This window comes from Pipistrellus hanaki, assembly GCF_964339955.1.
Source record: "Pipistrellus hanaki genome assembly, chromosome: 4".
NCBI lineage: Eukaryota > Metazoa > Chordata > Mammalia > Chiroptera > Vespertilionidae > Pipistrellus > Pipistrellus hanaki.
This window is the reverse complement of record NC_140506.1, coordinates 84,146,126-84,199,564: the sequence shown is the minus strand read 5'-3', so window position 1 is coordinate 84,199,564 and position 53,439 is coordinate 84,146,126. Positions and strand designations below refer to the sequence as shown.

Here is a 53,439-nt window from a genome sequence, read left to right as displayed (position 1 = left end):
TGACATAGCCTCCCTGATCACCTGAGCTGGGCACTCCATGTGTGCTGCTACCCCATGTGAACTATATACACTCTCCTGTTGTAGTTGAGCCTTGATTGCTGTTGGCACCTCAACTGGGAGGGATATATCACCGGGTTAATTGGCTGTGAGGAATGGCTGTGATCATCCTGGTGGATCAGCTGTGCAGCAGCCAACCTCATGTTGCAGGACTTATTTCAATGGGGTTCTGGTGCCTGCTCAGTTTTCCCCTTGAGAATGTCCCTTATGGAGAAGATGAGGTGGTGCTTAGATGTGGCCTGAAGCTTCCACTAGGAGTGTATCTCTGAGGCCTCCCAGGAAGTCAGTTGCCACTTGTGCCCTGCACTGGACCACCTGGCATGAACTACAAAGCAACCAGTAGGTGTCTGCTACTTGTGTTGGTCTTGGAGGTGCCCAGCAGAGGCCAAGCTATGAACAAAGGTCAGCTGCTGCTAGTGCTGGACCTGAGGCCACTTAGCAAGATATACATGGCATGTGGAGGCCAGATACTGTTTTATTTTTTGTATGTGTGTGTGTTTTTAGGTATTTTAGGAACATCCAAGCATGAGCCAAGATGGGCTGTTTATATGGAAAAGCCATTGGAAATGGCTTGGGTTGGAACCAGAGTTGGGAGGGGCAGGATCTCAGGGAATCGCTGGGGCAGGTGAACAGTGATAGCCAGGTTGATGGAGACTCTGATATGGCACCTGCCTGCTGGCTCTGTTGGGGGAGGGCTCAGCAAAGAAACAATGGCCTCTGCCAGCACTTCTGCTTGGGATAAAACTGCCCCTCCAGCTTTTGCTTCAATGCCAGACAACTCAGTTTCTCTTCATATGCTCTTGGTGCCCCAGTGCTGGAATTCAGAGTGAACAAGTCCAAGTAGGTCTGAGCCAGCCATTTAAGAGGTACTGCCTGAGACTCCGGAAGTCACAATCCCTGCTGGTTTTTATAGCCAGAGGTCATGGGGACTTCTCTTTCTGGTGCTGGGACCCTGGGCTGGTGGGGAGAGGCTGGTGTGGGGTTGGGACCCCTTGCTCCTCAGAAAATACCTTTTTTATCCAAGATATTCTTGCAGATTTTTGTCTGGTGTGGGACCAGCTCTCCTACCAGTCTGGATGTGGCTACTTTTTTATATCCTTAGTTGTAGGATATAACTTAGTTTATTCTGTTAAATCCCAGGTGGTTCTGAATGATGGTTTTTCTGTAGTTTAGTTGTAAAAGGTGATTTAAAGAAAAATGTTCAGTAAATAATAGTGCAGGCTGTCTACCCATAAATCAAAGAGCATATAGGTGGGGTATATATGGACTGGCTTAGCTGTGGGTAAATAGGACACTAGCTCCTGATGGGATTAAGCGGCATTTACCATCTGTTGGACTGCCCAGTATCCTTTGTTGGGGAATGCCATTCCTTCCGTGTTTGGTGGATTTCGGAACATACCACCCACCACATAAACTAAAAATGCCTGGTAATAATTTTCCAGCCTCCCTTGCAGCAAGGAATGAATGGTCACATGACTCAGCCAGGCTCTGAATCCAAAAGAAGTAGGGATAGCCTGGGTGATTTCCGTCAGAGGTATTGGTCATGTAAATCGAGTTCCTGGTGCATGTGGTACCATCTTGTCGGAACAGTCATCTCCTTAACAAACTGTCCCATGGAACAATCTGAGGCAACTGGAGGGTGGGGAGTTGGCTGTATATTTCCAAGCCTGTATGCTACCTGATTTCCTTTTTAATAAATTCCTTTTCTGTCTAAATCACCTGCAGTCACTGTTGCTTGCAACTAAGACCCTAATCCTAAATTTGGGATGAGCAACTAACACTCTAAAGTGGAATTGGCCCTGTGGAGGTGGCAGAACAGAGGGCCTTCCAGGCCCTTGCATTGCTATTGTAAAACATTTGCTTTACACCAAGGTTTGGCTAACGTTTTCTGTAAAGAGCTAGATAGTAAATGTTTTAAGCTTAGTGGTCCATATGGTTTCTTTTGCAACTACTCAACTCTGCCTTTGGAAGTGGCCAGGAACAATATGTAAATTAGTGAGTGTGGCTGTGTGCCAATAATCTTTACAAAATCAGGTATTGGGCTGATTTGGCCCACAGGTCATAGTTTAACTTTGATTTAAATTGCTACCTATTTTGCTCTGGCTGGTGTGGCTCAGTTGCTTGGGCATCATCTCATGCACCAGTCTGGTTCTGGGTCAGGGAGCAAGCCTGGGTTGTGGGCTCAGTCCCCTGTAGAGAGCACACAGGAGACAGTCAATCCATATTTTGCTCTCACATCAATGTTTCTCTCTTCCCCTTCCTCCCTCTCTAAAAGTCAATAAAGAAATTAACAAAAATAAATTTCCACTTATTTTATCCACCATGTACCTGTGGATGTTATAGTAGTAGAGAAAGTTGTAGAAACACATCGGGATGTTGCCATGCTCATCTTCTTAGAGCTCTCCATAAACTCCTATAAGAAAAAGTCAATCTTGGGGCAAACATGGTCCATCTAACGGAAAAAATGGAAGAAAAGATGGCTTTACTGACATTCTTTCTGTCTGAAGCCTACAATTTAAAATAGATGAAGAATCTCTAAGGATTTGGAGATTTGCAGAGATGGGCAAGGCAAGTTTTAAAGTAGACTTTCATATTCCAGCATAAGTCATGCTAGGCCACAAATATTTGGTGGGTGAAAAGATAATTTCCCTAATGGAATAAATATAAAACTGAGTGGTCTGGAGTGACTACTACCCCCCTACCAAATGGACAAAAACCCAGAAACAAAGAATATGGGCAGTGGCCCCTGGAAGTTTTAGTTTGCAACCCCTGTGTGGAGACAAGGAAACATGGGTTCCTTAGATAGGTAGCTTTAACTAATTTTGGCATTCCTTAGGGAAAAAATTAAAGATCTCTCCATTCTCTCTTTTTCTGGCTGATTTTTTTCCAGCGGGGTGTCTAATACAGGCAGTCTTATTTTCATCATCACCAAAACCTTTAAAGCAGAAGTCTTCATTAATACAAACTAAAGAACAGGCTGGCTTATTAATATCAGGGGGAGCATTTTGTACAGTATAGCATTGTCTAGCCACTATGTTGTACACCTGAAACTGTGGCAGGTTAGTAAAAAGCTAGGGGAAATTCCCTGACAAGTATTATAAAGGAAACTGAGGCAAAATAATTAAACAAGGCCAAATAATTTGAGTTTACAGTGAGCTAATGAATCATAAGGTTTTCTCTTCCCTAACTTAGGAACAAATAGTTTCCACATTCCAGACCGTCTGGGGGTAGAACAGCCTCTGTCCCATTTTTCTTCAATGATGTTCTTTGAAAATAAAACTAACCAGGAAATAACTTGTGATACCTATATACGCACCTTTTGATGGATCAACATATTGAAGGTCACACCTGGAAAGCTAATGAATATTCTGCTAAGACCTCTTCTGAGACCTTCTCTGGGATTCCCACTGGCCAGAGAAAGATAAAAAGCCTCAAGACAAAGGATCCATGGCATGCTCTTGCTAGAGCACCCCCTACACCTGCATCTCTGCTTTTTTCCCCCTAAACTCTATGGGTTCTCATGAGACTTGCAACCAGGGGAGCAGCGGGCAGCTACAGTTCATCCCAGGCTTACTCCCTGAACTTGTCTCCAAGGCCCCCATTTTCTCTGACTTCCCAGTGAGCTCACCTTATTTACTGTGACTTATTTCTCAGTGAGCCAAAGCAGCCCACCTAGGCTCTCTCCTGGCTTCTTCTACCCTAAGCCCTTCCTTTGTCTTGCTGTCCCCCGCTTGAATAAATGTGTTCTCCAAATCACCAAGACTGGTGTTGTGCAATCCTTCCTACACAAAGTCAAGAACCCACACATTACTGGTCAGCCCTATACAGACCCCCTTGGGGCCCAGACCCAACCCAGTCACAAAACTAATACAAAAAAATACTGAATGTAAGCCATATCTGAAAAAAAGAAAAAGGAAGAGAGTAGGATTGGGTACCTAATTTGTGGGAACCATTGCAGAATGAGAATGTGGGGCTGTTTGCTGAAATATCATTAAGGAAGTTTAAGATGGTGTTAGCAGATCATTAACCCAGGATGCGGCCTTCTGGAAGCCCAGGTCCGGGGCAGTTGCGGTTGGTTCTTCCAGGAAGCAATGGCAGTGGGAGTCTGTCCTCTGACGAACTGACAGGCACCAACTACTAGCCGTAAAAACCACACCTTCATCTTGATGAGAAATCAAATGACCCCCACCCTGCCACTCAACATGGCAGCATTCCCAACCTAGATGCTGGCACGCGTGGGCACATTCGAGGCTGTGGCTCTGGGCGATTTGGTTTTAAACTTTTATTTTTCATGTACAGTTTCAGATTATACAAAACATAGAAAATGTACTATTTTAAAGGCACATTAAGGAGAAAGTATTTAACTACCCTAAAAATCACATTTGTCCACAAACCAAGATTCAGACGTAACCTCTAGGCCTTTCCCTGTGTGTCCTCATCACCACCGCGCCCCCAATATACAAAACTGCCCAACTCGCTGTGTTATAAGTAACCTTTCAACGATTAGCAAGTTTAGTCATTCCCCACCCAGGCAGATTCTAAAAGATGCTACAGCTTCTATCAAAGCTACTATGTTTAGTGTGTTTACATACAGGCTCGGGGGTCCAGGTGTCCTCGGCATTAGTTAACACAGAGCATCCCAGGACCTCGGCCTGTCAATTAGGGATGCACACAGGCCACCGACCTGTCGCAGAGGATGGAGGATTGGGAGGGAGGTCTCCAATTCTCCTGTGTTCAGGTAGAAATATTTACATTCACTCAGAGCTACACATACATCAATTTTCCAAACTCACATAACAGAGACCCGAAGTAATTTTAATGTAACAAGACGAGTTAGTCTGTCTCCATCCGTAGCCCCTCCATGAAAGGATTACAGTACTGTATAAAAATGTCCTAAAATGCGCAAACTACAGTTCCTTCAAATACAGTTGTTACCAGTAATATATTTGGTCCTAATTTTTGCTTCCTGATGACTCAGTTAGTTTTCTTTGTTGTTGAAGTTCTTGAGTAATGGATCATAAGCACCGAGTGAGGGCTGATTCTGCCTACAGAGAAGAAATGTGGGTATTTTCTCCCTGATGCATTACCTCTTTCCCACCTCCGCAATGCAGGGCAGGCAGCTCTCATGAGTCACAAAACCTTGCCATCGCAGTGGATGTGGATGTAAGTGCTGTACAGCCAGGAAAGTCCAGGGGTCATTTCAGATTCTCGTGTACCCCTCAAGTTCTGGAGAAGGAAAGACTTGGGGATGAGGCTTACCAGAGTTCTGGTTCTGAGGGCTGCTTGCTTGTTTCCATGTGGCCACCAGGAAGCTAGAGAAAAGCCACCTGGCTGGAAAGCTGGGGGCACGTTAGACCCACCTTCCTCCAGAGGCTCCTATAGCATCCTCCAAACCCCAGGAATGTGATTGCTCTGACCCACCCCGGGCCTGAGTTTTCCAGGAGGTGCACTCTGTCCTGATCCTGGTCTGTCAGCCTGCCTTGTGTTGGTGGTCTCTCTGTGGGGAGGGGTTGTCCTGCCTCAGGGAGGATGTCTGGATTTGCTCACCAGTGTTTTCAAAGCCTCACACCCTGCCTGGAACATAGCAGGCATGGAGTACTCTGTTGAAAATGAACAATAAATGAATGAATGAGTAGATGGACAGAAAAACCCAAATCCTGCACTGAAAAGGAGTTCACGGTGGCCCCTAGACTGCTCAACACAGATCTGGGCTAATGGCAGATGGCTGCCACTCAGCAGGTCAAGTGCAGAAGCATTTAAGCAGCACCTGTGCCGAGACGTGGCCAACAGGTCGCACTGGCCTAGGCATACCTCCCCAGAAGCGTGCTCAGAGCACAGAGGAAAAGGACAGAGACGCACAAAGAGCTCATTCAACGGGGAACGCCCCACGGTCAGGCGCATTGCCACGCACCGCACCTCACGGTGCTTTTACACCTAAGGACAAACTTTTACACCCAAAGCCGAGTTTGTCAGTAGAGTCTCGGAATTGTCTGGAACACCCACCCACCTAGACCCTGACAAGGCAGATTCTCCCGAGTGGCCCTTGGGCTCACTCATGTCTGAGAACCACAGCAGACCGGGCTCCTGCCACTGCTTCATGGGCTATCAGGACCCTGGGATGCTCCACAGAACTAAACGTTCTCTTGATGGAATAGACAATGCTGCCCAACAAGTGCCAGCTGCCCGGGGCTGAGCGAGCGATGTTTAGGGTGATCTCCATGTCTCCCAGGGTATTTGAAGATAGGCAGGCACAAAGCAGGTTCCTTCCCACCCACCGGCCTCTCTTTTCAATCCTTGGGTACTGTCTTCGAAGCCTTCATCAGAGGTTTTATAGTTTTTCCTAATTGGTTTTTTAATTCATCTTCTCCTTAGACAATGAGCCCCAGGAGAAATTATCACCAAGCCTTATGCTGATGAACGAATGAATGAATGGGTAAATGAATGGATGGTGGGTGGGTCCTCTGAGGCTCCAGAAATGGAGTTAGTAGAGGCCATCCAGCTTAGAAGGCAGGTCAGGAAGAGAAAGGAGAGGCCTTCTGACTTAGGGTTATAAGGAGGCTGTGCCTCCCAGGATGGCTGGCTATTGGGGTGTGGGGCCTGGGCCTGGAGTTTGGGTGGTCCAGATGAAAGCAGCTGAGTTAGGGACAGGGAAGAATCCAGAGCTGATGGAGGCCAGGGCTTTGGTCTGCAGTGGGGTCTAGAGTAAGAAGCTGCAAAAAGCCACATAAAATACAGGAAGTACAGATGAAAAAGTTTAAGCTAACATGCCCAGGAGAGCTTTGATGTCTAACTTTCGCAAACGAGAGGACCAGGGGAGAGCGCGAACGCAATCCCCCACTACCACAAATTATGCAGTCGAGTTTCCCACATTTGGGGAAATCGCAGGGGTCAGCACATCCGAAGTGCAATGGATAAGCCTCGCCCTGGAAAAACCACCTTCGTGATCATGGTGTCTCCCCTGCCAGGTAAGTATGAGTTGCGTACCCCGCCTACTCCCTCACCCACAGCCACCACCCACACGGTCACTCCGCTCCGCATGCCCCTGCGCCCCCGCCGCCCCTGGACCCAAGCGCCCACTGCGCCCGTCGCCACAGCAACCCCGGGGGCGCTGCCATCTCCGGGTGCGGGGACGTGGAGGCGCAGGCCGCGTGGGCCCGGCAGCCCCTGCGCTGCTGCTCATCTGCATACGCCACGCCCTCGGCCTGCCCTCCCGGACGCCCTCTCTCTGCGTTCTGACATGGGCCCTGCGCGACTCCAGGGGAGAAAACTCGGGGGAGATTGGCCAAAAGCGGGACGTCTAATCACCTTACTCTAGAGCCACCTCCCAACCTGATATGATGAGAGCTTTAATGTTTGAGAGGCAGTTCTGCTCCCCGGGTTCTGGGACTGTGGCCCTCAGCTTTAAGGCACATAAGCATCACGAAGAAGCTTGTTAGTAAGGCAGGCTCCCGGGCCCCGCCCCAGAAGACTGGGATTTTATAGGTCTGGGGATGGGTACCCGATAATGTGCATTTTACAAGGTGTCCTAGGGATCACAAAAGGAAAGTCTTTGCCTCAGGGTGAGCCCACATCTGAACCTCCCTCCCAAGGCAAACAGGGGACGCCATCTGCAAATTTCGGTGGCACCTTTTGGACCTAGCCCGTTATAGGCAGTTAGGGCTGTGGTCTGGATACAGGCGGAACACCAGGGTCCACACCTGTTTCTCACATGGAACTTGGCTAAACACCTGAGGAGGTTTCATCCCTCACCTGGCCGCCACTCACCCCACCTTCCACCACTGACACCCAGAGATTGGGGAAAGGGAAGCTGAGGTGAGGAGCACATGGTGTGGCCCAGACCTAGCTTTCTTGGCCTCTTGTCTTCACATCCTGTCCCCGTGGTAAGGAAACACGCTGCTGAGCATTTTAGGATTTGAGCATTGCTGGATTTTTGGCTTTGTCTCATTGGGACTTTCCCACGGCGGGAGTTCTGAATTCCAGCCTCATAGTCTGTTCTCTGATCTCAAGAATGCAAAAACTCCCTCTCTCTCTTTCTCTCTCTTTGGCTTTTAAAGGAAACAATATGTTTGCTAGAAAAACCACAAAACAAAACAAAAAACAACAAAAATCACACAAAACGGATTATATACAAAACGGTTATCTGGATGTAGATTCTGTACTGCGTGAGAGCCACTGAGCGCCGGCGGTCTATTTGCGCTTCCTCAGGATCAGGTACATGAGGCCGCTGATGAAGGTGAAGGCGAAGGCCACCCAGGCCAGGATGAAGGAGTAGCCGTACGAGCCTTCTGTGGCCTGAAGATAGAACTCCACGTTTCCGCGGTGAACGTCCTGGCGTCGGTCTGTGTAGATGGAAGCTGCAATCATGACGCACAGGCCTGGGAGAAAAAAAGTGAAGATACCAATAAGTCACTGACCGCAGTGTGTCCCCGGCCCCCGAGGGGACTATTAAGGACCAATTTAAGCTTTTATTATTATGGGTGTTTGTTTTAGTCTATTGGAAAGATGATAACGAATATTTTAGTTGACTATCTGCCTCCCCTTGTCACCATTTTGCTGCCCATTCTTGCTAGCTAGCTGAACCCAATTTTTTTTTTTTTTTTTTTAAATATGTGTTTATTGATTTCAGAGAGGAAGGTAGAGGGAGAGAGAGATAGAAACATCAATGATGAGAGAGAAGCATTGATCAGCTGCCTCCTGCACGCCCCCCCACTGGGGATCGAGCACACAACCTGGACACATGCCTTGACTGGGAATTGAATCATGACCTCCTGATTCATGGGTCGACGCTCAACCACTGAGCCATGCTGGCCAGGCTGAACCCAATTTTATTTGTACAACCATGTGCTGAGCCCAGAAGATAAGACATAATGTATTTAAGCAGGGATCAGCTGGACAGTAGATGGTTCAGTCTTTGCAGGCTCTGCACAATGTCTGTCCCCCACTACTCAGCTCTGTACTTTCCCTTGAGGACTGCTTTAGCCTGTTCGGTCAGGATGGAATGGCCAGAGCTGTGGCAGCCTTTTGGGGGCCATGAGAGGGTTGCCACTGACACTCTGAAGATGAGGGCATAGAAGGATGAGAGGTGTGGGGGTTGGGGATACTGCTGCTGAGCTGCCGGACCAACTCTGGCACCTTCCACCTCCTATTTGTTCTATTAAAAGAGCAGAGGTCTTTGTGGCTGAAGTCATTGTTAATTGGAATTTTCTCTTACTTGCAGCCAAAGGCAACTTGATTGAAAGACATGAACGCTAGGATGAGGTTAAGCACCCTGGTTTTCCTTGCGGGACCTGTGGCCTCTCCTGGCCAGGTAGGACTGTCCATCAGCCCTTCTCTACCTGGGGGTTGAGTGGATGACAATCTCTGCCGATTCTGGAGGTTTGAATCTAGGGGAAAGTCACACTGTCTTCTGATTCACAAGGATTCTGCCAGCATCTCGCTGAAGGGACTGCCCATCAGTTCCTGCTGCCTGGAGCCTCTATCCAAAACCCGGTGTCCAGCTTTTTCTTTGAATCACGTGACCTGCCCCGGCACCCAGCTCTCGCGAACGTTAGAGCATCTGTTGCTCATACCTGAACATCACTGACTGATATGGCGTCCAAACCTTGCAGGCTTGGGGAAGAAGAGGGAGGGGCAGGTCCTCGGACCAGAAAATGGTCAAAGGAGTAGTTGTGGACGGGAAAGGGGTGTGTGTAACTTTTGTATGAAGGTAACCCAGTTTTGACTAAGTGGCCTTAAGAGACAAATAGAAAGCCCTGACCCATTTGGCTCAGTGGATAGAGCGTCAGCCTGTGTACTCAAGGGTCCCGGGTTCGACTCTGGTCAGGGGCATATGCCTTGGTTGTGGGCACGTCCCCAGTGGGGTGTGTGCAGGAGGCAGCTGTTTGGTATTTCTCTCTCATCAATGTTTCTTTCTTTCTTTTTTCTTTTTTTTTTTTTTTAAATATTTTATTGATTTTGTACAGAGAGGAAGGGAGAGAGAGAGTTAGAAACATCGATGAGAGAGAGTCATCGATCAGCTGCCTCTTGCACACCCCCTACTGGGGATATGCCCGCAACCAAGGTACATGCCCTTGACCGGAATCGAACCCGGGACCCTTCAGTCCCCAAGCCGACGCTCTATCCATTGAGCCAAACCGGTCTCGGCTCTCATCAATGTTTCTAACTATCCCCCTCCCTTCCTCTCTATAGAAACATCAATAAAATATATATATTTTAAAAATAGACAAATGGAGACAATAACAGAAAGGAAACTTGAATGGGAAACTCAACTCCGTCTCTGCATGCTAAGTGTGGAAATTCAATGGCCTTTAATGGTGTGAGTATTGGGGTGTCTGTGCCTCTTGCTGGGAGACACAGGAAAGTAAAGGAAGAGGCAGAGCAGACACCCCCTCACGGGTGCCCTTGGGAAAGTCACATTACTTCTCTCGGCCTCACTGGGTCTGGGTCTGCGTCACTGCTCCCAAGTGCTGGGCTCATGGATGAGAACACACATCCCCACGTTCTAACCAACGGGTCCCGATGGGCCTTTGGGAGCTGCACTTTAGACAGGTCCCCAGAGGGATCCTGGTGGACTGGGGGCTCGGGGACCAAGTGACCCTCTAGGGTTTTTTATGATCGAAATACTTTAATCTCTGCCTGCACCCTGGCTTGTCAGGTAAGGTGCCCTCAGAGAAGGATGCTGTGTGTGACCAGCCATCCTCTATGCCCAGGACTGAGGGGTTTCCTGGGATGCAGGACGCAGTTGTAAAATTGAGTCAGCCCGACTGGAGTGGCTCAGTTGATTGAGTATTGTCCTTGTGCACAGAAAGGTTGCCGGTTCAATTCCTGGTCAGGGTATATGCCTGGGTTGTGGGTTTGATTTCCAATCAGAGAGCATGTGGAAGGCAATCGATCAATGTTTCTCTTTCACATTGATATTCCTCTCTCTCTCTCTCTCTCTCTCTCTCTCTCTCTCTCTCTCTCTCTCTCTCTCTCTCTCTCCGTCCCTCCCTCCCTCCCTCCCTCCCTCCCTCTCCCTCTCTCCCTCTCCCTCACCCTCTTCCTCTCCCTCTCCCTTTTTCTCTTCCTCAGCATGTTCTCGGGTGAGAACAGTCGCAGGCACACAGATCCCGCTGGTGTGTGGTAACGTGCCTCGGGGCTATGCTGAGGGCATGGCAGGCCTGGACTTCACTCTGGGCTGCAGAGAACGAAGGCTGGGACACAGACGGCTGGCTGGAAGGAGGTAGAGTTAGCACCAAGCAGGAGGCTGTCTCCGAAGTACAGAGTTCTCATCCTCCTCAAGCTCCGTATTGCCTCCCGAGTGGAAAGTACCCTGGAAGGAGGGGCTTCCAGTTCTGTCATCAGAAAGCTTTAACTCTCTGAGGAACAATAACAAACCATCCCATGGTGGCACAGGCTTCTGCACCCGATTTCAGCATCGCTGAAACTCACAATAGGGCAAAGTGCTCTGAGACACCTTTTTTCTCTAAGTCCCTCCAGGATTGAGGCCGTGTCTTGTTCAGCTCTGTATCTCCAGCAGCCGCCAGGGGCCCAGAGCAGGCACACCTAACACCAACCAGCCAAAACGACAGCAGAAAAGCCTGTTGATGGCTTCCCACCAGCTTGGGGGAAAGACCCCCCAAATCCTAGCAGGCTTACACCTGTGAGTCTGGTGTAGATCACACCAGGCCTCCCACACAACGTGCCTCCCCCTTCCCGGTCTCTACACTGCAGCCCCCTGGCCAGCTAAGTCTCTCCTATCACAGGGCTTTGGTCACGCTGTTCCCTCTGCCTGACACACTGTTTCTTCCCCTCGGTACCAACAGAGCACATCCTGCAGCAACTCCTCCTCACCCTACAGATCCGGCTCAGGAAGGACGCCCTCCCTGACCCCGTAACTAAATCCAAACTCCAAAATGTGAAACGTCCCAGGGAGGCACCGGGGCTCAGCTGCCAACCCCACCTTCCCGAGTCCTCGCCTGCCAGGCTCCTGGCTGGGAGGGGAGGTATTCCAGGAAGCCTCTCGTTTTACTTACACGACATGAGCTGGATGATGGAGGTTAAGACAAACCTCTCTCCCTGCTTGAGGCGGAAGAGCTGGAGCAGGAAGATGAAGAAGGCGATGCAGCAGAGAATGGTGGACAGGATCATGCTGGCCTGGACCGCCTGCATCGTGGAGTAATCTGTGAAAGAGGACAAGAGTGTGGGACTGAGGACTGCAGGCGCCCCGGGCCCCCGGGCACAGGGACAGGGCCAGCTGCCGAGTGGGAGGACAAGACTAGAGTGCAGGGAGCACAAGGCGAGCACAGAGCGGCCAAAAAGTCTTCTCTTCCCGCTCTTGTTCACTTGTGCACTTGACCCGAGATCCAGTGTCCTTATCTGGAAAACGGAGAACCACCACCTGCTGGGCATTCTTCCGGGCCTGGGTGGCTCTCAGATGGGGGATTATTTCAAAGTACAAGCCACCAGGTTCCCAGCTGGCAGGTTCTGATTCCAGAGCTCCGAGGGGACAGGTCGGTTTGCGTGTCTGTTCTTTAGTGCAGTGGTCGGCAAACTCATTAGCCAACAGAGCCAAATAGCAACAGTACAACGATTGAAATTTCTTTGGAGAGCCCACATTTTTTAAACTTAAACTTCTTCTAATGCCACTTCTTCGAAATAGATTCGCCCAGGCTGTGGTATTTTGTGGAAGAGCCACACTCCAGGGGCCAAAGAGCCGCATGTCACTCACGAGCCACGGTTTGCGGACCTTGGATTTAACGAGACCTCTGGAGGCATTCTCAGGGACGTGGGGCCCTCGGGACTGAGTGACCTTCTGAAAGTACATTCGAGAGAGTGAACCTTGTGCTCGCTCCGTAGGGAAAGGAAAGCTATGTTTGCGTGAGGGGTGAGCAATCGGGGTTTGGCACAGGGGAGCTTGAGCAAAGACAGGAGCACGGGAAGGACACAGCTGGAGACCTGTGCCCAAGGTGTAGAGGGGCCACCTGCACGAACCTCAGTTTCCTCACCTGTGAAATGGGGACAATAACAGCTCCCACCTCAGCAGGCTGGGGGAGTGGGGTGAACTCACCCGTGGGAGGATTTTAGGGGGTGCCCTCCCCGCAAAGGGAGTGCTCTGTAAGGGCTGATGTTATCACCAGGACGCAGGCAAGATGGTCGAGGGGACAGTGCCCAGAGCTGCAGAGGAAAATCTAAAGAAAACCTTCCTTTTTTCTTTTTGCAGTCTTGCCTATAAAATGACTAGAGGGAGGCATACTGTTAAATTCTTAGTGGAATGTGAAGCAACGGCCCTTAGTGTGGTCTGGTGGCGCGTGAAGATCTGCCCAGAGAGCATGGAGCCCCTCCCCCACTGCTTCCAGTGAGGAAGAACCCTCGTCCCCTCCCCCAACCACACATGATCTCATCCCATGGAGTCCAAGAACAGGCAGAGCGAACAACAGTGGCAGAAGTGGTTGCCCTCGGGGCAGGGGATGGTGGGAACTGAGCTAAGAGGGGCCCGAGGGAGCCCTCTGGGGGGACGGAATAATTGTCAAAGCTCTTTGAACTGAGGCCTTAAGAAGCCGACATCTTCTCGCTTGTAAATGATAGCTCTGCTCCGTTATAAAAACATCCGGGAGGATACACCGAGATGACCGCCACCAGAACCTCTGGTGCTGTTGGGATCTGGCCTGGAGCGGGTGCCACCTTCAATGGGATCCTCTCTTTCTGCACTCTGCCACGTGGGGACACGAGGGCCAGGCTGTCTGCACACCAGCACGACTGTCTGTTCTCACCCGTGAGACACACATGTCTGTTGTCCATGACACCCACCCAGCCTATGGTTACACACTGCCTGGACGTATGAAGACCATGGCCTTAGGAAGAGAGGATGCGTGTTTAGAACAGGGTTTTTCAACGTTGGGGGTGGGGGGATGGGGGTGCAGGATGTAGTGCTGGAGGCCGACACTCCCCCACTGAGAGGGATGCTCACTCTGCTCTGGTTTACACGTGTCTGCGGACCTCAGGGAGCTCTCCATGTGGCCCGTTAGCAGGTGTATAACGCCACGTGATAACACCGCTGATATCTGGGTTTGGTGGTGGCTTTGATTTTTGTTTGTTTTTTTCCTCCATTTTTTAAATTAAGTTATTATAGGTGTACATATCTTACCATTGCCCCCTCCCCCCATGCATGCCCTCACCCTCCCCACTGTTTTGCGTCTGTTGGTTATGCTTATATGCATGCATGCAAGTCCTTCGTTTGATCTCTTATCTCCCCCACCTCTCCCTAACCTTCCCGCTGTAATTTGACATTCTGTTTGGTGCTTTACTGCCTCTGTATCTATCTTTTTTGTTCATCAGTTTATAATGTTCTTTATTATCCACAAATGAGTGATATCGTGTGGTATTTTTCTTTCATTGACTGGCTTATTTCACTTAGCATAATGCTCTCCAGTTCCATCCATACTGCTGCAAATGGTAATAATTCCTTCTTTTTTATAGCAGTGTAGTATTCCATTGTGTAGATGTACCATAGTTTTCTGATTCAGTCATCTGCTGATGAGCACCTCAGCTATTTCCAAATCTTAGCTATTGTAAATTGTGCTGCTGTGAACATAGAGGTGCATATATCCTTTCTGATTGGTGTTTCTAGTTTCTTAGGATATATTCCTAAGAGTGGGATTACTAGGTCAAATGGGAGTTCCATTTTTAGTTTTTTGAGGAAACTCCATACTGTTCTCCACAGTGGCTGCACCAGTCTGCATTCCCACTGTTTTTAGCAAGGAAAGAACCAGAAACAGTCTCAGAACCTTCAAGAGGCAGATGCATCTGGTGAGGATTTAATAACATTTGATTCTCAATATAGCACTTTAAACAAGTTTTCCTTGCTTTATGGCACGTGATTCCAGGTCAGCAGTGATGGAGGGATGTAAAGTCCCTTTTAAAATAAATGGATACAAGGAAACCATGAGCAGTGTTCAAGCTGGGCCAGCAGGTTTTTCTCTGAATACTCTGGGCTTGGTGGCCATATAGTCCCTTGTTACATTTTCACCTTTATTTATTTATTTATTTATTTATTTATTTTTGTCTTAACAACTCTTTAAAAGTGCAAAAACTGTTCTTAGCTCATTGGACTGAATTTGGCTGGTAGTCTGCCAACCCCTGCTATTTTAAGGAAGAGTAACAGGGAATTAAATAATTCCACGTAGAGGATACGGAATGCAAATAATAGAGACTTGGAAACATTGCCACGGAGCACACAGCCAGCTCGCCCAGCTGACCACGTACACTGACAGCCAGGGCTGCAGAGCGCGGGGTTAGCGTGGCAGATAAACGCACTGAGGGGGAGGGTGTGGCAGGGACCACATGATGCGGTTCAGAGCACAGGCTTCAGTGTCCATCGCTTCAAGACTGGAATCCTGGCTCCATCATTTAGTCCTCGATGTGTAACCTTGGGTTTCCGCTCTGTGCCTCAGTTTCCCTATCTTAAAACAGGGCCAATGGTCGCTGACAGATAGGGCTATGAAGCTGCATAGGTAAAAGACGTAGCCCTGTGCCTCGCAGGAGACCTTCAGCAAACGATGCCTTCTATTGGTACTTCTGCCGCTTGTGCTATGAATGTTGATGTTGTTCCTGACGGGATGTGAGACTTTAGGAGTCAGTGAGCAGGGTCCCTTGCTCCCTAAATAGGATTGCCAGATTTGGTAAACAAACTCACACAAAGAAACAGGATGCGCATTAAATATGAAGGTCAGATAAGCAACACTTAATTTTTTTAGTATAAATATGTCCCATGTTAATATCTGGGGACATACTTAAATTATCGATGGTTATCTGAGAAACCAAAGTTAATGGGCATCCAGTATTTTGTCAGGCACTAGGACCCAAAGTGCCTCTTGCATCAGTTCTGGAACAGATCACAGAGCCGTCCTCTCCAGAGGGCAGGAGAGTAGTAGCCGCATGGGTCTGAGTGGGATGTCCCTGCATTTGCAAAGCCCTTTGGTACTTCGGTTCGTGCCCAGAGGCAGGCAGGGAAGGCACACTGCTTCTACCTCCATTACAGCTGAGGACACTCTGAGCACTCAGATGGCCTGTCCCAAGGCAAGGTCACACAGCTCACAAAGGAGCCAGCTATTGAGATGACGGGAAGTGACACGGGAGTCAAATTCAGTCTCTGAGCCTATGGTGAGGGGAGGCTTGGATAAATGAGAAAGGAGAGTCTAGATAAGGGCTGGAGCTGAGAAAGCGTAAGGAAAGGAAGCTCTGCTTGGCCAAGACACAGAGATGGGTGGGCCCAAGGTAGGTGGGGTTGGTGTGCCCTCCAGCCTCTAGCTTCTCCACTCCCACCCCCACCCTGCCTTCAGCTGCCATCATTCCTGCTGAACCTCCAGCCAGACCCCTCCCATTATGCTGGATGGCAGAGAAGGTGAGGAGTCAGAGGGCGGGGAAGCAGCCTCTTTTTCATCAGTGCTTCCCCATTGGCTTCAACTCACGGGAAAAGCTGTCGTCGATGTCTGTACAATTGGTGATGTTCTCTGTGGTGCAGATTTTCCAGACATCTGCAAAAAATCCGTCTCCTACCCACCAGGCCTGTAACACAAAATGGAAACACAGGGAAAGGCTGGTGGTTAATGACGAAAACACGGACTCCTAATCGTGTTAATGAGGAAAACACGGACTCCTATTGGGTGGGAGGCACACGGTGAACGGGCGTTTGGGACCGGTGCTTCTCAGTCTGCAGTGTGCGTGCGGGTCACCTGGGGATCTGGTTGACCTGCAGATTCTGATTGGAGAGGCTGGCGGTGAGGCGGAGATCAGGCTCCGGTGATGCACCCAGGTGATGACTACACCGCTGGTCTGAGTGAAGGACAGAATGGTCCAGGCCCTCCCGAGGTGGAGGACAGGGGACCAGGCTCGGTTGGTGGGATAAACAGACAGTGGTACATTCCACCAGGGCCACAGGGGTGACGGCAGAAGGGAGTGAGAACGTGATGAAACTGGTCGGGGAAGCGGGGGGAGCCTGTTATGGATGAAATGATCAGACGAGACTCTCCTGTCTTCAGTCCAAAGGCTTTCATTTCTCTCCTGTTTCTGCTGTTCCCACCCCCCAGATCACAGGAATCTCCCCAACCCGTCCACCCAGGCTCAGACATCCACTGCGCTCCCACTGCGTGTCCTGCTACAGTGCCAAGCACAATTCCTGACCCATGAGCAGCCTGTGACTCACTGCCTGGCAAGAATGCCCATCTGTGAGGGCCACAGCCATGTGCATGCGCAGGAGCGTACCACAGGACGGAGTGGCGCTGTGGCCGATGGCTTTTCTGCCCCTCGTGTCTGTCTATCCTGCTCACTTAGTCTGCGACCATTTCAGGACCCCGGGGGACCAGAGGCAAGACACAGAGAAAGGAGATTCTGAAAGAACATTCGCCACCATTTATTTCACCAAGCGTGGGCACTTTGGGTAACGGCAAGTGAAATACTTTAACTCCCGGCATCACTGTGATCCCTGCCCTACCCACTCACGGCTGTTCTTCAGGAACCTGCAAGAAGCCAAACCTGGTCACTGCATTGATCTGCCCTTATAGGATCCGAGGCCAGATCTGTAACGGTTCCAATGCCAGGTCTGCCACTTACTGCAGTGTGAACTCCAGCAGGGCCTTCACTGCCCGGAGACCCAGTTCCCTCATAACCCAGTGCCAGGAGAGGCCCTATCTCATAAACTTGAGGTGAGGATCATCTGAGATGATGCACATGAAAGGGACTAGCCCAGGACCTGGCCAGCGTGAGCACACGCTAAGCGACAGGAGGTGTGAGGGTCTATGTCACTACTGTTACAACGATTAGTCAACAGAAGTCTATAGGCAGGCAGAGCTGACAGCCACTTGTAAGGTGCGCTTTTAGCTGTGTGAGCAGTGTTTCTGACTCTAAATGTCTCTGCAGTCTGAAATGATCAGGATGGAAGCCAGGCCTTTGGATTGAGGTGCGGGCCACAGGGGACCTTTGGTAAAATCTTCACCTGCTGCTGGTGGGGATATTAATCTATGCCAATAGATTATTTACCAAATGTATTCCTACCATATGGCTGGAGAGCTGGACACTAAAGGAAAAGAGTTCAAGTTTTCACGGGAGCACGGGCAGAGTCAGAAAGTCCCATGCCTGGGCTCTGCTGGGGAGAGTAAGGCCAGGGGGGCCAGCAACAAGGGCTTCTGTCACTCAGGAGATATCAGAAGCGAGAGGGACAGAGATCCCCCGGGATGGGTCATCTGGGAGCTAGGGTGCCAAGGATAATTTTGCCCCCCATTAGATATCTGGCAACGTCCGAAGACATTCCTGGTTGTCACAAATAGGGGTGCGAGTGCTGCTGGCATCCAGTGGGTAGAGACCAGGGATGTGGCTAACCCTCCTACAGTGCACAGACGGCCCCCAAAATGACTGGTTAATCTAGCACCACGGTGGAGTCATTGACCTCAGGAGGGCTGAATTGGAGCCGAGTCCCCAAGAGGCTTCCTACAACCAAAGCATCACGCCAGGCTCTGTGGGGGAATCAGAGATGAAAGGACCAAGGTCCCGGCCCATCTAAAAGTGGATGCTTCAGACCCCAACACTTAGGCCAGAGCCTCAGGCCCAGGCTCAGGAGGTGGGCATGCCTTGGTGGGCCGGACAACCCCAGTTACAATCATCCGGGGAAGTTGTTACTCCTGCTGTTGACAGCAAGGTCCAGGGGCTGTGGGACGGTTATAAGGAAAAGGAACTTACATTGTCGATGGTGGCGATGAAGAGCAAGGCCGCGGAGGTGATGTGGAAGATGATGATGAAAGCCAGGAGCACCAGCATTTTCACAGGGCGCGGGCGGGCGAGGGGCGCGTGGAAAGCCCGGAGAGAGCAGGTGGTGTGCTAAAGAGGGTGTGAGAAATTGGAATTTGTCAACGACAAAATTAAAATGAAAAAACGGGCAAGCTTTATTGGGGCTTAAGGAAATAAAAAGCAGCCCAGCTGGGTGTAGCTCAGCGGTTGAGCGTCGACCCAGAAACCAAGAGGTCACCGGTTTGATTCCTGGTCAGGGCATATGCCCAGGTTGCAGGCTTGATCCCCATTGGGGGTGTGCAGGAGGCAGCCAATCAATGATCCCCTCTCATCATTGAGGTTTCTATCTCTCTCTCTATCTTCCTCTCTGAAATCAATAAAAATATATTTAAATAAAGATATAGACTTTTCTATTAAAAAAGAAAAGAAAAAGCAGCTCTTCCTGTCTTTCCTTGCCTGCATATTTTATCAGACAAAGTCTAGAGCTATCTTTTCAAAGCTGTTCTTTGTTGCATCCAGACACTGAATATTCCTTGTGGAGGACTTGGGGTGAGGACCAATTAGAATCCCTCCTTCAGAAAAGCATCCCACCTCTTCAGGGGCCTGCCAGGGGCTCTGAGGCAAGCAGGAGGGGGCTGTGTGTGGGCTAAATGCTGTCTGAATCTGCCCCTTTCCCACCAGCAATACTCTGGGGATATCACAGCACCAGAGGAAGCTCACCCTCTGGGTTGAGTATTCATTGTCACAGTCCCTGCTGTGTAACAAAGCAAAGGTAGTCATGATACACAAATATTTCCTAGTGATCTGACCACTTATAAAATTAACCCCCATCAAACACCCTTCCTCTTAATACCTGTACTCACTTGAACAACATCCAACTACTAAATGTAAATACAACATGTGGCAGACAGCTGCCATTCATTTTTCCTCCCTCTGGGCACTGGAAGACTGAATTTCCCAGACTCCCTTGCAGTTAGGTTGGACCTTGTGACTGATTCTGGCCAATGGGCTGTAAGCAACATGGGTGGGTGTCATTTCTGGTCTGAAGCATTTCCGCAGTCAGAAGCAGGTGTGAGTTCTCCATGCTCCCCAACTCTGATGAAATAGCTGGGATGGTGCAGCCACAACACACCAAAAGAGAATCATTAAAAGAGCCTTTTCCTGATACCAACTCTCCCACTTAGAGTTGCACTGTGCAAAAAGCTCCACCCTTTCTCTGTCAGCTCTCCCCTCGGAGCGTGCTCACTCTCACTCTCACTCCCTGAGTCCCTGACCAATGCTGGCCTTTGAGACCCAGGACCTTTAACCATGAGCCAGGAGCTGTGTGGCTGCAGGGCTCAGCCTGGCTGGTCCCAGCTGCGACTCTGCATCATCATTTGGAAGAACCCAGTGAACCAGCTCAGAGATTCTTTCAATTCTTTTAAGAAGGACAAACTCCCCTTTGTGTAGGCCTGCGTCACTCTTAGCTGACATCATATGCTGCCTCAAAGGAAAAAACAAAAAAGGCTCATGCACCACAGATACTACTTTAATGCCAGCTGGAACACAAAATGCCAACCTCACCAGGCAGGGCCACAAACTTCAGGGTGATAATGGCTTTACACATTGTCCAGCTCAGATGACACAAATGCCTATGGACACATAATTAAGACTTACTGGAAAAGGGAAAAAAAAAAAGGAGGGGGGACTTTAACTCAGTCTTCCCCAAAGTGTGGAATTCATGTTATAAGGCATGATTTTGGATGGTGCACTGATATGGGATCAAATAACAATACACCATGTAGGGAGAAATTGTCTGAGTCCAGCAACGAGAAAAGATCCAGTTTGGGGCTAGTCTGTCTCTAACATGTGCCATTTTTTTTTAAAAAACAACAACAATAAGCAGAACTTTGGGCAAGCCATAGTGTGTAGCGAGAATTTAACAATGTTGCTTTGATATTGTAATGTTTATTTTAAGGTTCTCTCTTTTTAATTTTTAAAAAATGTATTGATTGATTTTAAAGAAAGAGGACAGGAGGGAGGGAGGGAAGAAGAGAGGGAGAGAGAATGAGAGAGAGATTGAGATTGATGTATTGTTCCATTTATTTATGCATTCATTCTGTGATTCTTGTATGTGCCCTGACCAGGGAACAAACCCATAAACTTGGTGTATCTGGCGATACTTTAACCAACTCAGCTACTAGGCCAGGGCTAAGATTCTCTCTTTTTATGGAAATATCATATATACTAGAGATATAAAGTCTCATTAAAACAACTTTATTGAAATTTTAAAAGAGTGAATCATTTAGAAAATATATTATGTAACATAAAAGGACGGGTGGTCTTCAGTGTTAGCAAAAATCCTGGGGTGGTTCTCAGAGCCTAATGTCTGAGATGCGCTGCTTTAACACCTGAAGTGATTTCAATTGGAATCCCAGACATCAGGAATAAGCTCCTGCACAGAAAAGGGCAAGTGTTTACAAGGGGTCAGGTCAGGTCTTGAGTCCGGTGTAAGGCGAAGGCCTTGGGGAATACAAGGGCGGCAAGAGATTGGTTTGAATTGTTTGACATCCGGGAAAACCGGAAATAGAGAAGTACTCTCCCATGACGACATCTGGAATTCAGATCTAGTGACCTCACCAGAGCTTTGGAGGAAATCATTCATAAGTAGAGGAGATCCCTTGAATCTCTAAAAGGGATTCTATATCTTTAAATCAAAATAAGTCTCCCTATTCCTTTCCGACAGGCAGCCACTCTCCCCAGGTTCCTAAGACCCCTTCCAGAGGATAGCATCTGTTAGGTGGGAGCACTTACTCCCCACTCTTCCCGCTTCCCTGCGGCGGGGGATGCACCAGAGTAACACTTCTGGCCTCATGCCCCACCCCTCACTCACTCCTTTGCTTCTGATTGGAGGAGACACCTGGTGGAGCTCAGGCATCCAGGGGCCACTGTGTATGACAATGCCCTTCCCTCCTCTCTCCACTAGGTGTGTCTGAGCTTCCTGAGTCCCAGTGTCCCTTGACTGGAGGGGCTCTAGGGCTAGTGGAGGACAGGGGTGTGGAGCTGAGAGCTACAGCAAGCTCATTTGGCCCCAGTCTGACCTAAGTCAACCCAGCCTCTCTCACCTGCGCATATCCCCCAGAGATCATTCTTTTCCATATGAATCCACCTCCCTTTGAATAGACTGCCTGGTGCTCTGTTGTAGGCTCTGCCACAATGTACTTCCCTAGCTCCCTATCCAGGCCCATTTCGTTCGTTTCCAGGCTTTTGCTACTCCAAGCGATACCACCAGTGAACATTTCTGAAGTTACTTCTTTGCTTGGACAGATTCTTAAACGTGGAGATGCTGGATCAAAGGACATGAACATTTAGTTTATTGCATTTTATTTTTTTATTAATTAAAATTTGATTTACGGCAAAGCATACTAGGAACTGTTGGTGCTGTGTCAGCCTTGATCTTCAGAGGGCCTTCAGGGAGTGGAAAGTATTGGACCCACTCTTATGCATGGCCTGGGTGAGTGGACAAGCCTTGGTTTCCTCTCTTTGACTTATTAACACCCCTATTTTCCCTGGAAGTAGAATTCAGCCACTACAGTCCAGCTTCGGCATCCCCACGGCTCTTCCTAGCGTGCTCAATCCTTCCCACAACAAACATGTTTTACTCCGGGGCAGGGACTCGGTGGGCCTTCTTGGGAGATACTCAGACAGCTCACTGGGCTGGGTATTGGAAGGCTGGCCCACTAAACCCAGGGTGGTATCACATTTATGCTTCCCATTAAACTTAATTTCCCTTAAAAAAAAAATCATACTGACCCCTTGTACCTCCCCCCTCCCTTGTCCTTGCAGGACACAGTGCTCTGCTGGAACAGTTCCCAGAGTGCCCTCCCTGCCACCCCCGCTGGCTTTCCCTCACATTGTCTAGGTCTCAACTCAAGCACACCCTCCTGATCACCCATACCCCCCAGCAATGTCTATCCCCCATCATTATCTATCCCATCCCAGCATCACCTATACCATCCCCTGGTTTATTTTCTTCAGAAAACTCTTCAGTCTCAAAGAATCTTACTTGTTCACTTGTCTATTATCTGTCTCTCCTTCTGTCCCCTGCGGTATGAGCCCAGCGCACAGAAGCTGTCATTTTCCATCTGGGGAAATGTAGAATTGCAAAGGCCCTTGGAAAACTCAGCGCTCTGATTGCCCAGAAACAGGAACTGCGGGGGGGGGGGGGGGGGGGGGGGAGACACACGACGACGACGACATGACTGGCTCCAGTCCCAAAGCGAAACAAGGGCAAGGCCAGGAATGGAGGGTCTCCTGGCCCCTCTCCAGTTTCTCTTTCAACCTCCCTGGGAGACCCCTAGAGGACGCACCATTTCCCAAAAGTCTCTGTCACGCTCAAGCACAGCATTCGCCAGGCAGTTCAAACCAGGCTGTTTTTCTTTTGGTGCAGAGCAGGGTGTGGTAAGCGGACACCTGGGTTTGGGCGTTTACCTGTCCAGAGGGGGAGGCCGCACCAGATGAGCTTCCCCAGTTCCTGTCTAAAAATCAGAGTCTTACGATTGGCAGAACTTCTCTTAAAAAAGAAAAAATGCTTTGATCTACACAGTACATGGGCTGGTTAAGAATAAAAAGGATAATGGAACCAAAAGGCACATGATGAAAAACCACAGCCTTCTGCCTCACCCCAGTCCTGATCCCGGGAAACACTTAACCTTTTCGGCTGTCTTTCCCTCCACAGTTCGATATTTCCCAACAACACTCATGCGCTTCTATTTCCAGATTCATCTACTGTAAACATTACTGACTTCCTGCCTAGAGGAGAGTTTCCTCACCCGTCATCCCAATACAGTCTTGTCATACTCACATCAGTGTCATTTGCAGTATGACCACATTGGCTGTTCACTGCAGAGCCAAATACTAGAATTGCACTCTATTTACAAAACTCTTCTTTTCTCTAGCTAGTTCTGTTCTCTTTCTCTGTCTGCGCTCCATTATCCTCATTTCTTGAGTGCTTTCCATATTTTTTTATCACCCCAAGTTCCCTATGGCAGAATCCCAGATGCTGGGCAAATGCACGGTTTCACTTGCAAGCCCGTGCTAGACTCATCTTTCCCAGTGCACTTGACCCAGCCAGACCCTAACTCTGTCCTCCTCTGCTCTCCACCATGTGCAACCTCAGCAGCTGCCGCCGCCACAGAACAAGTAAGACAAGCATTCTCCAGGGAAGACTAGCAGATTGGCTCATAACTGTGGCCAGGGCAGAGGATGCTGGCATAACCCCAACAGATAAAGGAGATAAAGCAGGTCTCTGGGGAGGGGATGCCCACGAGGACTCATCCCACACGAAACGAGGCTCCTTCTGATTAAAGGTGAGCTACAGTTTACACAGCCTGTCTTGTGTTGGATCTTCACGTCAGCTCCGTGAAGCTGGCAGAGTGAGGTATCATTATATCCATTTTACAGATGACAGACTGAGGCTGACAAAGGCTTCAGGAGACTTGCCAACATTTGCAGAGCCGGGACACCAATCTACTCGTATGGTTTTCCAACTCCAAATCCAGGACATTTTTCTATGCCTCTCTTCCCTGCCCACATGCTTCGGGCCTAATGAAAGTCTCATGGTGGCCTAGTTAAAATCAGGTGAGAGGACAGGCAGTGTCATTGTTGTCTCTGTTTCTTTGGCTGGATTTACCTCAAGCTCTGCACCTGGCAGGAGAGATCTGGGCGCGCCCATTAGCTAAAACTGGGGTATGACAGGGCTAATTAAGAAAGGGCTTAACGAAGAAGGATGTTTTAGTCTTCATTTGGACTAAAAATAGAGCTTCCTGCTTTTTTTAAAATCTATTGGCTCACTGGCCAAACTGGAGCATTCGTTGTCTTTATTAATCTACTCTGAGATTGGTTTGAATGTTGGCTCTTTAGTCACTGAAAGGATTCATTCTGACATGGGAGAATGGACTACTTTCTGTTTTCTAAATTTATTACAACACACCCTCTCTCCGCCCAGAAACTCAGGTGGGGCTCTGTGCCTGGACTCCCCAACCTCGGTTTAGGTGCCTTGCCTTGTAGGAACCATGGAAGAGGATCTTCAGACTGAATGCCTACCGTTGTACACAATACCCATAAAATAACCACAGAAAAGAGCACAGAGCACAGGATATTAGAAATTATTGTTTAAAATTTTTCTTAAAATGAGAAAGAATCAGCAATCAGAACAGGAGCCAATGGGCTTCCGCTTCCTTTGGGCATGGGACTGAGATAAGCAGGGGTAATGAGGAGAGGGCGGAGGGAAAGGGGAGAAAAAGGAGTGGAACTGGGAGATGTAGGTGGGGCCATAGAAATTCTGCACTCAGAATGGAGTATTTGTGGCTCCATGAATGTCAAGTTCTAAAGCGATGGCTGACAGTACTCCCCAGAAATGTCCATCTAGATCTCAGATGGCAAACAGGATACACCAAGAATTGCCACTTCCTTGCTGCCCCCTAAGTAGAGGTGCTGTCATACTATGCCTTGGTCCAATGTTTGCTTGCAGAGTGTGTGTGTGTGTGTGTGTGTGTGTGTGTGTGTTGCACATCTAGCCTTGGGTGTGAAGAAAATTCTGTTGGTGACTCAATGGTCCACCATCTGGCTTGATTTACTGCTAATGGTCTTACAGGTAGAGAGAAGGCCACAGGCCTGCCACTGGCAGTGTAGGGGTCCCCTCCTCTTGTCCCTTCATAGAAACACAAATCTCCCCAGCCGGAGGCTCAGCCCTGCCTGCTGGTGCTAACAGGAAGCTGCTCTGGCACCCGCTCTCTTTCCTCTCTTTTGTGCAAGGGAACAAGAGTGAGCCAGCTGCCTTCCCGAGTGGAGAAAACACGCTGTTAAGGTGACCACTTGGCCCCCCTGATTCTATTCCCACCTTGGGAGTTCTTCCCACAATTTACACCACGGCCCATTCTCAGCCTGAGTGGAGCCTTTTCCGGGAACTGTAGGCAAAGGGACAATCCTGGAGCCTTTCAAACCGACCTGAGAAGTTTGGCATCTGGAGGTCAGGGCCATGCCCCTAACCCGGAAGTGCTCTGTCCACAGCTCCCCGGTTCAAAAGGCCAGGGAAGCTCTGGGCCCTGTCCTGGGGAAGGTCAGCTGGTCAGCGGCTACCCAGGCCACATGGCCAAGGAGACTCCCAGGCCCACTCTGGAGCTGGCAATTCAACCCCCAGCTGGCTAGAGCCTCGGCCCCTCCCACCACCCACAGTCCTCAGAGGGGACAGTGGCTTTGGCCTCTGTTTCAGGAAGGCAGAGGTCAGCTCAGCCTCCCGCCCTGCTATCTAGACAGCAGCCAGCCCGAAATAGCCAGATGTCTGAGGTGCCCTGGGGATGGCGGAAGCCCCTTTGCCCTGGGTTGGCTGGCTTTGTGCTCACTGTGGCTGGGGCTTCTGGGCACAAAGACAACTCCTGGCTCCGTCCAGAAATGACAAGAGGCAGGACACTGGGATTTGGCAGTGCTCCAGGCAGAAGCCACAGAGAATGAATGGTTCTGCCTGCTCAGCCCTGGCTCTCTCAGCCATTGAAATAATAATAACACATCAACAACAGTGATGGCCTACATTTACTGCCTTGTATGTGCCAGGCACTATTCTAACCTCTCCACATGTATTAACTTATTCGTTCCTCTGGAAAACACTATGATGTGACTGTTATAATTAGCCTCATTTTTTTGTTTTTTTGTAAATCCTCACCCGAAGATAATTTTTCCATTGATTTTTAAAGGGAGGGGAAGAGACAAACAGAGAGAAGCATCAATGTGAGAGAGATACATCAGTTGGTTGCCTCCCACACATGCTCCGACTACGGCCAGGGATGGAGCCTGCAACCGAGGTATGTGCCCTGGACTGGAATCAAACTCAGGACCCTTCGGTCCACAGGCGGACGATTTATCTACTGAGCCAAACCGGCAAAGGCTATAATTAGGTAAAGAAAATAAGGTTCAGAGAGGTTAAGCAACTTCCCCAAGGCCACAGAGCTAGGAAAGGCTAGAGCTGGGATTTGAACCTAGGCAATCAGGCACCAGAGAAGCCACCATATTGTCTACACCTCAGTTTCTCTTCCCTTGTAGGGTGCTGTCACTTTCAGGCTCGATGAGGAGATCAGTCCAAAATCCGGGGGCCACATGTGGCTCTGGATGCTGGTCATCCCTACGTGTCATTGCTCCGGGCTCCACGAAGGGGGACACACATGAGCAGGCTGGGGACAAGGGACACAGAGACAGAGTCACCCCTGAGTCCTTAAAGCGCCTCCCTTTGCCGAGCGCAGGAGGAACACTAGTCAGCGAGATGACCAGTCCTGAGGACGGCAAGGACTATGAAGCACTTTGCAGGTGACACATTAAAACTAAGGGATTTAACCACATCATTCAGTTAGCAGGTGGGGAACCAGGGCTCAGACCGCAGCCTTCTGATTACCAGCCTGTCACTCACCGTTTTTAAATGGAGCAAGTATTCACCTAATGAGCACTCACTGGGTGCTGGCCAGGCCCGGGGCCCCGGTGATCCACGGATGAGTAAGGCAGGCTCTGTGTCCCTGGGGAGCACTCAGGTGCAAGAAGAACAAGCGTGAGCCAATAAATGAACACGCTGTGATGACATGTGTGCTGGGAGAACACAGAGGGAGGTGTGACTAGCCCTGTGCTGGCAGGGCGTAGCGTCTTCAGGGCTCCTCAGAGGGAGTGACATTGGAGCTGGGTGTCAGGATGGGCAGGCAGGGCTGTGGGGACGGGGTGTGCTGGGCAGATGGAGCCAAACGCTTCGAGGTGCAGAAGCATGACCAGTGTGAGGAGGGTGTGTGCTAGGTTGGGCCCCTGGCTGAGCCAGATCTACGCTGGGCAAGAACTTAACGGGCCTTGGGAGTCTGAGTGTTACCCTGGACGCAGCGGGAGATGGGGAAGATTTTCAGGCAGGAAAGTAACAAGACCCGCCTCTACAAGCATAACATTGCACGGTCTGGCAGACGGTTTAGAAGGAAGTGAATTGGGGAGCTCCTGGTGTGAAATGAGGAGGGTGTGGACTGAGGCAAGACAGGGAAATGGGCAGAAGGGAGAGATGGAGAGCTCCTCAGCTGGCAGAATCGCCAGGACCTGTGTGGGTGAGAACCCTGGGGGCCGTCTGCCTGAGGCAGAGTGGACGCTGGTTCCACGGATGCACTTGGGCTGGGGCCGGAGGAGCACTCGAAGGGCGTGTTTTAGAAATGCCGGTGAATAACGGTGGAAAGGGGTTGGGCAGTTGGAAATATGGGCGGGACTGTCACCAGGAGCAAACGGGAGCTGGGAACAGAAACCAGGGTCATGGGGGTGTGCATGAGAGACAAAACCCCAGGTAGATATAAAGTATTACCCAGGAGAAAGTGCTGGCAGAGAGCAGAGGTGGGGAGGAAAGGCCAGCGAAGGAGACAGCGATGTGGGCCAGTGTGGGGAGGAAACAAGACGCCAAGAGAGGGGAGACTAGGAAAAAACCCATCATGACGGAAAATGAGCTCATAGGCAAACTTGGTAATAATTTCGGTGAAGTGAACGGAGGCCCTTCTTTATTTTCCTCCCTGCGACCTGCTGCTTATCCCGTGGCTGCTAACGTGGGCATTGCTGTCTCTCCCGCTGGGGTCCGGGACCTGGCATGTCTCTACAGGAAGGCGCAGCGCCCGGGTTACAGGTGGTGCTCAGTAAATGTGTGTTGAATGAATGACTAAAGGAACCAGGTTCCAAGGAACTACAGAACTAAAAGAAGAAGACAAGAAAGGAGCTAGACTTTTCTCCCAAGTCTGACAGTAAAAGAAGGAAGAACTGTTTACCAAGTGCCTGGAGTCCCTTCCCCAAGAGAAAACCTGGGCCCCGATGGCTTCACTGGAGAATTCTGCCACACACTGAAGGAGGAATAATACCAATGCCGCGTACACGCTCCCAGAAAACTGAAAAGGGGACACCTCCCAATTCATCCTATGAGGCCTGCCATACCCTGATCCCAGAAGCAGACAAAACATTGTAAGAAAAATGCAGATCAACCTCTCTCCTGTTCCATAAGCACGAAGGGTTTTAGGAACATTTTTGAGAATCGAATCCTCCTCCTGAGAGGTGGAATGCATTCCCCGCCCACTGCCCACGGAATCCTGGCTGCCCCCGGAAGGGCAGGAGGCTCCATGAGCAGAGATGGCTGCCCTAACCCAGCCAGCCCCCAGCTGACCCACGCCCACACTCCCCACTGCAGAATCAGGAACTAAATAAGTGTTTTCTGTTTTAAGTCACTGCATTCCAGGACGGTTTGTTACACAGCAAGTGCGAACTGATACAGAGGAAAACACTGCTTTACGAGACTCAGAGTTCCTCAAGGACCGAAACCCCGTCTTACTCATCTTCATACCCCCAGTGGCCAAGGTTACTCAGCACATACTTGCTGAATGTCTGTTAGTTTGGGCAGCTCTTAAAAGGACTAATAACCACCATCCTGCCAATGGCTGCTCCCTGACCCCCTCAATTAAAGAGCTCCCTGCTGCCTGCTGTCATCCCCGGAGTTCCCTGTAATTACACCGCCCGGCAAACACACAGCCTAGAGAGGGCTGATACTGTATCTGCAGACACACATGTCAGTGTGGGATGAGGTGGATTTGGATTAGGTGGCTAGGGGTGAGACAGGTGTCAGACTCAGGGTGTTCCCATCCTCAAGGCCACTGGGTTAGGACTATTCTTTCCACCACAGAGCACCTTGCAAGAGTGACTTCCAGGTAATCCGCAGAGCAGTGGCACTCCCTGTAACAGCCCAAGGGACAAGAGCTGTCATATATATATATATATATATATATATATATATATATATATATATATATATATACCTTATTGATTTTTTATAGAGAGGAAGGGAGAGGGATAGAGAGCTAGAAACATGGATGAGAGAGAGACATCGACCAGCTGCTTCCTGCACACCCCCCACTGGGGATGTGCCGGCAGCCAACGCACATGTCCTTGACCGGAATCGAACCTGGGACCCTTCAGTCTGCAGACCAACGCTCTATCCACTGAGCCAAACCGGTTTCGGAAAGAGCTGTCCTTTTTTTATAGATGGATTTTGCCAGCAAGTGAGAGACCAGGAGTCACTGCCTACAACTGAACCAGGCCCAAGGAGCCTCAGGACCAGGAAGCCAGGCCTCCACCCCCGAGTAAATCCCCACAGGAAGGGGAGAAAGGGGAGAAGACCAGCAGGAAGTAACGTGTACAAAACTTGGTGAGAGCTCAGAAGGAGCCGGACTGGACTGTGGCCCAGCAGCGTAGCCACTCACTGCCTCAGTTTCCTCATCTGTAAAATGGGGATGACAATGGCACACCTCCCTCCTAGGACAGTTGGGTGATAACAGAGTGGACATGCGTGGGACAGCATCTGTGTATAACAAGTACACGCACCAGTCACAACCAGAATCTCAGTGACGTTTCTTAGAGTTGCCTCCCCAGTCCCTTCTCCTCCCTGAGAGCCAGGTTCTCTCCTCCTGTCCTCTGCCACCACGCTCAGGTGGCAGCCACCAAGTGGACATGACCATCAGAGCTGTCTCCCGGAGGGAAAGAAGTGCAACTGGACAACAGGAAGCTTGAGATGTGCGGGAAATTAAGGGGTATTTCAGGCACTGTCCCCACTGCTATGCTTACGTCATTTTTTCCCAAATCCGTCATTCCTGCTCCACCTTCAGAAGGTCAGGCCTATCCGTGTGCCACCTGCATGACTAGTAACTGATTTTAAAACTCACATAGTTATAAAAGGAAACCTTATATTGAGACTGAAAATGGAAGGGCAGCAATGGCTGGTACTAGGGAAGAGAAATACAATGAAAACAAAACAGTGCAGTTAGGTTCTAGAAACGGCCCCTGCTGAGAGCTGTGAGCCCTGGCCAGCTTCTCTCTCTCTTCGCTGAAACAGGATGTCACACGTGTTTCAGAAGTTTTAAAGGCACATTTGCACAAAACTGAGAGTTTCTCCTTGGAGGGTGAGAAGGGAATTTTAAAGGGAGTATTTGATAAGGTGACCAGACGTGATCACCTTATCAAATTCTTTCCAAAAACCAGGACTTTTTAAAAATGCCGTGGGACTCAGGACAAGTTGTTAAAAAGCAGGACTGTCCCGCCAAAAGCGGGACGTCTGGTCACCTTAGTATTTGTAAGATTCTACTGTATTTAATGCTGTGTGTCTGGCCCACCTAAACTACCTGTGATCCTTAATTTTATGTGTCGACCTGGCTGGGCCACTGTGTTTCTGTAGGGGTGTTTCTTGGATGAGACTAGCATTTAAATTGGCGCGCATTGAGAAAAGCGGACTGCCCCCCCCGCCCCCCCACCCATGATGTGGTGCCTCATTCAATCAGCTGAGGGCCTGAAGACAACGAAAAAGCCGACCTTCTTCCTGGAAATGCAATGCCTCCTCTCCCCTAGGTCCTGCTGGCCTACCTGGCAGATTTTGGACTTGCCAGCCTCCATACCTGGGTGAACCAATTCCTTACAGTAAAGCTCTCTTTATAATACATATCGATTGGTTCTGTTTCTTAGAGAACCCTGCCTGACACAGCACCTCTCTGTAACCCGAGGCCAGCTAGGTCCTGCCCCTTACCTGGGGGCTTGGAGGGCCTGTCAGGAAGGGACTCCCGCCATGAAACACTAAATACCAGGGCAGACACTGAGCCAGCTGGGGAGCTAGCCCCGTGAACTTGAAATCACACAGTGCCATTCCCCGTTGGCATGCCCGGAGGCCGGTGAGGTCACCCTGCTAGAAAGAAAGGCAGTCCCGATACCTCCCCTTTCCAACTGGGGCACCTCCGATGACATTGTGTCTGCAGCTCCGACACTGTCCAGCCCTGGAACTGGGACACTGACCCCACACAATGAGAACTGCGACCTCATGCAGTCTCAGCCGAAAGGCATGGTGTGGTCATGCAGAGCCACCCTGACTCATAGCCTCTGCCTGGGTTATTTTTATAGCATCCAGTTTCCACCCGTATGTGCCCCCGGACTGGGGGCCTCGCCACTTCCCAACATCGCATCTGGTTTTGGGGCCCTAAGCTTTAGAACAGTTTTCCAAACCGCAGTCATTTGCCTACCACCCTCTTGAGGTATCCCTGAAGGATTTCACGTCATTTTTGTCTTAAAATAAACCCATTCTTTAACAGAAATACATGTGTTTTAAAAAGAAATCTGGCCCTGCTGGTGTGGCTCAGTGGTTGAGCATCGACCCATGAACTGGGAGGTCACAGTTTGATTCCCGATCAGGGCACATGCCAGGGTTTCAGGCTTGATCCCCAGTAGGGGGCATGCAGGAGGCAGCTGACTGATGATTCTCTTATTATTGACTAGAGGCCCAATGCACGAAATTTGTGCCAAGGACTCGGCCCTCAAAGCTCCGGCTGGCCTTGAGGTCCCTCACAGCCCTGGCTGCTTCTGGAAGGTCATCTGGATGGTCGTTCGTCTATTCGGTCTAATTAGCATATTAGCTCTTTATTATATAGGATGTTTCTATCCCTCTTTCCTCTCTCTGAAATCAATAAAAACATATTTTTTAAAAAAGAAAAAGGAATCTGGCTCCCTGGAAATGGAAACTCGGCACCATTTGCCACAAATAGAGACTGATTGTAAAATAAACGGCCCCTCCCTCCGCTAACCCCTCCAAAATTCACAAGTTCTGGTTCAGTGCTGCTGTCTGCAGAAGGGCTGAGCTGAAGACCTGCCCTGTCTGGTGAAAGAAAAAAAAAAAAAAAACACAAAAAAAGAAAACACATAAATAAAACAACAATTAGAGTCAAAGAGGCATCAAGAGTTTAGCAGCAACGAAGAGTTTCCCTTTGATGAAATCAAATGTTTAAAGACGAAAAGGCAACCACTTTCTTCCCGAGGGATTTAACATTGTTTAATGTCGTATCCAGCACCACCTGAGATCACTCCAGCATCATGACCCCACCCTTCAGGAATCCAATGATTTCCAATTCTGCCTCCGGTGGTCCCCTCCCAGGGAACCACAGAGCACATGCCTTCCCTTCCTTCCACGCCCAGCCTGTCCCAAGCCCTTCAGGGGGCCTCACTTAGACCCAGGAGCCCGGAACCCAGAGCTGCTCTAGACCTGCACCAGTGGAAGCTTCCTAGGGAACCAGGACAGGACGGGGCACTGAGGGAAAATGAAGACATGAGAATGCTCTCACACGGCTGGTAGGACTGAAATGGTGCAGCCACTATGGAAAACAGTCTGGCTGTTCCTCAAACAACTACACGGAGTGACCACATGACCCAGCGCTGCTACTCCTAGGTATGTACCCAAGAGAAATGAAAACGCATGTCCAACAAAAACTTGCACAAATGTATATAGCAGCATTACTGACCATGGCCAAAAGGTAGAAACCACCAATCCATCCATCCACTCATGCATGGATAAACAAAATGTGTTAAGTCCATACAATAGAATGAACTTAGGTCATAACAAGTCTAATAGATATGCTACAACATAGATGAATCTTTTTAAAAAATATATATATATTTTATTGATTTTTTTTTACAGAGAGGAAGGTAGAGGGATAGAAAGCTAGAAACATCAATGAAAGAGAAACATCAACCAGCTGCCTCCTGCACACCCCTCACCGGGGATGTGCCAGCAACCAATGTACATGCCCGGAATTGAACCTGGGACCTTCAGTCCGCAGTCCGACGCTCTATCCACTGAGCCAAACCGTTTCAGCCATAGATGAATCTTAAAGATAATATACGAAGTGAACTAAGCTAGACTCAAAAGGCCACATAATGTATGATTCTGTTTATATAAAATGTTCAGAAGAGGCAAATCTATATAGACAGAAAGATTAGTGACTGACCAGGGCTGAGGGGGATGGGAAAATGGGGGGGGGGGGAGGAGATATTGAAAGGGTTTCTTTATGAGGCGATGAAATGTTCCCAAATGGGCGCTGGTAATGGTCACACCTGGCTGCGGCGCCACTAAAACACACTGAATTGTACGCTTGAAAAAACTCATTTAAAAAGATTTCAGAGAACAAAATGGAGGAGCTCTGAGTTTCCTGGGGGCTGGTATTTCAACACCTCCCTACCCTTGGGGCTGACACACAGGACACCTGAGGGCTCTTGGCAGCCCCTGGTGTGAAAGGGAAGGTAGAAACCGCATGGCCCAGAGGCCAGACATCCTCATCCCACACCCTCAACTGACCCCCCACACCCAAGGCCTAGGACTGAGCCAGCCCCTCACTTTCCAGGGTGTCCTGAGTACAGAAAGCATACAGTAGGCACTACTCGAGGACATGGACATGGACCACCCAGTCCCGGCCCGCACAGCGTGGCCAAAAGAAATGGGGGATGGGCTAGTCCCCCAAACCTTAGTAAGTGCCCCTTCTTTCTCCCCAGTGGACCCAGCTTGCAGGGAAGTTCTTAGATCTTGGGGTGTCTAGCTGCTTCTCTGTGTTCAACCTCAACTCCAAAGTCCCCTCCTTAGAGAAGCCTTCCCAGACCATCCCATCGAAGTGACTCTTGTTTTATTTTCTTCAAATCGCTGAACATCACCTGCTATTTCCCTATGGCTCTCTACACTTTTTTGGTCTCGTCCCTCTAGACTGGAAGCGCCCTGCGGGCAGGGGTTTTTGTCTGTTTGGTCACTGCTGTGTCCCTGATGCCCAGCACAGGGCCTGGCATCCAGGAAGCCCCAGAGCAGGGAGGAGGTGAAGACTGAAGAGCCTCCAGGGAGCGGGCAGAGAAGACGGTGCAGCGTCCTCCGCTCACTCCCGGGGGAGCGGGCGCATAACTTCCCAGACATCTCTGGGCCAGGGGCTTCTTGAAATTCTCAGGAGAAGGGGAAGCTGAGAGCATCACAGCTGGGGGTGGGGTGGGGGGGTGGGCCCCTCATCCAGCCAAGGGGACCAGGTGGGACACCAATAGTGTCAACATGGCCACCATTATCCTTTCTGTCCGTCTGTGTGCCAACTGTACTGTTCATTGCCCAGAATTATCATTAAAGCACATCCGTTTAATTGGATTCCCTTTAAAATGTGTCTTATGTGCACGCCCTGCACATAATTCACCTCCAAATGACTGTGGGTGTGCAGACCACACTTGGAGCGTGTGGAAGATTAGCCTCTTCTGGTCTTAGAAGAATGTGACCCCATGTCCTGTTGATATAAATGGACACTGACCATACCGCTTGGGCCTGTCGAGCGGCAGAGCCAATGGCAGGAGGGAGAGGGAGCAGCTGCCGGTCCTAATTCTCTCTCACGGTCCACAACCTTTCCCAAAACCCTTCCCTCCCCTCCCCTGCAGCCTCTGGCTGGCCCCTCACTGGGGTTGGCTGGAAAGCAGGAACTGCCTAAGACCCGGCGTGATTCCTTCAATCAGTTAGTCACGTGAACAGAGATCTACTGAGCGCTTACTGCATGCTCAGCTCTGTGCTGGGTGCTGGAAACATCCTGTGAACTCGACAGGCAGGTCCCCGCACCAGCAGCTCTGGCCTCTCTTGTGCAAAGACCATCAGAAACAATGGAACCCAATGCCATGTGGACAGGGGGTTCCCGTCGAAAGCAGGATTTCTCCTGGGGGTGGGCGTCTGCTCTCTGTGACCAGGCTGCTGTGGGGACCTTCAGGGCCGAGATGGCCGCCTCTGGATGAGAAATGCTCGTCTCCCAGACACTCACCAGAATATGTCTGCAGCCAGGAACTTTCCTGGCCCAAAGGACCAGGACTGCTTCAAGAGGAGAGCACACGCGTCTGCTTTTAAAGAGAGGGGCGGGACCAAAGTACGTCCTATGGAACAGAGGCTGTGGGGTCCATGGACTTGGATTCAAATCCCAACACAGTCACGGTGCCTGTTTAAGCCACATTTTTTCGGACTCCATTTTTTAAATCTATAGAGCAGGGATAAGAGTCCCTACCTCAGACGGTGGTTACTCACTTTAAATGAGATAAAGGTTGTAAAGCCGGAGGCCAGCACATTGTTTTGCATCCTATAAATGCCATAATAACAGCAGGTTCATTATTTTAATTGCTGCTGATAACTCTGGCAAAATCTGCCCTGTCCGGTTGGGGTCAGTGGATAGAGCACCGCCCTGCAAACTGAAGGGTCCCAGGTTCGAGTCCAGTCAAGGGCACATGCCTGAGTTGTGGGCTCGATCTCCAGTAGGGGGCGTGCAGAAGGCAGATGATCAATGATTCTCATCATTGATGTTTCTATCTCTCTTTCCCTCTCCCTTCCTCTCTAAAATCAATAAAAAATATATTTAAAAATAAAAACAAAAACAAAAACCAAACACTAGCAAAATCTAAGTCATTCTTCCCTGCTCTCACAAACACCAAGCAGACCCAGCTCTGTCTCTGAATTCTCTTCCCAGCCCAGACTCCCAGTGGTCTCCAGGACACCCTGCTGAGGACCTCATGGTGGCGCTAATAACACACCCCAAGAGTACTCACTGCTCCCACCCCCCCATCTCTGCCCACCACTTGTCTATGAACAGCACCCCGACCCCAGATGGGAAACCCATCACATCCATGAGGTGTCCACAAGGAGGGCAACGTTCCATGGGGACTGGATGTGCCTCTGGCTTTAAGCCCCTGTACGTGTCCCTGGATTACTGCACAGCCCTACCTAGACTCTGTCCAGAGCCTCCCCCATGCAGCCCGTCTTCTAAAGCTCCCCCCCTCACCCCTGCAAAATGCCCTATATCAGTGATCGGCAAACTGCGGCTTGTGAGCCACATGCAGCTTGTGAGCCTCTGTTTGCCACTCTGTTGACTAATGAGTTTGCCGACCACTGCGTAAGGCATTACCCTTACCCAGAAGTTTCGACTTCAGGTTAAAGACATTAGTACATTATTAAAAAGGTGTTTAAGTGTTTTTCCCTAAGGCAGTGGTCGGCAAACTCATCAGTCAACAGATCGGCAAACCGCAGCTCGCCAGCCACTGCCTTATATTATTATTATTGAACTTCAGGTACACAAGTAACCGATGAATATACTCTCTGTTGTAGGTAAGAGTGGAGTCCCTGTGCCCGTGCCTTCCACACCTCTCACCAGAGGCAACCACTTCAATCTATTTTGATAAATCCTCCCAGACATTTTTCTTTGTGTACACGGAATACATGAGTTACAGGAACACAGAGGAAATACACCTCGTACTTGTTTGTTGCTATACAAATAGCATATTTCCCCACACACTGCTTTGCTCTTTTTTAAAAAGATTCAACCATGTCTTACAGATCTTAATACATTGGTACAGAGATGAACCTGCAGCCAAGTGCTGGGTGACTGTAGGCAAGTCACTCCACCCCTCGGAGTGGCCCTGCTGCTGTCACAATGGGATGACCTAAGGCAGTTGTGCCCCTGAAATTCTCCCATCTCTGTCCACAGCTGCCCTGAATGCTGAGAGCTTTTACCCCTTCCAGGAGTCCACCGAAGGCCCTGCTGCCTGGGAGAGCCCAAGGGACTGGCACAGAACGGAGTCACAGGCACCACCAGCCCCCCACCGTGGGGATCAGGTTACCAGCCCTGCGCTCGCTCACGCTGGGTGGCAGCTCTGCCTCTGATATTTTTAGCATCCCCCTTCGGCCTGTCCCTAACAAGAGCCAGATGCATCTGCCGATTCCCGCCAAAGTTGGTCCTGCCGAAACTGCAGTCTTTAAGTAACTCCTGCAGGAAGCCAGGCTGCACCACTCCTGGGGAAGGAGGGAAAGAAGCGGGGAATGGGAGCCTCCTCTTCCAGCCACGCCCCTCCCAGGCACCCATTCCTCCTCTGGACAAGCCGCAGCCAACAACCAAGAGTCAGGCCTCTCGTCCTGGCTGTGGTGCCAGCTGTCCTCTTTCCCCATTCCAGCTGCTGCTGCCAATCGCTCGCGTTTCCAAACCCAGTGAGACATCCCCAGGGGCTCCCACACAAGGAGTCCAGTTGTCGACCTGACCTTTAACTGCCTCTTCTGGAAGGGTTCTGCTCCCCAGTCTCAATGTCAGGGCCCCACTGCACCTTTGGGTGCTGCTGCCACCTCCCTCCCCATTAGCCCCAGAGCCTATGTCAGAGGCCCCACTTGTCCACAGAGCTGGTGCAGTGACCACATGTTGCATCACACACAATTTTCTGCCCCCTTTTCCCCCCGGGAAGGTGGCTGGACTCCTGCCTCCTAAACAAACCCAGCCAACCAGCCAGCAGTCCGCTGCCACCCCATCTGGCCTGGAAAGTCATTCCTGTGTTTTTGTCTCGACAGACTTCCCTTCCTGGCCGTGTCTGGTGGGGTTGACTACGACAAAGAGAGGCCTTCACTCTGTCCCCGTCAGCCAGGCAGGCCCCAGAGGGCAGGGCGGCTTGTGCCTGGGATGAAACACTGGCCAGCTGAGCCACCCTCCCAACCACCCGTTTTTAGCTGGGAAATTGAGAGTGTGAAAGAGACACCATGTGAGAGACAGAGAAAGGATATGTAGGTGAAACACGCTTCAATTCCCGGAAGAAAGGGCCTTACAAATCACTTGTGCGTGTAGTGGGAAGGGGGTGGCAGGGAGGACTGAGTGGATGTGTCCTGTATTTATAATTAGATGCCAGGAAGACCCTCAAGAGTTGTGCCCTGATCTGGAGCCCTGCCAGCCAGAGAGGGCACGGCCCCTCCCCTCTGGGTGGGGAAGTACAGTGTCAGCTCCCAAGCTCCCTGCCTGGCCCTGGCCTCACCCACCCTGCTGGCCACCTCTGAGGCACAAACACCTGTCCCAGGACCTCTGAGGCACAAACACCTGTCCCGGGATTTCAGGCGAATCAAAATGTCCTCACGGGATGGACAGAGGCAGCTCCAGGCTGTGTAGCCTGCTCTCAGCCTCCCACCCGCACTCCCCAAGTCCAAGTGGGGGTAGAGGTGGCAGATCCAAAACGCTCAGTGGGAAAACAGGTTCTGCACCTTCCTGCCACCCCCACACCCGTCCCTAGGCTGTGGGCTTGGCACCTGGGCCTCGATTTCTCCAGAAGGGTCTCCCTCATTCCCCACAACCCACCTGGACCTCTCCAGGTGGAGCAAAGGGGAGGTCTTGCAGGAAGGTGGTGGTGCAGGTGGAGGTCCCAAGCCTGGCTCTGGGCGTTCCTAGCTCAGGGACCTGAAATACTGACCGAGGAGAGGCTCTGGGAGAACGGGAGCCCGTGGGCGCCCAGGGCCGCAAAGGCTCGGCCAGCTTTGGTTTCCATCTCAGTCCCTAGAGGACTCCTGGGGAAACCAGGCTCCAGCCCCTTCCTCATCCTCCGTCCACTTCCTCATCCCAAGGCCAAGTTCCAGGGAGAAGTGGCCAGCCACAGTGAGCGCCTCTGGCATTTCTAACCGATTCAGGGTAGAAGTGGCTGAAGACGTTTTAAATACATTATGATAAAATATATAACACTTTCACTACCTACAAGTGTGCAATCCAGCGGCATTAAATACATTCACAGTGTCGTACAACCATCACCACGGTCTATACCCAAAATGGTTTCACCCGTCCCAACAAAAGCTCTGCCCCCATTAAGCCACAATCCCCACTCCCTTTCCCCCCCCACCCCCTTTCTGGTAGCCTCTACTCTGCTTTCTGTGCTAGGAGCCTGCCGGTGCTAGGGTACCTCATGTGAGTGGATCACCCAGGGTATGGGCTGCTCATTTAAGGCCCTCGCCAAGGCCATAAACTTGCCACTTTGCAGGCTGGTCTCTGCATTTCCAAGGCAGATAGGTTACGAGATCACACCACCACCGCCACCACCAATCCCACATACACATCTTTGGAGCTTGGGAGGGGGCAGTGCCCCTAACCCCAAACCTGAAACTAAGCTGCCAGCCTCGTTCCAAAGTAAGGAGTTGTGGGGCCTGGAGGGAGAGCATTCCTCTGTGGGGCCTCCCTCAGGTCCAGGTGCTGGAGACTAGTCTCCCTCTTTCCAAAAATCGTTACTTTTTTAAAACGCAGCAGGACGCGGGAAAAATTGTTAAAAATCGGGACTGTCCCGCCAAAAGCTTATATATGAGGTCCCCATGAGGGCCCCAAATGAGGACCTCTTTGGAGTGTGTAAGCACCCTGTATCATCCACACCTGAACTCTCGTTCCCTCTTTCTCTGGAACCCATGGGCGGGCCCTAAAAGCCCCAAAAGCCCCCAAAGCCCCAAAAGCCCCAGGAAAGGTGGGGAGGGGTGGAGGCGTCCCCCAAGCAGGGCCTTGAGGCTCCTCCACCGACCCAGACCTAAGAAAGTAGCTCCACGCCGTAGGGGGGAGCAACGGAGCGGAAAAGATAGCGCTCCCCCGCACGACCCACTGCCCCGGCCCAGGCGCAGCCCGTCCCGCGCGCTGGGAGGCGGGGGGCAGCGCTGCGAGGCGCCGTGGACCCTCACGCCACAGGAGGGGAGCCTGGGACTCCTCCCCAAACTTTTCCCGCCCGCCCGCCCCGGCGCTCTCGGAGAAAGAAGCAGCCCGGGGGTGGGGAGGTGGAACTCCGGGTCCCGAGCGAGTGGGGCGCCGGCGGGAAGCCTGCGTCCCCGGCAATCTGGCGGAGGAAGGGTGGATTTTCGGCAGGAAGGGGCCTCGACCCCACCCTGCTCCCTACCAACTGCAGGATTTCCCCCCACCCTGGTCCAGTAGGTGCAGGGCCCGCGCGTGAGCTTCCCGGGGGCGCACACCGCCCGGAGCCCTCCGAGGGGCGCGCGGCTCCCGGGCACGATCCCCACTCACCGGGCGCTGGCAGCGGGAACCACCGACGGGCTGGGGCGCGAGGCGAGGCCGCGGGGCTGTTTGGAAGCTCTGAGCTGGGACTGCGCGCCCTCCCTCCTCCTCCCTCTTGGCGGCGCGGAGCCTCCTCCCCACGTCCCCCTCTGTCTCCGATCCCGCCTCCCTAGGGCGTGATGTCAGGAGCCGGGAGAGCGGAGTGGGAGGGGCCGCAGGAGGTGGGTGGGGGACCCCGCAGAGAAAGGCCGGGGCGCTGGGAGGGCACCCCCAGCCCAGCCCCAGCCCTGCCTGCTTCCTGCGCAGCTCTGCCAAGTGCAGGGCGGATTCCGTAGTGTAGCCGCGGGAAGCGGGAGACGTGGGAAGGAAACTCCTTGGATCTGGGTCCCCTTCGTTGAGCTCGCCCTCCCAGGTTCCCAGCTCCCTCGCTTCTCCTCTCCTCTCTTCCCCCCCCCCCCCCCCCGCCCTTTCTCTTCCCTTGGGGAAGGGGGAAGAACAGGGTTCTGGAATGCGACTCCCTGCGTTAGGACCCCTTCTCTGACCCTTTCCTTAGCTTTGTGGTCCGGCCTGGAATCTTTCCTGCCTTGGTCTCTCTTCTTTCCACACAGAGACCGCTCTCCTTGGGTGGCGGTAAGGCCTGAACGTGAGAACACACGCACAGTGTGCCTGGCACATAGTCAGTGTATGTGAGCTATTGGCATTTTTATTATCGGACACAGCCCGACCTTGCTGGGAGGTTGGCAGGGCCACCGGGAATCTAGCCCTGGGGTTCCTCCAGAGTCCCCCATTCACTGACCCCCCTACTCACACAAACCACTACCCACAGCCTTTGAACCCACAGTCCTGGAATGTATTGTCCCTGAAAATGACCAAAAAAAAGAAGGAACTGACTTTCTTTCCAGCCTCAGTTCCCCCACCTGCGGGGGGAAGGGGGGGGAGGGGGAGACTGGGATAGGGGAAGGAAGGGAGAAGGGGAGATTTTCTGCATTAAAAAACTGAAGAAATTGCAAAACAGGGCCACAACGAATTACAGAATATTTTTTAAGCTTTTAGTTCCACAGGTTAATGCTATTTGCACCCCCTACCCCCCATATACAAGGCAATAGACTTGCCACTAACATGAGACTTAGAAGCCCTTTTTAGAAAGGCTCATTGATTGCTCAGATGCTGGGCCAGCTGGGAGGCTGTGCTTCCGTTTTCTGATGCCCCTTTTCCATCCTGTTGGGAAGCTCTCCAAGGACACAGCCTCCCGGGTCTAAATTAGAGATCCTGGGAGGTTGGAGGCCCCTCCAAAGGGCCACACACCACCCTGCCCCAGGTCCTGAGGTTTCCCAGGAGATCCAGTGTCTGACCCGTCACATGATTGTTAATTCTGAGATTCTATGGCTAATCAAGACTCATCTCCCAAGTAAGGGATTCTCAGGGCTGCAGAGGAGGCGGAAGGTGCTCCTTTGAACTGAGGTCCCATATAAAAGGGGACAAGAATGGGGTCTGGCTACTGCCAAGGAGGGTCAGGAGGGGCCCACCCACCAGCAGGGACGGTGGCCCCTGCCTGCCTCACAGCCACCGAGAGGACAGAGAAAAGCCCAGGCTCTCCCAGAATGCACAGTCTAGGTGGGGCTGGAGCTGTCCTGCCATTTGCTGAGCATTTACTCTGCACCAGCTACTCCACAGACATTACCGTCAGTGTACACAACAGTTCATAAAAACAGGCTCTGAGAAGCTGCCTAAGAAACTTGCCCAGAGGCCCTATGTGAGGGATTGAGCGGGGATTTGAACTTAGACTCACAAGCCATTATTTCTGCCATTTCCACATGCCACCTGAACTAGTATTCACTTAACATTTTCATTTAAAACTACTCTGTTTATTTATATTTACATGGTGTGGGTTTTTTTTTTTTAATTGATTTGAGAGAGAGAGAGGAAGGGAGAAAGAGAAACATCAATCAGTCACCTACCATATACACCCCACCAGGGACTAAACCCACACCTGGTCCTGTGCCCTGACCGGGAACTGAACCGTGACCTCTTGGTGCACCAGTCGATGTTCAACCAACTGAGCTGCACTGGCCAGGGCTAACAATATATTTATTTTAAAAGGAAGTTCTATGTCATGATGGTAAACAGGAAACTAGTGCCATCTGCCAGAAATGGAAGACAAACTTACTAATCTAAACACTACCCAAAGAAAACAGCGTTAGTGCATTCTAGCCAGACACTGTTGCTTGAATGAGCCCAGGAGCCTGAGGTTTAGGAGCTGTGACAAAGGGAGATCAGCGGGTATAAGAGAGGCGTGAGACTCATGCTACGGCAGAAGGAGACTTTCTCCTCCGTGTAATCAGAAGGATGGGCAGATCATGGAAAAGGGAATTGCGTTCCCAGTTGGTGATTCAAAGCTAGAGGGACGCCTCCTTCCACTGTCATCTAAAAGCACCTCCCCTGCGCCTGCCGGTGGGTGTGCCCCACACTGGGAAGAACCTGGCCAGACACCAAGTTGCCTCTTGGGGACCCAGAGAAAGGAATGGATGGATTGCTCCTCTCTCTGGTTTCAAAACCCTCTCCAGACCCCACCTCCCTGTCCCATCCACCTGCTAGGTGTGCCTCTTAGTTTACTCTCTTTGGATATCTGCCTGCCTCTCCGATAAGATTGGAAGCAGAAATCTGCCTCCTAACCACTTGTATTTCCACTCCAAGTGTTTCAGTACTAAGTCTGAAACCTCAGTATGGTGTGAAGGAAAAGTAAGAGTGCATTCCATTAAATTTTGGGTCCCAACTCTTCATCCCTCTATAGCTGTGGTCGGCAAACTGCGGCTCGAGAGCCATATGTGGCTCTTTGGCCCCTGGAGTGTGGCTCTTCCACAAAATACCATGGCCTCGGTGAGTTTATTTTGAAGAAGTGGCGTTAGAAGAAATTTAAGTCTAAAAAAATTTGGCTCTCAAAAGAAATTTCAATTGTTGTACTGTTGATATTTGGCTCTGTTGACTAATGACTTTGCCGACCACTACTCTATAGTAATGAATACATTTACACTCCAGATGTGGCCTCCTGGCAATTGGAGCCCCTTCTGTCCTTGACCTTGAGCTAAGCCAGATGGCACACACAAGAGTTGGAAATGTGCTAGGGTGGGCTTGCCCTCTTGTGCTTTTGCCATTTCCATAAGCCGAATATACCTCTGGTAACCCACTGGCCCCAGGAAAATAAAAGAGATGAGGGGCAGAGCTACCCTAGGTGATCAGTAGGACTTCCATCTGGGACACAGAGCTGCTCCGGCCAAGATGCAGACACATGACTGAGAAAGGATGTCTATGGTTGCATGTCACTTAGGCGTCATGGCTGTTCGTTTCACAGCAGTACCTGGTTGATAAAAGGACCATCTTATCTGGGGAAAGAAAGAGAAAACTAAAAGAAGGCATCTGAAGGCATGGAAGGCCATGCAGAAGGCTGGGGGTGGGGGTGTTTTGGGGTCGGGGAGAGGCAGCAATTGAGAACTCAGTGATCTCTTGTGTGTCTTTCCTGGCTAAGATGTTTTAAGAGTCTGCCAGTCTCTTATAACAGGCTCCTGTTGGTTCTTTTCTGTCCTCAGAAGGAATAACTAGGGGTGTCCATGGCTGGGGCAAGCCTGATCCCAACCTTAAGCGAGCCTAACAGAACTTGTAGCAGAACACACAATGGAAGAGAATATGTGGACTGTTGCCAAGAAGGACCGGAATCTGAGAGAAAGCATGATCTAAATCCATAGTCATAGTGGAAATGAATCAAATAGGAACATGTTTCAGTCACTGAAACTGGCTTTTGGTTGGTGGATCAATTTAATCTTGACAGATGTCAGAGGTTTTACTCACTTCCATTCAAGGACCATTTCCTTTGAAAACAAATTGCTAGGATGGCCCCCTGTGATCCAGACTCCTGGTTTTCACCCTCTTGCATGCTCCCCTTGAGAGTGGACTGGACATAATGATTTTCTTTTAATGAATAGAATAAGGGGAAAATGATGGGTATCATTTCCATGACTAGGTTATAAAAACTGTGACTTCCATCTCATTAGCAGACTCTGTTGCCTTCTAGGTTTGCTTGCTTTATGAAGTCAACTGCCATGTTACAGAGGCCTACATGGCAAATAGCAAAGGGAAGCTCTGGCCCAAAGCAGTCAGGCTCTGAGGCCTGCAGTCCAGCAGCCTCTGAGAACCAGAATGCAGCCAACAATCATGGGGGCTTAGAAGTGGCTCCTTTCTCAGTTGAGCCTCAGATGAGACCTCATCTCTGGCTGACACCTCCTGGAAGTGCTGAGAGGCCCAGAGGCAGAGGACCCAGTTAATCTATGCCCAGATTCCTGACCCACAAAAGCTGTGTTAACAAATGTGTGTTGCTTTAAGCTGCTACATTTTGGAATAATTTGTTATGTGGTAATAGATAAGTAATACACAGACAAAAAATAATAATTTATTTACCATTGACTGGGATTAGGAAGGCCAGGTTCTAGTTGTAGCCTTTGCATCAGTCATGATAGGTTAGGTTATACCACAATAACAAACGATCCCAAAATTTCTCTGGCTTAAAACACAAATGCTGACATATCTTGCTCACATTACATGTCCACGATGGGTTGATTCTGACCATGTGTCCATGTCATCTTTACTTTAAGACCGGGGCTGGTGGAGCATTCTCTATATCAGTGGTTCTCAACCTTTCTAATGCTATGACCCTTTAATACAGTTCCTCATGTTGTGGTGACCCCCAACCATAAAATTATTTTCGTTGCTACTTCATAACTGTAATGTTGCTACTGTTAATGAATCATAATGTAAATATCTGTGTTTTCCGATGGTCTTAGGCAACCCTGCTGCTGTAGAGCCTAAGACCATCAGAAAACACAGATATTTACATTATGATTCATTAACAGTAGCAACATTATAGTTATGAAGTAGCAACGAAAATAATTTTATGGTTGGGGGTCACCACAACATGAGGAACTGTATTAAAGGGTCGTGGCATTAGAAAGGTTGAGAACCACTACTCTATATGGACCGTTGCTGGTCTCAGGGACTTAGGAAGTTAAGAGGATGAACCACACATTGACTACAGAAAGCTTCTGCATGCTCACATTTCATTGGCAAAGCAAGTCATAAAGCCAACCAGCAAGAACAACCTCCCAGTAGCCATTTTGTCTTGGCCAGTCACTGCATTTCTATCTTTGAATGTGGCCTACAGCTCTAACTGCTTCTGGGTGTAGGAATACAGAAAGCAAATCCAAAGGCCTCACAAGCAACATTTTCTCTTGGCTGCTCTTCCAGAGAAGCAGGATCCTCCAAACCAAAGGCCTTGCCATCAGCACATCTAGGCGTGGCTCTGCTAGCTGCCCATGACAGCTGGGAAAACCCCTTGTGCCTGCTGTACGGAGAATCAAGAAATCGGAATTTCTGGAGTGGGGTCTGAGAAAGACGCTCCCTTGAGACCATTTCCTCCTCCTCGCCCACCTCCACAGACTGACTGGGGGCAGGATGGAGACAATGGTTTCCAGCTGAGAAGGAAGCCCTGCTGTCTTCCCACTTAACCCGGAGAGCTCTGGGTCTCATCTCTGCACCCTGTCATAGAGCTTCCAGCAAGTACGAGAAGCATTCACAACACTAATCACAGAAGTCAACGGCCTCTGGAGACACAGGCCCTCTCTTGGCTGCATTGGGCTCCCGTGTTTTTTAAAGGTAACACACATAACGCAAGCAAGCTTATTATGAGCAGAACCAACCAGAGGGGTGGTGTCTGGGCTTCTATTATGGAAATGTTTGGCATCTAGCTGCTTGTCTGTAATGCCCAGCTTTCATCATTGTAGGGCCAGGGCTTCGGAGCCCTCACAGATTCGAATTTCCCAAAACGCAGCTAAAAAGAGTCACAGGAAGCAGAACGCTCCCATCAGCATCATTACCACCCAGATGTCTGGAGCCCAGAATGGCCATGGGATGTACTTGGCAAATCACAAAGGAAAGTCCCCAGGTGTTTCTCAGTGTGGCAATGTGAGTGGAAGCCAGCACTCTTAACCCATCTTCTGAATAGAATGGAGTACAATTTAACACTGAAAAGGAAAAGGAGAAAAAGAAGTTCCTTTTCCTAATAATGTCCCTCTCATTTTCCTGGGATCTTAAGTACAATTATGAATACTATTCCATCCGTCTATGAAAACGTCCTATTTAAATGTTTTTAATTCCCCTTCCCCCAAATCTTTTCTTCCTTCCTTTCTGTCAAACAATAGCTCTGGAAAATAAAAATTTCCAGTTACTTATTTAACACATACTTAGTGTGACCCTCCCAGGTGCCAGACACTGTTTAAGGCACTGGGGATGGGGCAGTGAACAAACACTTGGCCTCGTGGAACTTGCTAGCAACACTGTTACTTCGGTTGGCACCGTTACAGTTTTGATTTGGTTTGGTTTCCCAGGAATCTTGGGTATCTTTGTTCATGTGGGCTGCCTCTTAGGCTGTAAGACTATGGAAACATCCCCTAAACTGAGTGCAGGCCAGACTCACAAATACTTATGGATCTTTGGGGTAGGTCGAGTGTCTTCCCTTTCCACTGGAATATGCACGCACACACAGACACACACACACACACACACACACACACACGTGCGCGTGCACACATGCACACATACATGCACGCACCACACTCACAATTCAAACTCCAAAGAATGACAGGGCAAGTAGGAGGTGGGTTAACTTAGAATCTGTTGTCCATTCCTCTGCTTTCAGGCAGGAAGGCATTCGAAGCATTCTGGGCAAACAAGACTCTTCATCTTGAAGTCCTTCCACCTGAACAGTCTGGAACTCCCTCCTTATGGAGAGTCAAGTCCTTTTGGACACAGCTGGTTTCTGTTGGCTCTTGTTTATCCCTCTGCTGCCTGACATCTCCCGAAAGGTGGTGGCCCTGAGCACGGCAGCCTCGCCCTCTGGATTCTGGCTCTGCCTCCAGCAAGCAGCACAGGGCAGGTGCTGGTAGAGGTCCTTTTCCCCAGAACATTGTTTAGGATCTGTAATTACACTTTAAAATGTTTCATTTGTGTGCTATCTTACTCATTGGCAGACCCCCTGAGGGCAGAGGCCACCTCCCCCCTGCCCATGACTTTGTCACCCAAGTCTGACACATAGTGGGAGATACATCAGGGTTCCCGCTGGTCTTCACAGTGCCTTTATGAACATTAGAAACAGGTGCTCCTTCCAAACTGATGACTTAGAAACAGGTGTCCTCTCGGTGCACAGGGCTTGGCATAAAGGTGACAACTTCTTGAAAAGGAAAAACCTATTTCTTTCTCTGGGCCAATGCAATTCCAAGCCAGGCATGTGACTTGGTGAACAGTCTGTAAGCAACATCCCCTTAGCTCCCAGCTAGGAACTCGTAGGCCATCTACTAACTATGCGACAAGGGGCAGGAGCCCTGGATCAGGAGATATTTGATGAATGAATCATTTGAGAGCGTGGGCTCATCGATAGAGGTCCAATAGACCAAGAGACTATGGTGGGAGCTGAAACTGGTTTGGCTCAGGAGATAGAGCGTCGCCTGCAGACTGAAAGGTCCCAGGTTTGATTCTGGTCAAGGGCATGTACCTTGGTTGCGGGCACATCCCCAGTGGGGGGTGTGCAGGAGGCAGCTGATTGATGTTTCTCTCTCATCAATGTTTCTAACTCTCTATCACTCTCTCTTCCTCTCTGTAAAAAAATCAATAAAATAAATTTTTTAAAAAGTCGGGGGGACTATGGTGGGAGTGAGGCTGTATAACTTCCAAGGCTGGGCTGTAAGTATCCAGGTAGGATCCACCTGATTCTTGGGAACCAGGGGCTCAGAAGACAGTGATAAGTAGACACAAACACTGCTGGTGTTCTCTTGGAGTTTGTAGTCTCGTGGGTGGGCTATCATTGGGATGGCCAGAGTTTATCACCCAAAGTAGGACACTTTTGAGAGCGAGAGGGCTACTATTCATAATTGCAGTGGGACAGAAACTGTCCCAGGGAAACAGATGCACAATGACATCACCCTCACTAGAATGCACTAATGGGTTAAGTAATCGCTCAATTCAATGTGAACGTGTCACCATAACAGCCACACTATGAAGGAAGGGGAAGCTGGTGCTCTGGCAACCTGCAGTAAAGGGGATTTGACCCAAACAGAAACATCAGGGCTTCCCTGAGGAAGTGGTGCTTCAGTTTAGGCCTCAGACCTGAAGGATAACTGGAAGTTGGTTTGGCAAGAGGGAAGGGAAAGGGCCCTGGGTGGAAGAAGCAGCACTAGATTCCAGGCCTTCTGTGGTGCATAGGAGGGTCTTAAAGAAACAAACCAATGTGGCTAGAAAGGGGAGAGCCAGGATGAGCTTGGGAAAGACAGGCTATGGTAGGACTGGGGGCTTCATTGTAGGCGATGGAGCACTGTGGATGCACCATTCCTTGCTGCTCTAACATGCTGAACACATCATCTGAAGAAAAGGGAAATGGATGCTCCGTTGTCTCATCAAAGGAAGTAGCATTAGTCAGCAGCATCCATTCTTGTTTAAGCCTTGCATTGTTAGAGGTTTGAGGTTACATGACTATTTTATGTTCATAACCTGGTGTGGCTGTAGAATTGGTTTTGCATTTATAGAATCAGCTGAACAGAAAATGTGATGTATTTTATGCCTGTCATTGAAGGATGACCAGTGCTTATTCCACAGAGAATGGAAACTGGAAGTCAATCACCCTTTGCATTCCAAAATAGGGTCTCCAACATTATGTAACTTTCATTTAAATTATTAGGAGGCTTGGAGCTATTAGTTAATCTATCTTCCAATACATTGTTTAGCATAGCGCTGAATAAATGACATACATTGCCAATGGAAGAAGGATCCGACTAATAGCTCTGCTAATAAGTGACTTACTTTTCTTCAATAAAGTTACATAAACAAATTAAAAAAAAGTAGCAACACGGCCTGACTGCTATGTGGGAAGGTTAAGGAGGCCAGAGTTGGACCCAGGCAGAGAAATGAGAATGTGAGGAGGGACAGTAACTTGGGATCCAAGATATTATTCACACTGTAGAATGACACTGGTTCTTGGAGAAGAATATCCCAAAGATGGCTCAGAAGTCCCTTTAAGGAGATGTAGAAGGGAAATAACATTGCATAGAGGTCTGAAGAGTCTGGGACTCAGAGGAAGTGGTCCATTGGAGGGTCCAAAGGTGCAGATGTTCCCTAAAGAGTCTCAGGATCTGTCGGCTCCCTTCAGGCCACAAGGAAGGATAATTGGGCAGCTTCTCTGTGGGCTGCACTTTGATGATGGCATTGTTGGCAAGAAGAGCATCAAAGGGCAGGGGTGGTTCCCTGGGGCACCTGGGAAGCCTCCTGGATCTACTCTACTATCTGGCTTCCAAAGGGTTTTCAGGAAGCTGATGATCAAAGACAGGCAAACAATAGAGCTGACACAAAAGGAAATAAAAACTGCGCAGACTGAGAAGAAAGCAAATATATGAGCCCAGCGATTTTGAAAGGCGAAAGCATCTATGAATCATCTGGGGAACCTAAGAATCATGCAAATTTCTTGGCCCCACTTCCAAAGGTGCCGGAACGGTAAGTGTGGGCTGGAGCCTAGGACTTTGCATGTTTAATAAACTCTCTGCCCACCCCCAACTGAAAAGTGATTCTGATGCCTGTGGTGTGTGGACCACCCTTTGAAAAACACTGCGTAAATCCTTTAACTAAACATGGTCATAGGCATTGAGCATCTCATCTAACATGGCATTTCCTGTCACCCTCAGATGTGGTGCTTTGACACCTTGGTTGATGGAGGGCCACCTTGCTTCCCACAGAGATGGGCCCCCGGAGGCATTAACTGCTCAGCTGAACTATCTTGTTCTCTATCTCCCTGTTGCTAGAAGGCTTTGTGTGAGTTAGGGACATATGTTGTCGCCGAGACAATGTGGAGTGCCCATCACTGGAAGAGTCAGTCCAGAGATGTTAACCTCTGGGATGTGCTTGGAGACAAGCTGGTGAGGCAAGGGTTAACTCTTCCGGAAAGAGCCCATCTTCCTGCTGGGAGAGATTCTGGGCTGGCAGGATGGGACCACCCCCCACCACCTCAGTCTAGAGAAGCCAGTTCATGGAGGCTATGGGGCCCTGAAAGCTCAGTGTGCTCTGCTCAGCTAAACTTCCGGAGCTTTATGAGTTCCTTGCAATTTGTCCTACTTCTTTATTGATCCTTTCTTTGGTTTTAATAGCCCCTTCCTCGCTTCTGAAAAGCTTAAAACCCCTCCTAGGTATTAAGCAATGAGAAAGGGGGCAGTAGATGGTGGAGTGGATGGCTGAATAGGATAGGTTACTGCTACTTAAGGTGTGGTCCATGGACCAGCTGCATCACCATTCCCTGGGAACCTGTGAAAAATGCAGACTCTCAGACCAGATTTATTGAATCAGAATCTGCATTTTAACAAAATCTCCAGATGAATCACATGCGAGTTAAAGTTTAGAAGAGCTGCTGTCCTTCTTCCAACAACTATTTATCAACGGCCCCAAGGGCCAGGCTCTATACCAGGTGTTGGGAGATGAATGAAAGACAGATGAATGAAAATGACAGGGTCTCCCAGTGGAGGGTACAATTAGGCATGAAATAAATAAGCAAAGAAACAAACAAACATATAATTACAAGGTGTGGCAACAGCTATTAAGGAAGTGAAGAATATCAGTGATCATGAATTCAATTGTAAAAAGTTATAAGGCAAACAACAGACTTGGAGAGGAAGCTGTCACACAGAATGGTTTGAGGGATTAAACGGGGAAGGTCTCTTTGAAGAGGTGCCTTTTAAGCTTGAAAGATTGGAGATCCTTAAAGAAGGAGTTGGAAGATTCTAGAATGAATGGCCAACTCTTGTCCAGAATCATGCAGTGAATTAGAACCTGGAGTCTCAGAGCTCAGGTTGTAAGTTCCCTGAAAAAGAGGAGGCTCTGACCATGTGGCAGCATTAGTTCACATCCATAGGGTTCTCCTCAACTCACCCAATTCAGTACCTTAGCAGTCCTGGAGATTACTTTTGGTGATACATGGCGATGGAATTAATGACATTGAATTATAGGATAAGAATGCTGTTCTCTGATGATCACAAGGAGAAAGTCTCTGCTGGGTGCTAAGGATGCCTTCATCACCTGCAGATCCCATTGGTGGTTATGACAGGGACTCTGAGCTCTGCACCGCTGTGTTAGTCTGCTCAGGTCGGGCTTCCGTAACAAAGGAAACACAGGCTGAAGCCTTAAACAACAGAAAGATATTTTCTCGCAATTTGGGGCTAGAAGTCCAAGATCAAGGTGCTGGCAGGGTTGGTTTCTTCTGTGGCTTGTAGGTGGCTGTCTCCTCCCTGTGTCTTCTCATCATCTTCCCTCTGAGCATGTCTGTATCCTAATCTCCTCTTCTGAGGACGCCAGCCATGTTAGTTTAGGGCCCACCCAAATGGTCTCATTTTAACTGTAATTACCTCTCTAACGACCCCATCTCCAAATTCAGTCACATTCCGAGGCACTAAGGGTTAAGACTTCAACATATGAATTTGGGGAGAGGCATACACTTTAGCCCATAACAACCTCCCTACCCTGTTTCCCCGAAAATAAGACAGTGTCTTATATTAATATTTGCTCCCAAAGATGCGCTAGGTCTTATTTTCAGGGATGTCTTATTTTCCATGTAGAAGAATACGGTACACATTTATTGTTAAATGAAAATAAAGGAAATTTATTACCTGTATACGGTACGGTAGTATGGTAGCTGTCAACACAAACCAGACAAACTGTGAATCCTACAGTATCAAGAATTTACTCATTTATTCAATGACAATCATGTCATCATCTTCTGGAACATCATCATAACAATCCAATTCCTGAATTTCCTGGTGAATTTCATGTGACTCCATTTCTTTCAGAATCAGTGGATCAAATCTCTCACGTTTAGCCTAAGGGGGACCTTATTTTTTGGAGGGATGCCTTACATTTCACTCAGAAGGAAACCTGTAAGTAGGTCTTATTTTCAGAGGATGTCTTATTTTCGGGGAAACACGGTAGTTGTCCCAATGTTCACAAATGTCCCAACCTCTTGTGCCTCAGTTTGCCCATCTGGTAAAGGGGGTGATGGTACCTGCCTCACAGGGCTATAGAGAATGCTTAACCAGTTAGCACACATGAACTGCTTAGAACAGTGGATGGCACTGAGTAGGCTCCGCAAGGACAACAGTCATTCTCATGCATGGCACATAGGAGGTTCTCAGTGACGTGCTGAGTGAATGAAAAAATAACAGCTGTTGTAAAGAAAGAGCATTGTTCAGGCCTCACCTCAGAAGTTTGGTTAGGCAAGAGTGTGGAAGTAAAAATTACAAAAAAACATCATTTTGCTTTTGTGTGGAAGGAACAACGTTTCTCGTTCCCTCGCAGTTGTTCTGTCTGCTCTGACAATCAAATAGATATGAGACAGATTAGCAAGAAAAAAATAGCCGATTTTTTAAAATGATAGGCATATATATAATTGATTTCAGAGAGGAAGGGAGAGGGAAAGAGAGATAGAAACATTTATGATGAGAGAGAATAATTGATTGGCTGCCTCCTGCATGTCCCCCACTGGAGATCAAGCCCGCAACCTGGTCATGTGCCCTTGACCAGAATTGAACATGGGACCCTTCGGTCCATAGGCTGATGTTCTATCCACTGAGCCAAACCAACTAAAGGCAAAATAGCCAAATTTAATATATGCATACTAGTATGTTTGGGAACCTCATATACATGAGGGGGTCAGGGACCCCACAGGCAGGAGAGGTTCAGAGATAGAAAAGGGGGTGGAGGTGGAGAAGACATCTTGAGCTAGCAATGAGGTAAAGCATCTTGGGGGCTTCAAAGGGTCCTTGCAGGGTGATAAGAGCAGAGCTTGAGTAAATACAAGTTTGCCCTGCTCTATGGGTGGGTCTGCGAAGACAGTACTGAG

The 53,439-nt window shown here is 49.7% G+C and overlaps 1 protein-coding gene across 1 annotated transcript; it reads right to left on the bottom strand.

The window, feature by feature from the left end:
* Positions 1–4,317: 4,317 nt before the first annotated feature.
* On the bottom strand, positions 4,318–40,640 carry EMP2 (epithelial membrane protein 2). The gene is made up of 5 exons (XM_084881182.1): positions 40,482–40,640; positions 18,769–18,906; positions 16,506–16,602; positions 12,072–12,218; positions 4,318–8,432 (listed from the first exon to the last, which is right to left on the bottom strand). Exons 2-5 carry the CDS (start codon positions 18,844–18,846, stop codon positions 8,245–8,247), a joined length of 510 nt encoding a protein of 169 aa, XP_084737308.1. The 5' UTR covers positions 18,847–18,906; positions 40,482–40,640; the 3' UTR covers positions 4,318–8,244.
* Positions 40,641–53,439: the final 12,799 nt, after the last annotated feature.

Excerpts from the sequence above, each read along its gene's own strand:
- EMP2 (XM_084881182.1), bottom strand. The coding sequence starts at position 18,846 with ATGCTGGTGCTCCTGGCTTTCATCATCATCTTCCACATCACCTCCGCG. Across the intron at positions 12,219-16,505 it reads CATCGACGACAGCTTTTCCC|ATTACTCCACGATGCAGGCG; the intron begins GTGAGTTGAAGC and ends CCTCTTTCACAG. Across the intron at positions 8,433-12,071 it reads CATCATCCAGCTCATGTCGT|GCCTGTGCGTCATGATTGCA; the intron begins GTAAGTAAAACG and ends TTTTTCTCCCAG.